The following is a 61534-nucleotide window of genomic DNA, read 5'->3' as shown; positions in this document are numbered from 1 at the left end:
ACCCAGATACAGTTACACATATAAATATAGTGCAGCCTGGTGAGAAGTGAGAATCAGGAGCAAACATTTAACGAGATCAACACGTTTTTATTAACCCCCAAGAGTTCTTCCACATGAACCAAAAATTCAACAAACATCTCTTTATTATGTTCAGTGATAGAAGAGAAGAGCTCGATGCAGACAACACAGTATATGACACGTGTGTCGTTGCCAGCCCGGCATCATTTAAATACTGTATTTCGTGAAGTTGATGATGGAAAGAAAAAACGAGTGTAAAATAAATATGTGTTAAAGTGGGACTCTATCTACCAGGAGAGAAGTGCTGAAATGAGCTGGTGTGTTTACAGGGAATAAAGTGCTGCATTTCCCTTAACAGTAGACAGAAAGAACAAAATACTCACTTTAAGCTAAGGCCTCTGGATAATGATGGTTTCATGGATACACGTATGTGCACCAGAAATTGTATTACAATATACTTTCACTGATATGTCTAAGTTTAACAGAGCAATCTGACAACTCAACAATAAATCGTATCTTTTATATGAGGCTGTATCTAAAAAGAAACATCTGGTAAACTCAAGGTATAAAAAAGAAACTAAAGAAACAAAATAAATAATCTAAATGTTTTGCTTTCAGCAAGACTTACCACAGTTTGTTTCGATGTCCCTCTTAAAGAATACAGCCACGTAAAACAATGACAGTATGATTTAAACTGAATAATACGATTTTAGCCTTGTAATAAAAAAAGCCCTATAATTAATCTTAATAATGTCTTTTCTAATCGCTCATCAGCAATAAGGCTCGACTCTCCTCCCTGTTACTCATCAATGCCTATTAGTCCACACTTAACCTTACAGCATCTGTCTAGATAGCACAATGTTTTTGGGACTTAGAATCAGGAAAGAAAACAGAACTCATACAACAATGGAATCACTCAGTAATAATAATAATGCTGGTTCATCTGACGCTGGCATTCTCTGGTCTTGCTGGTTTCACAAGTAGAAAATTGTGGGCGACACTGGCTTTCTTTCCCCTCGTACAGGGAATATGAAAGAAGTCTTATGTGAAGTGGAGCTGCACCGACGTGCTGCTGAGAGGAGGGAATAGAAGGAGAAGTCGGAGGATTTTGGGGGGAATGCAGAGAGCCGAAGCCTCTTTCCTTTCACAGTCTTTTCCTCTCTCTTCTTCTTCTCTTTCCCTCTCCACGTTTAATCTCTCTCCTCAGCAACACTGTTCCAATGGACTCGTTTCCATGGCAACCACAGCCTAAGTTCATCTTGGTGGAATTTGGGGAGAATGGAAGTGGCGGTTTTGTTTGCTCCTGTGTGATTGATGGATAAATGTGATGTTTAGGATTTCAGTTGTCCTTTGAAATGTGTATTTGTGAATGTATCACTGGATTGCCAATGTTCTCCATTTCTCGGCCGACTCCTCTAGACGTAGGCCTCTGGGAGGTCGGAGCCGTTAATTTTGATGAAAATCTTGGCGTTCTCCTCCGTCTGCTTATGCTGTTTGTTGAGCGTCCATCTGAAGTAGATCAGGTAGATTGGCAGCAAGAAGCCCAGCATGCTGAGGACAAGGAGTCCAACGTTGACCTGGAGGAAAACACCAGAGTTAAAACGTGCCCGAGGGTTTTCGTTCAGGTGTATGGTCTGTTTGAGTGCGTGCATATTCTTACCCAGAGCGGGTCTCCCTGCAGGGGTCCCATCATAAACAGAAACAGTGGTTGCTGCAGCAGAGCGAACACGGCACTGACCAGGGACTGCATGCCTGTTAGACTGCCGAACTGAGAGGACGGGTACCTGGGGAGAGAGGACAGGTACATTTAGTGTCTCAGTTTGAGGGTATAGAGTCACACTGCAGACGGCCATGATGATGGTAACACATGTGTGTGTGTTATTGTGTGTGTGTGAGACTTACACAGCGGCATAGAGGCCACCAACAGCCGAATGAATGAACCCTCTCACGACAGTGTGAAGGACAAATGACAAGATCTGAGATAGACGACAAGAGACATAAAAATACATAGATTATTATTGATAATAATACTAATGCATGCCATTGGCTTTATAGGGGTCTAAACCCCTAAAGGAACGGCTCAACATTTTTTCAAAAACGTGCCATGTGACTTTCTCACAAAGAGTAAAATAAAAACCTGAATATAATTCTGCAAACAGATAAACCTGGCATATCTTTTTAGGGCCCCAGCACCGAATGGTGAGAGGCCCTATTGAATTTGTAAGGATTTTTTAATATTCTATCTCCACTGTGAGCTAAGTTAACTTCTCCTGGCTGTAGCCTCATATGAACCTTTCAGAAATTAGTTGTCTTGGTCTTCCTCCTACGCACGCTCGACCAATCACAAGTCACTCTCAGCTGTCGATCAAGACATTTCTTTTTTGAGTAATTACCACTTTGATGTGATAAAAGTCTACCTAAAATGATAGAAACCTTAATCATTAACATTAGGCTTTTTAGTCCATGTCCCATCCACTTACATGGTGGCAGTTTAGGACCTGTACTTCTCTTGGCCACCAGAGGGCGATTGAAACGTTTTGGACTCACTTTTTGAGAGCTCTAATGTCGTCCATTGAGATGATCTTAATGCTGATTTCAAAGAAATGGATCTAGTTTCGCAGCTGGATGCTTTATTTACACACAGTGAGGGTGTTAACCATGTTGACATCTACATTACTGTGTGTCTCTAGTACCAGCAGCCTGTTAAAGAGGTTAATCAGTAACGTCTTTACAAAGAGTCAGTGATAACACTGTTAGCAAGGTGGCTGTATTCCTGAGGTACTCCAATGGCCTGTGTGTGGCAGAGTTGGACCACTCACCTGCAGGGGGAGGTTGGGCACCAGGCATGTGATCCCAAATCCTACCAACAGGACGTTTGTGAGAACGAACGCTCGTAGGGCATTGGTCACCTTCTGGGTCTTCTTGTCTCTACGCTTTTTCTTTCGCTCGACCCTAGTAACAGAAGAGAGGTCAGACAATCAGACATTGCTACCACAACTTTGTTTCACAATACAGGATAGTTTCTAGTTTCTATTCCCCTTCACCACGCTGACAAAACTGTAAATATTAATGTCTGGGTCTATACATGGAAAGGGGTTAAGGCAGACAGGGGGGTTGGGTGTTTATCCTCCATCGTGGGGGATTAGTGGACGTTGACTCACTTGCTGCAGGGTTCCTTTTCCTCGTCTCCATCGCTGCAGTCCTTCAGTTTCCAGTCCATGATCTGGCCAATCACGGGCGTGGTCATGAGGCAAAGCAGTTGCAGCACGCCAAAGATGGAGGAGTAAAGACTCACTGAGGGAGAGAGGGAAAGAGGACAAAAATGATGAGTATTGAAAATAAATGAAGAATGAATGGAAAGGAGGTTAAGATTAGAAGGAGGGATTGTTCTACCCTGGTTAATCAAAATCATGTCATTGTTAATTATTAGTCTTATTATAGCTGCTGGAGCCATAATACTGAGTGAAAGAATGGGATACAGAGAAACCAAAAGTCAATACGATGCCATTACTAGGTGGATTTATGGTCTGGGGGGCCTAATGATAAATGAGCCATGTAAAACTGCTCATATGATGTGTAATCTCGGCAGGTGCCGAAGGGCAAGGTTAGTTAATGAGTACAACAAATGGTACCTGGTGACTTCAGGTTGAAGCTGAATGACAGCTGAAGGATTGTGTTATGGACATGAGTCAAGGTCGAATGATGAAGCAACAACACTAAAGCTGTGGCAGTAAGTGGCGGTAGATGAGTATTAGATTGTGATGACAGGCCTGTACATGACTAGAAGTTCAATTACCTCTGACAAGGAGGTTATGTTTTCACCCCTGTTCTTTTTTTTGGTTTGTTTGTATGAAAGCAAAATTACGCAAAATCTGAAGGGATATCGTTAAACTTAATGGAAGGATGTGGTATTGGTTCAGGAGTGGTGTGGATCCAAATAACATCTTTAACATTGTGTGTTAGGGCCTTTATTGGCTGTTTTACATTTTCACTGTTTTCCTCAGGGATATAGGAATATCAAGGATGTTCATGGTGCATTCAGGGAACTAAAATATATGAGTGTGTGAAACTTGGAGCAGCTTGATTGGATTTAAGGGGATTGTTGGGCCTTGGTTGAGGTTATTGTGCTCTACTAAGTGACATTCTAGTTCTAGTTGATGTCAGCTGAAAGTTAAAAGTCTAAACTGCTGATACAACAACAGTCTTACCAAGTTCCATCCTTTCCACTGAAAAGTCAATGAAAACAAGTAAGTCCAGCTGCTTTGAAATCATGCATCAAAGATACATAGCAGTCCGTGTCATAGACAAAGCAACCAACAGACCTGTGTTCAGGTCTCCGTCGCTGAGTGCCTCCAGGACACTGTTCATGGCCCCCATGTAGAACAAGAGACGAAGCTGCGTGACGGACATGGTCAACGCGCTGAGCATGAAGATCGGGCTGATGATGCTTTTCAAGAACGACTGGGCTGCAGAGGAGATAAACAAGTCAATGATGAGCCCCAGGTCAACTCTCACCACAATCCTCACAACTCAAATTCTGCTCTCTTACTCTCTTGTTGTGGCTTGCAGTCCATCTCCAGGTCCATGGTGGACAGGCAGAGCTTGTGGCCGTCCTTGGTGGCGAGCTCCTTCTGCTTCAGGCTGTTTCCCACGCTGAGGCGGCGGCCCACCGTGGTCACCTGGCGGTAGAACTGCTTCCCTGTTATTTTGTGGTCAAAGCCCAGCCAGCTGAACTTAATCTTCACACTGTTGGAGTAGATGTGGTAAGAGGGGAGGGGGTCATGGAGGAATAGAAACGAGGAAGTAAATATCATGAACAGACAATTGTGATGAGTTTTAAAGTGAGTCAGTCCTGTGGGTAAGTTTCCTCCTGAATAGGCAGCTTTAGTTGATGAGTGTGCAGATAGACTTTAACCCAGAGCTGCATCACACTGGACTTGTCCTCCCACATATAACATAATTGCATTGTGGGAAAGACCAATGAGAATGAGAATGAGAATATCGACTCAGAGTAAGACTATAGACTTTACATGTATTGCGTTTATCTGTGGTACTTACGTGTAGTCCATGTCCTCTGGTCCTGGGAATGGTTCCAGTGGCCAGTTGAAGTAACAGTTCAGAAAGACCACTAAAGAACAGGCAGCCCACACCACCAGAATAGTGATGAAAGATATGCCCATGTCATAGATCACCTGCGCAAATGACAACATACATGTTGAAAAAAACACAGAGAAGAAAACATATGTATAAGAAATCAAGAAGAGTGTCAGTATTTCAAATCTGCTTTTGGAGTCAAATTTCCATCAATGCACACAGTAGCACCGCCATCATGTTTAAAAACCAGCTAGATACTTAATGTTTCTCTGGGAAAACTCTGGTTTAACATCATTTTCTTAGCCCTTGACATACAGTTTGATAAAAAAACATGACTTTTTTTACATTATGTTGCAAAAAAGAATGAATGACACTCATAGGCGCATTCCAAAAAGACTGCAGGCATGTGGATGTGCGCTTCAGTGCTTGTTACCTTGACACCAGGGAATGTGACGGCTGAGGAGGCATAAGAGCCGATCATCAGAGCGATGAAGGTGGAGCGGAGGTCCCCGAACATGGTGGGCAGCTGGAGAAGACACAGACAGACTTGAATTTAGACTTTGGTTTATAACGTAATCAAGACCTGCCCTGATTCGGCCTTTATGAGTCAGGAGGAGGTTTCTGTGCACACTTGCAATTTAACGAGTGAAATGTCCCATTGTTAATTTGAGTATAAAGGTTAAACCATCGAGTGTCTAGATCCCGGTGATCTCAGCTGCTCTTTGGTTGCTCTGAGCCTGAGGCCATGGGGGTTCCCGCTGACACTGGGGTCAGCGTGGACACTGGGAACCAATTAATAGAAAAGAACATCAGAGACAATAAAAGCACAACAAAGTGACGGGGAACCCGAGGAAAAGTGATATGAAACAGCGTCGCATAACACACACACAGCTGTCCAGCACCGGATGCAAGCGCAGCTCTGACTAATTCTGTACAGCTGAAACAATTCGGCTAGCAAGGGCGATTGAGGTGGGGTGTCGATCGAGGAACAAGGGTATGCTCTGAGGATAGAGGATGACGGGGGTTCATTTTTCTCCTACTGGCTTTTGAGGAAAAGGGAGCAGGTGGATGATAACAGGCAGGAGACAGTGAGTGGCAACAAAAACACCCGGATACAAAGGCATTCACGAGCTGTTATGTGTTCGTGAGACTGAGCAACAACAAGCACGTTGAATTACATAACAGAGGGGGGGTGGGATGGGGTTGCTGAGGAAAAGGCATGTGTCTGAGGGAGTACTGTACTGTTGCACAGAACAGTAGAGTACTCGTCTGCACTTTTATCTGGGATACATGAAAAAGAACTGCTCCAGGAGGGTTTTTAACTTTACAGATACAGTAGGGGTGAACCTGGGGTGGAGACATGATCTTCAGTGGGGAGCCAGCGTCGGCCGCTGAGCGCTGAGAATGAACCATTGCTTGCAGGTCTGAGGTGGAGTCAAGGAGCAACATGGAGTCTAATTATTAACCCAACACTGACGCTTTAAAGTGTAGCAGGGTGTGAAAGTGATGATGTGGAAGGGGACAACATGTTTTTTTATACCCTGACCCTGGAGGCCTCCTGTGGGCTTCGGCCCTAAATCCACGGTTTTATATCACTGACATTGAAGCTAGAGGCAACTACTAATGAGAGATTTAGGTGGACACAATAAACGCCACATAGGAGAAGAACTATGCGGCCTGTGGTGGTATAGAAAGCGAATGTTTTATTGGGTGATTAACCGGCGCAGAGCCCCTCTCTTGTGAACAGCATCACCATGGTACGAGCCAGGACTCCTGTGTGTAGGCGGAACCGGTGACACCGGGAGGGAACAGGAAGATGAAGAATGACATGGAAGGAATGCAAAAGAATGGTGAAGGACTGAGCTGTGTGAACTCTGCGGATTCTCAGTTGTTTCTCTGTCCCTGTGTATTTCATCACAGGTTTTGTGGAATGTATATGAGAAAGAAGTTGGATGATAGCCTACGACACAGCCTGGGAATCCCCATTCACCAATCCCCATTTTGTTGTTACCTGGTTGTGATCAAGGAGATCATGTTAACACCCCTATTCGTTTTTAGGCAAGACTACACAAAAACTACAACGACAGATAATGAAGCTTAGTGGAAGGATGCGGTACGGGTTAGGGAGGAACTCGTTCAATTTTGGTTCAGATCCGGATAGGTGGCTGGATCTAGTCACTTTTGTTAACACTGTGAGATTTAAAAAAAAATCTAGGTGGAGGTATGAGCTCTACTGAGTGTCCTTCCAGTTACCTTTGCAAGGGGGGTAACTTTTTCACCCCTGGCCACTGGTTTGTTTGTTGCTTGATTACATTTTTTGTTTGTCAGCTGGATAACAGAAAAGGTTCTAATATAATAAATTATTTTCACAAATTTTGGAAGGTTCACTGGCAAAGAAAGAACACATTTAGTTTGAGCACAGATCCAGAATTTGTTTAAGGGCATATTTAAGGAACTGATATCTGTAAGTAGTTGCAATTTATAACATGATTGAATTTAAGGGGAGAGTTGGGTCTTTGCTGGTTATGTGCTCTAAAGGAGGTTACATTATTAGTGATGTAGGCAACAATTTTCTTAAAGGTCCAACTTGAGCCTGAAAATGTTAAGAGTGTGCAATACCAATCTCTTCCCTAACTTCCCTGTTGAAACTAATAATTGACTGATGTGGATTCCTTGTTAAAGCCCTATGAGACAAATTGTGATTTGTGAATATGGGCTATACAAATTAAATTTGAATGATTGATTGATTCATGATTTATATTTATATTTTTCTTTGAACTTGCCACACACTGTGAAACTGAAAATTAGCCCCGGCTCTCCTCTGCTGCCTCGCGTCTCAGTTTTTGAAGATAATGCTGGATGGCAAGTTGTGCTTGGGTACATCTGTTTCCAAATATAATAAATATGAGAAGTGAGTATTTGTGCGTGTGCACATGCTCTCCACCATGTTCTTGCTGAGGCACAAAAATAAATGCAGTGGACGCTGATAATGAACCATTGTGCTACTTTCTCTCTTTCCAATCAGTCTTTGCTTCCTGCTTTGCAAAGCTGAGCTCGGTTGTCCGCAGGAACACAGAGTGCAGTGTAAGGAGCCAAAAAAACAAACAGACGACACAGAACAGGAGACAGGCTGGAATGCCAGACAAGAGGGGAGGGAGAGGGTGAGCAGACGGGGGAGCCAGTAAACTATTATACAAACTATTAACACTAAGCTGAACAGAGACCTGTGAAGATAGAGAATATACATCTGGACAAACACCATGCGGCCGGTGCATAGGTGCCACAACAGGAGGAATTCAAAGCACACGCTAGAACGTGCACGCACTTACTGTGAGAGAGGTGAAGGTCATGCACATGCCCCCGAAGCCATTGAAGGTCAGGGCAATGAAGATAAGGACTGAGAGTTCTGCAAATGACACAAAACAGGTTATGAGTCTGTCCAGAGCCAAACTACTGTATATTGCCATAGCTCCACATGCACTCCTCAGGTGTACTTACCATTTGGATTGTATGCTCCATAAGCAATGAGAAGACAGGACAGTCCAAAGCATGTGCTGGAAAGAGACAACAGTGTCAAACTCGTCTTATGACAAATAGAATTACAATAAATAGAAGGGAAGTGAATAGGGTTTCGTTCCCAGAATGGAAAACCATTCCATCATGGTTAGTCTGGGTCATTTCTTGCTTTTCTTACCTGCCCAGCAGTCGTAGCTTGCGAGGCCCATATTTGTCCATGACGATCCCCAGAGGCAGCGTGATGGCTGAGAGCAGGAAGGAGCCCACGGTGAACGCCAGGTTCAGCATCTCGTCCTGCTCCTTACAGATCAGCCAGCCGTTCATCTTCAGGAGCCCGTCCATCGGCACGAGGGGCCTCATCTCCACGCCGTCTCCCAGTCCAACCACAAGCTCATCGTAGTACTCGTACTCGTCGGGCGTCGGCATTGGGACGGGCAGGGACAGATTATAGCTGGAGCTGTTACCTGCAGACCATGATGGAAATAGGAAGAGAATTAGGTGTAAAGACAGAATTTGGAGAGGCATTAAAGAGGAAAATATACTGACAGGTAAGATGGTTCCATTTAGCCCATTCTCTTTATTTGATCATGCTGATTAAAAAAACACACCATTGATAAATTATAATATAAGTTTGTAAGGTTAAGTTCAGCTCCTATATACTGTGTAGTGAGCACAGATGCTACTTTATTAGTTTGTTAGAATGCCAGGGATAAAAAGGGACAAACTAGCACTGGCAATAAACCTCTCATTATCTTGCAACACCATGCAATGACATAATGTGAAAAACGCACAAAGGTTCCGGGGGGGTCCAAGTGAAGAGGAAGAAGAGGCGAGCAGGAAACGTATCGTTCGTGACGTTTGATTCGATGCTTTCTGAATTACCCTCCCTGCCACCTCTCTGTTGTCTTTGTAGTCATAGGAGGCAAGTATGTGTGTGGCATCCCTGTGCTAAACACCGTGACACGCTTCGTAACAAAGTGACAGAGTCTTCCTGCAGGAAACCAGATTACACACTTGGTGGCAAGCGAGGCCGCGGGGGGGGGGGGGGGTATTTGCTGTTGTTTGGTTGTTGTTTTTGTTGTTGTTGTTGTCGTAGCAGGAAGATTTGCAAATGCCATCTTGTGCACAGCAGCGAAAAGTGGGGATTTAAGTAATAGGTAAATAGACCCAGCAGACAGATGCACACTTTTTTGGCATATTCTCTTCCACCACTGTTATAACTTATTTATACTTTCGTGAACTTTTGTAAAAATTCATCCTATTTTTATGTTTTTATATTTAAAGGTGGCACCAGGCAGAGGCATACGAATATAACACAACGAATGGCTATTGATAACTATTATAAAGCCTTAAAAGATTAACATAATCATAAACCTCTCAGCCGAGCCTTTCCATGCGTAGGCACTTTCTTTACAGTAACACCTGACTGATAAGCAGCAGCGAGGGGCAAAGGTGATTTGAATGAGTGATGAGACATACAGTTGGTTGAATGGTGAAGGTGAACTGAGAAAACTGTGTATGAAGGACGTTTGGTTTGTCTGCATTCAATTAAATACCATGAGATATCTTGTGTTCTTAAGGGTTAAATGCACGAAACATCAGCTTTGGATAAATTCTTGGGACTATTTGCAAAAGTAAGCTCACAAAATATGTTGTGCACCACACAGAGAAGCTACATCGATAGTTAATGATCCTTCATACCCCATGTTTTAAGAATTGGAGAAAAAAAATTGAGGATCCAAGGGAAGAGAAACATCTTCAAATGATCTTTTACTTCCGTCTCAACTCATAAATTACTTTTGTAGGTATGAGTTGTAAACATTTTAGCACTTCTAAGTTGAATATTTACCACAAGGATAATTTTATTTGTTGTTTTTCTCTTTGAATTCAGGTTTATCTATACAGGTCTTTTAATTTATAAATTAAGTGTCTTTGTCGTGTGTCTTTCTGAAATGTCCTATCACACCCTGCTTTGTGCCCAAAGACAAAATGTCCATGCAAGTGGAAAAAACATATTTTAACAAAATGTTGTTACTGTATTAGATCTAGTGAAGTAGAACCAACTGCAACTAATGACTTGCGCACACGAGCTTTACCCGCTCCCCTCATATCTTAAATTCCTGCACCACCTCATTATGTTATCTTGCGTTCCGTTTCGTTTCTGACTGTCGGCCTCCACCACAGATCGGACTTTTCTACTGTTCATCACTTTACTATCAGTCCTCTGACCCTTTATCTGTGGACTTTAAGCTTCCATATTAATAAAACCCTGCTGTGGATCCTGCAGTATCACAGGTCACATGCCTGGAAAGAGCTGAGCTGGTGCTGTCCTCTCCCTTCTTATATCACGACAACAAGATAAGACGGCTGTGGCTTTGCCCCGAGGAAGTCACCTACAGCCGCGGCATGCTCGACTGTTGCTGGTGGGTGGTGCACGTCCAGGGTTAAATGTGTAGATTATTTGGAGGTTCTTGGCAGAATTTGCTGCCAAATGATCCGATAGATCAAATCAAGTGTCAGACAAAGTTATTTGGGGACAAGATTAGAGGATACTGTGCATTTGAGTCAACAGGAGCAGAGTGCCGGGCATTTGGAGCTGGAAATACATCCTCCTGCACAAATCACCAGTTAGGTAAAGCAGTGGTGAGAGATAAGAAAACCTGATTCCAACCAGGAGCCTGGTGTATTCGGCCTCAGCAGGGCTCACAACAGTCAGGGGCGCGACACCGTGTCACCTCAGGTCCAAACAATAAGTCTGTTCTGCCTCCTCTCTGTCGTTCCCTGGTGTGTTTATCAGTTGTCACTTTAGCTGGACCTGCCTTTCACTCCGAGGAGACACCGGAGCCCTTTTATTCTTTTACCTTTGGACCACTCGGGCTACCTGAAACCCTGGCTCTCTCCTTAATTTAACTTATCAGGTTTAATCTCCCGGGATCCTGCAAAGACAGCTCATGACCCCGTCACAGAAAACAGATATTCCTCTGAAAGAATGGAAGAGGCAAGCCGGGAGCAGTGTAGAGTTGCGTGTCTTAAATAAAAAGCTTTCTCCTGTCCCTTCATCCTAAATCATGACGCTAACCGACTGACCCATCTCCACAAATCCTTAAATTAACAGCAATAGTTGATGACAGCCAAGTGGTTTGCACTATAAACTTATTAAGACAGATGTCCCAAAAACGGAGAAATCTAGGCCAAGGTGAGGAAATGTTAAATGGAACATGTGGGAGACAAAACAGACAGTGTGTCCTTTTTAAAGTACAGCAGTCATGACTCACCCTCATCGTTGCAAAGGTACGAATAGAAGCCCTCGGACTTGAGCATGATAAGGAGCGACCCCCATCCCAGCAGCACGGCAGAGAAGAGCAGATTCTCAATGATAGCAGTCACTGCCATCCACCAGCGCCTGGCGAACGCCGAGGCCAGGGTCGGAGCCATGGTGGCGTGGAAGAAGTTACCGGCAGAGGAGACTCACTGGAGGTAGAGAGAGAGAGAGAGGGAGGAGAAGAGCAGGCTGGAAGCTCAGAGAGAGAGAGAGAGGCTCCCTGACTGACACTCGGGATGAAGGATCTCTGATCACTTATCTGTGGAGAGGAAGGGGGAGGTTTTATAGGCAGCCTATTACACAGAAGTCCCGGACAGACAGGAAGGTTGAGATTTTTTATAAGATCACAAGATAAAACCACTAAACCACTTCTCACCCAAATGAATATCCCTTGTTTTCAAGTTTAAAAAAAGTATCTTCACATTAACATGCTCTGTTTTTCTTGATTAATTGAGTTTGCCCTGATATTTAAACAAAGAGGAGAGGTAATGACATTCACACTAAAGACCTAAACTGACTCATAAATGGCCAATGATTAACTCCCCTGTTATAGTGCAAAGAACATTACATCACTCTTCTCTTACGTCACAACACAGGCAATATAATGACGGAAGCATCCGTGCTGGTGTCACAGAGTTTCTGCTTTTTGCTGGAGAACTGGTCCAAGCTGGACCCAGGAGAGAAAAGTGGGGCTCCCTCACTGCTCCCTCAGGCCCCAGGCCCCCTTGTCTCCCCCATGCACCCCAGCCCACAATGCCCTTTCTCTGCCACACAACCCCCAAATGTCCTCCCGGGTTCATCCAACCGCAACTCCCCTCTGCAATTACTGTCGTGCACCCAGGAACACAGAAGGGAGCTGCCCGACAAACAATAAACAAACCAGTCCGTACAGTCAACTCTCTCTCTCTCTCTCTCTCTCTCTCTCTCTCTCTCTCTCTCTCTCTCTCTCTCTCTCTCTCTCTCTCTCTCTCTCTCTCTCTCTCTCTCTCTCTCTTTTTCTCTCTCACACACACACACACAATCCTATACGTGCACCCACACACAATCTGTTATACCACTGCCATAGAACTGGCTGTAGAGATGACAGTATGTCTCATGTAACATTGTGTGTTGCTTTATCAATTAAAAACAAATGTTTCCTCACTACTGCAGCACAAGATAAATTACAGGTGAACTTTATAACCGCACAGAGGCAGGGAAGCGTCTTTACCTCTCCAGTTTGTAAGCAGCAGCAGCAGCGTCCAGCTCCACTCTTCCAGATGTACCCGGGTCACTCGGCTTTACATGACCAGTCCTCTGAAGAAAAGCCAGGTTTATATACTCCCCCTGGCTGCCGTCACATGACGCCCCCTATTGGCCATGACTGATGCCTGCACCTAAGCCAAAGAGCATTGAACATCTTATTGGGTCCTTGCATAATGGATTTTCAGTTTAAAGGCCTGTTTTGAAGGTGATCATTTTCTAAATGAACTTTACTTAGCATACACCCCCCCCCCCCAAAAAAAAAAACGGTCTGTTTTTATAAAGAATGATTTGTATAACAGCCACTGTGTAACGTGAAGTCAGGGGGCACTTTAACCGACTGAATGGAAAGGATTAATCAGGCCAAACAAAGTCTGACTGAAAACATAATGGACTTCTGCAGATAAGGATGCGTCAACAGTTGTCAGATCAATAACAGGAATTGATAAAGAGCAGTCTGGAGCTGTGACTCATCTGCTTCAGCTGTTTTTCGAAAAGTATTTACTGTTGTTTACCATGTGTTGGTAGGAGCTGCTGAGGTTGAACAAGCACTTCCAGGGAAGCAGTCGGCTCAAATGAGTTCATTTAAACCAGTTGCTATGTTTCTTTCTGGTGACTTTGTTATCAGTTGTTTCTCAACATTAATGCTGAGCTCACATGAGCACATTTGAACATTTGTACATTTGCACTTAACTTATTCCTACTGTATTATCCCACCTATTTGTATATATTTATCTTGCTCTTAGTGTATTCATCATTCTTATATCATACCTTACCTCTTAATAGTGTTCATATTCCATTTATATTTCCATTTATATTCCATGTATATTTCTAACTGTACTTCATATTTATTTACATATTCCATCTCTGCACTTTAACTGGCATTTTTTTGCACTTCTGGTTAGATGCTAAACCGCATTTCGTTGTATTTGTACTTGTACTGTGCAATGACAATAAAGTTGAATCTAATCTAATCTAATTGAATTGAGGCCAAATTTACATGATCAACAATCCTGCCTCTTTTAGTTTAGTTGATTCAACCAGAGTTTTAAATTATGCATTTTTCATTTAATTTGTGAACACTGATGCTAGACAGGAATTTTTGAGATAAAAAATGCAACGAAAGCAGTTTTTAACATCTACTTCATTCATTTTTCCACATTTAAACCATTTCGGATTTGAGTGCTTATCAAACTTTATATATAAGTTAATTAAATCTTGTAGTGCAATATGTCTGTAGTTCTGATGACTTTTGGTTGTTTATTTATTATTGGCTCTGGTCTTGAGTCGTAGCAATTCTGATTCTGTTGAAATGCTTTCCTGTACAATGACAAAAATGGATTTATTTTTATTCTATTTTTTATGAAGCTAAAAAGAGAGTGTGATTTCACACAACCTGGCAACCAAACACTTTTTTATTCTTAACAGCATATACTTTATATATAATACCATAATAAATAGTTGATACCTGATATTTGACCATTAACAAAACCATTGATTACAGTTAATAGGCTATTTATAAAGTCGGATTCATCACATAGTTGAGTTTTCTGTTAATTTGGTCTGGAAGTTTCTGTGTATCCTTTTTTGAAAGTGAAGTTTACATTGTCAGCAAACTTTTAGTGAAAAGCTGTTTTCCAAGTTTGAGACTGCTGATTGGCCACTTACAGAGCAGGATGCTGAAACTGTGATCAACATGCTAATCGATGGCTGAGTGAACAATCAACCTATCCAAACAAACACTGATATGGTAATTCGTGCTGTTACTGTGAACAATGCCCCTGATTAAAGGTAAAAACGACCTCGCCAAGTTTGAAATTCAGATTTCCTTTAAATCTGGCCTCCTACTCTTCTCATGCTGATGGGGCATTTGATTTATTGACCTATCAGTCCCAGACGAACCAGTCAGACTGAGTATCAGACGTTAATTGATCAGCTGATCGTAGAGGTTCGCTGATGCTGCAGTGGATGTATCTGCCCCGATTTAACAGTTATTTACAAACTCATTACAAATCACACACACATCGTATACAGCTAATCTGTTGCAGTGTTTTATTTCCTAAACCTTATCAAAAACACTGACTGATCTGATCAGCTACCACAAGAAATCACACACTTCCAGGACAGGGTGCAATGGTGTGATATGTAACACAAGTACCAAAAAATTAATTATGTAAACAAAAAACAAAAACGACCTCAACACTTCCACAAAGTATTATGCTCCATGTTGATCTGAGTTTAACAGGTTTGCTGCCATAATATCTACAAAAAAATGTTGAGCTGTGTTGCATATTTAAGAAAACATGTTTCTTGCCAACCTGCAATTTTCTATTTGTTTTAACGCCACCTTGTGGTGTCAGAGGAAAAGCACAGAAGGGCTTTCAGAGAGCATACCCCTCCACCGACAGTCCCCGAATGAAACCACTAGACTAGTCACTTTACAAACAACCACAACTTTACATGTTGCACAAATCCTCCTGCTTTTAGTATATTTTTTTTGCTTATAGTATTTTTTTAATCTTTTGCTTAAAGTACACATTTTTATTTATATTTTGTTTATAATTGCACACACACACCATAGCAAATTCCCTGTATGTGCAATAAAACCCGATTCTGATTAACTTCACTGGATTCTGATCTTTATTTGGTTCTGCCCCAAATTACACACACACATAAGTATATTTCTCTCAACAAGATGCATGAATTATACTCTGTGAACGGAAATGTTGAAGGAAGTGAATTGATCTAGATCCAGTTCCTTCCTGACCCTGATGTCACATCCGTCGACAAAGTATCGCGGAAATCCGTCAATAGTAGTTTATGTAATCCTGCTAAATAACAGACAAACGACCACTAATACACATATAAAACCATATTGTTTATTGCTCATTCAAAACTGTATTAAAATATTTGGTATCGCAGGGGTTTGCTCAAACACAGTGCAACATGTCAGTAAACAGAAAAAAACGTAGAAAAAACCCACAGAATAGTATTAAGTTACAAAAATTCTTTCAGTCCTAACAAATGAAACGATCCTGAGCTTTGAATACGATTGGACAGTCGCAGATAAATCTTAACTGGTCTGATCAGTGTTTGATATTTACATAGAGTTCATATTCTCCAGCAAACACACCAACAGTCATTTCTGTCCCTGGAATTGTGCTTTATGGTGGTTACACACAGTCCAGTGTCCTCTCATCAGTGCAGTTCACCTACGGCCAGGAAACAGAGTATGAGCAGGAGCAGCAGCGTCTGAATGGAGCCTTTCGATTCTGGTGCTGGGGAACAGAAACATGTTGAGAGGGAAGTCAGAGACAGAAGGCAAGGTGTCCGTGGGTCACTTGTTTTTAAAAGCAGCGGAAAAAAATAAGAATTTCTTCAAGAAAATCACCCTTAATATTATTGTATAAAAATACGGTCTTAAATTCCCTTAGATAATATGAAGTTTCAGATTAGGTGGTGCAGTGACAATAATTATAAATAATATGTAGAGTTTGGGTGCTTACCATGTGAGTGGTTTTCTGGAAAAGAAAAAGACATACATTGAGATAATTGAGAAATCCTCTTTAACTGCTGTTCATTTTAATAAACACACACACACACACACACGCACGCACACACACACATGCACCACCTAATCTGAAGTTTCAGATTAGGTGGTGCAGTGACAATAATTATTAATAATATGTAGAGTTTGGGTGCTTACCATGTGAGGAGTTTTCTGGAAAAGAAAAATACATAAATTGAGATAATTGAGAAATTGAAAAAAAAGAAGAAACTGCTGTTCATTTTAATGAAAACACACACACACATACACACACACAAACACACACACACACACACACACACACACAAACACACACAGTGCATAAGGTACAACATAAGGGACCAAAAAAGAGGATATAAACACACTGTGGTTGCCCCCACCCATACTGCTAGGAACCTAAACAGACCGTCAACTCGTACGCACGCACACACACACACACACACACACACACACATACGCACCTTCGATGGTGATGGTGGTCTCCATGCCCGCCCGGATGTGATCAGTCACATGACAGTGGAGCAACCAAGTCCCTGGGATCCCGGCCACCATCTCCACAGTCTGGAAAGTCCCGGGGAAGAGGTCAAAGACGTCTGCACGGTGGACACGGTCCGTCTGACAAACACACACACACACACACACACACACACACACACACAGTGCATAAGGTACAACATAAGGGAACAAAAAAGAGGATATAAACACACTGTGGTTGCCCCCACCCATACTCAACTCTTCATTTACAACTCTCCATTTACAACCAACATTGCTACAACAACCCGTTTGTGTAGATACATGCTGCACAACATCAGGAGTATACGCCCCCTTCTTGTTCAGAAGGCGACCAAGGTTCTGGTCTGCCTTCTAGTGCCATCCGACCTCTGCAACCCATCCAGAATGGAGCAGCTTGACTGGTCTTCAACCTACCTAATTACACTCACACGACTCCGCTCCTCCGCTCCCTTCACTGGTTACCAGCGGCCGCCCACATCCCCTTCAAGACACTGTACATTCGTATAGTGCTGTGAACGGATCAGGCCCAGTCCAGTCTACATCCAGGGCATGGTTAAACCTTACACCCCCGCCTGTCCACTCCGCTCTGCATCGGCCAATCGGCTTGCTGCTCCCTCAATGCGAGTTAGTCACTCAACTAAATCACGACTGTGATGTAAAAGTCATTATCATCATTGTTGCAGCCCCACTACAAGATACAACCAGTGGTATTTGTGTATAAATAACATTGTCTCACACGCTTTTATTAAAAGAAAATATTAACAATCTTTTTCCATTGGTGTTGTAAGTTACCTTGTAGGTGAAAGTCTCAGCGTGGAAGTGAACGGTGTGCATGTCCACTTCATTGCCCATTCCCAGTAGATACCAGTCGACCTTCTGGCCCTGCCTCATCACCAGTCCATGGAGGTTACCGTACAGTTTACCATTGATCCCTTCAATATACACATTCACTTATAGAGATTAACACACACTCACATCATCACACAGAGAATCAAACTCTAAACATTTTCAGAAAGGAAAACCAGTATCAAAGATAGTCCTTTTACATGTTGACACCAATCCAAACTGGAGTGTGGATACACGAACCAAGCCCATCGGGATTCGGACAAAAGATTTGAAATCAGATCACGTTGGCTTGGGCTATCCATTTAATTTATGACACTACACATGTCTGTAATCCAGGAAAACATCAGATTTGGTTTGGATTCGGACACAGAACAGAGGTTTGGGTCGAGCTAGGTTAGTTTTGTCTCAAATAGGGGCAGCACTCATGATTTCTCATGGAAATACATAAATCTAAATGTTTATAATAGATTAGATGGTTTCACTCTTTACCCCCCCCCCCTCCTCCTTTTCTTATCTCTCACCGTGCATCATGTTACTTTCTTCAAATTCATCGTCGTACGTGAAGGTATCCGGGTCGACGCCGAGGTACGTCCTGATGTTCTCGTCCAAGTACCAGGACTGGTTTTCATCATGCACCATAAAGAGCAGAGCAAACTCCTTCTCCACGTCACCCCTCTGTCTGTCGGGTCCCTCGCCACGCCGCAGAGTCCCGGGCCTGCATATCACCAGAGGCCCCAACAGACCACTGTACAGATCCTGAACATAAACAAAGGAAGCTGCTCCGTCACAAACATGTAGTAAATCTTTTACCCAAAGAAGAGACACTTCCTTTCAACAGCAACCCGGCGAATCCTGATGCGACTGTGATTGTCTAAGGAGTGTATGTACCTTAATGAAATCAACCTTGGAGTAGTAGGCGTAGGAGATGCAGTTAGGATCCGAGACCCCCGGACCGGAGCTCACGGGAACATCCCAGGTCAACTCGAGTATGTGACCTGAAGACAAGAGAACACAGGTCAAAGAAAAGTCAATCCGACTTTTGTAAGAGAACTTTACACTTAACTTATTTTATTCAAATTTGACTCTCACCAGGTTTGACAGGAATGTGCGCGCCACTGGCTCTGACTCCATGTGCAGCAATCGAGTATTCACGAGTGGCCTTGTTCTTGAATGAGATCACGATCTGCTCTCCTACTTCCGCTTTGATTAATGGTCCTACAGGGGACGAGAGAACACGGGTTGTCTTCAGCCTTTTCTGTCTTTTCCAACCAAACAACACAGAGTGCAGCTGAATTTACCCATAATTTCCAGGTGCTGTTGACTGGGCAGCCGTTTCTTCTGAACCCTGAAAGTGTCGTCTGTGTATTCTCTGTACACCACCTTCTTATAGCGTGATCCGATGCTCTTCGGCCCTTTCTCCACAAAAACGCTGCCTGGACTGGGAGACATGTGCCAATTTGCTCCCATTAACAAACAGTAATAAGTCATGCTACTAATCACATGCTCCGGCTCTGACACTGAAATGCATCATCCTACAATTATCATGCTCGTACACACACACACACACACACACACACACACACACACACACACACACACACACACACACACACACACACACACACACACACACACACACACACACACACACACACACACACACACACACACACACACACACACACATACACACACACACACACACACACACACACACACACACACACACACACACACACACCTGTCCTGTGATGTGGCCAGGTGCTTCTCCAGCTCCCAGGTTCTCTCGGGTGAGTAATCCCACTCGATTTCTTCAGCACTGATGAAATACTCCACAATCTTAGTGGGCTGTGTGTGGGTGTGGGTGTGCTTCACTTGACGGCTTGGGCAATAGTCGACTCTGTACTGCTGCCTCATGCCAGCTGAGTAGTGGTCAGTCACTCTGCAGCTCACTTCATACACACCTAGGAATGGAAGAGGTGAAGGTAAGGTAAGGTAAGATAAGGTAAGAAAAAAAATATGCTTTCAATGACACGATACGACATGACCAGATAATGCCTCTTTTCGGAATTAAAGGAGGAGCTGATACAATTTTGAACATTTTAACCTAGTTCATTTTTTGTGGAAAAACAAAGACAAATGTTAATTAAAGGCAGGATTTTTTTTTTTTAAAGACTACTCTAACAGTCAGCATAGTTGACTAGTTTACATATTACAGCATGCACAATTATGTGTATGCTGTTTCTGATTTCTGATTTGTTTTTGAGGTTTTTCGAGAGCAGACGTCATTCAAATGGGAGAAAGAACATTCCACTAACCCAAGCAGCCAACAAACATCCCATAAATCCCATAAATCCAACGGAAAGCTTTGAACTGTTTGCATAGTGGTTATTGATGATTCCCGTTGTTAAGTGTTGGGTTTGGTGTGGCGGTGAGAGGACACATGGCATATGAAGGAGGAAATGAGCTTTGACTGAATGTGAAGAGTAACACGACTGACCAGGGGTGTTGGGCTGCATGGAGACACTGGCAGTGGTGTGAGGGAACACGCTGACAGTGTCACGGGTTGTGCTCTGCTTGGTGAAGGTGTTCCCTTCAAAATAAACACCATGGATGTCCACCTCTGTTCCCAGGCCGAAGGTGTACCACCAAACTCTGTCCCCGGCGCACATCTCGAGCCCCGCAAGGTTCCCGTACATGCGTCCGTTCACAGCTTTAAGTGATCGAGAAGATTTAATCAGGACAACACACATCAAAAGTAGGAACTGTACTGAAATTATTGTACAAATGGTATGAGAGCGGCTATAACAACTATTTAAATGAGATACAACTACTACCGTGCATCATATTGCTCTCGTTGAAGTCCTCATCATCTTTATTTGACCCTTTGCTGACAAATTTTTTAATATTCTCCTCCAAGTACCAGCTCATGTTTTCATCCATGACAGAGAAGAGCAGGAAGAACTCCTTGTCCACATCTTTCTATGAAGCAACACACAAACAGAGCTGACAATAAGGACACTGCCGCAGCTGCAGGTAACAGCATGAAAGCAAAAAACGCATTAAGAGGTTTTAGACTCTTAAACGCATCTTTGAACATGAAGTGTAAGACAACGGTCAAATCATAAAACAACAATTAAGAATAGCACAAAGGGCCTTTGTCGTGCCGGTTACACTGTCTATGTTTTTAAAAGGAAAGAAATGCTGCCAAAAACGTGTTTGGTGATTTGTTGTCGCCTTTTGTGTTTTACCTTCGTGTTTGAAGGAGGCACTTCAGGGCCACCATACAAATCGCCTGACAACGATGATTGAAGTTTTATTTAATCTCATTCTATTTGAGTTGCGCTGTAACAATTTGTCCATTAATCAATCCTTGTCAATCCATGATTCAATAAAACAATTAAAAGCAAACAGTTGTGGGTTGAAGATTATTTAAATAAGGGATTTCATTCTCTGCATTGGATATTTTGTTAAAAGGAAAATAAATACGCACCCGGGTTCCATTCTCCGTCAGCGCTCCTCTCTTACACACGAGCAGAGGTCCCACGAGCCCAGAGTTGGTGTCCTCTGCGGGATCAGTGCCGGAGTAGTAGAGGTAGGGGATACAGAGGGAGTCAGATGGAGACGGACCCTCGAGGACCTGCCAGGTGTAGACGAAGCGCTCGCCTGGGCCAACGTGGGAGCCGGGCTTGTCAACACCTGCAGTATAACAAAGTCCTGCGATTATCCGACCTGGTATCACTTCAGTCATTTGTTAATCCCCACAGGTATGAATCAAAGATGCTGCTGACCTTACCAGTGACCTTGGTTCTTTAAGAGAGCATTAAGTTTGTATTGTGGTCAGTGACGAAACTTTGATTTCAGAGGTGGGGGGGACACAAATATTTTTTATAAAACTCTTCAGTTCACTGTGTTTTCTAGTAGTTCTTCTAGTTTTCTGTTGCTACTTTTAAGTTTACTGTTCCCTTTTTTGGTTTGTCTGGTTGTAAAGCATGTAGCAAAACATTATCACCCAATTCTGTGTTTCACCTTGTTAGTCAACTTCACTCCATCTCAGTAGCACCAATTTTACACTTATTTTTGGAATATATGGTAAACAGACCTCATTTACATAGCACTACCCAGTGGTGGGCAGGTCAAACTGGCAGGAATATCACAGGTGGGGAGAAATTGAATAAAATGTCCATAATTCAGTGTAAGTAGTCAAGTGATCAAATTTATTTAAAATTAATGTAACACAGAACCACTGTCATTTTAGGCAGTTATAGTAGTTTCTCGTCTTGTTAAGCCTTACAGGATGATCGTGGCAATTAAGGTGTGAAAGGGTGTATATTTATAATAATAATAACAACAACTAGAACATTTCTAAAGAAATTGTCAGGGCCTGGTGGAGCCCACCAATCAGAGCAGAGCAGTCACCCGCAGCGGCTCCTGTGACATTTGACACCGCTGAGAGACAAACCACTGAAACCGAAGCATTTTTGGCCAAACTGTAGTTAGTTCCTATCATTGAACCGGCTTCACTGTGAGCATCCTGAGCTCTTCCTGAATGTCTGCATATATATTTTATGTGGCTAAAGTTAGGAAATGGGTTTTTTAGAGCGATTGATAGAAACTGGTACCTCTGCTTTCCTCCAGAAATTTTCGCGCCTTTTTTTAACAATACATTTTATTTATCAGCACTTTCAATAAAACTCAAATACACTTTACAAGATTACTGAGAGCTTTGTAATTGATGAGGAGGATCTTGAAGTGGACGTGCTGCTCTATTGGGAGCCAGTGAAGGTGTCGCAGGATGGTGTAACGCATTTCTTTGAGTAACTTACACTTTGACTTTGAAAGAAGTCTCTTATGTCCACTTTTCTTTTTTTAAACATCCTGGCTGCGCCTAATTACCAAACACACACACACCGATTCAAACGTTAATGTAAATGAAACCTCTGATATTACAATCCTTCCAGCTGACGTGGCCCAGGCAAAACAAACGCCCAACTTACAGCGGAAGATTAACACGGCCTCCTCCCCAACTGGCAGACCGGTGTGCGTCCTGGTGCTGTTTATAACCTGATGGAGTGACAGCGGGGACGGCCAATCACACAAGGAATGCAGAGCCAATGGAGGAGCTTGTGGGTAGTTCTAAACGAAAGCAAACTGGCTTCAGCTCGAGCGGCCGTTTCCGCTTGGTCCTAGTGCCTGAAGAGTCTCTGTTTACCATAGCGTAACATGGTTTCCGGACGGTGAAAACTGCAGGGGACCAGAACGGCCTTTTGAAAAAGCGCAGGGGACATGTCCCCTGTGTCCCCCCCCCAAATTACGTCCGTGATTGTGGTCATACAGCAAACAAAAAAACGATATAACCAATAAAACTTGCACAGAGAAAAAAGGTGCGATGGATCTGAATGTATTCGGCTTGCCTAAAACCAATGAGAGCTATATCACTGCTACAATTAACTATAAAAACAAAGTCAAATTAAGGCGCCAGTTGGTGTCGAAATCAAAGTTTGTGTCTACAAATAGAGCCTGGCAACAGTTTTCATCAGTCAATTAGTGGTATTCTGAAATTCAAACATATTTCAATGCAATACAGCTTGTGAATTACAATTTTTTTTAGTCTTTTGGAGTTTTTGGTTCATACAAGTATTAGTCGAGCCCTTATTAGAGGCAGAGAAAGGGAAATATAATCCAGTCTTAAAGTAGTATTCAGTTCCTAATATCTGAACTTTTCAATTATCGGCTGCAGCATCATATTTATTGATCCACTCCCCTGGTTTTCACTCAATTTGAGTCCTGATGTCTAAAAGTTATATCAGAGTTTCTTGGTTGAGAAATAAGAATCTGTGGCTCCCTCCTCACCGTCCTCATAGCTGGTTCCCTGGGAGAGTTTGTCATAGTGCACGCCGTGAGGCTGGATGCTGTAATTTCTATCAGCCTTGTTCATGAACGTCACTCTGATAGTGTCTCCTTCCTCTGCCCTCAGGACCGGACCTGGACAAATTGAACAAACAGATTAGTGGAACCGGACGAGACAGTTGATAGAGAGAGAGAGAGGACAAAGGCATAAGACGAGCAGAGATCTGTTTTTACCAAATCTGGAACGTCTTACCAAGGATTCCTAAATGTCCAGGATCAGGTGATTTTGCAACGGTGAAGGTATTGTCTGTGTACTCCTTGTAGATCACCTTCACGTATTGACCCCCGATCCTCCCACCGTCTCTGCCAAAAAACATCTCTGATGCACTAAGAGAGAAGCAGGGGAGTGGGGGAGACAGAGAAGAGGTAGAGATCAATGTTTGGTCTGGATGAATCAGCAGCGTGACAGTGGAACTGAACAGAATAAACATGTCTCCAGTCAGAGAGGGTTTCACGGTGTTAGGTTAGAGAACAGTAACATAAACAACAGTGTGATAGGATACTCCCCTGACTTTAGAATGACTTTTTGATGGTCTCTATTTAGACTTGGCTTGGATTCGCATTTTGATTCTTTGGGCTTCTAACTTATCATTTCCTGTTTTGCTTTGTAGTTCTTACCTTACATGCCCCTTACTTCTTTTAACTTCCTGTCTTTGTCCTGTTTGTTTATCACCGTCACAATGCTGGGAAACTTGGTGAATTCTCTGTGATGAAGTCTGCAGAAATGCTGATGTAAGGAATGTGTGCATAAAGCCCTCTCCCAAACTATCGCACTTGTTCTTTCTACATGCAAAACCATCCATCTGTGAAATCTCAGACTTCTGCTCTAATGATATATGCAGCTGATGGCTGTAAAGCACATAGGTCATTCCACATTAGGTGCTTTGAAACATGTTATAGTTTAATTACAGCTGTAAAGTGATTTGCATCATAGAAGTGGTTTAGGACTAGATGTTAGGCGGACTGACTGTGATGAACGGACCAGTTGAGGCAATAAAACAAGCACGGATGTGGCCCCCGTTAATCTAAATAGTGTGGAGAAAACTGGCATGGATCACTGTGTGCATTCGGTTGGATAATGATTCACCCCTTACTCAGCAGGGACCATGTGTGTTATCATTAATTACAGTAGGTTGAACTCTCCAGTCCAGTGTGTTGCTCACGTCTGCCTACCTGTCAGCCTCGGTGAGGGACACGTTGTTGATCAGGTCCTTTTCAGAGGGAGCATAGCTCCACAGGAGCTTTTCTGCTGCCAGGTAGAAATTCCTCACAGTGCCGCCCGGCGCTGCAGTGATGGCCTCACTGCCACATGAACTCACTTCATAAAAGGCTTGCATCCCGGCTGCAACAGGTGAAGAGACGTGCACAAAAATATTACATAGACCAACTCTGGAGATTCAGATTTATGATACATCAATCATAAATACTCCAAGGTTCAGTTTACACTGTCAACGCCCTTATCTTATAGCTGTCGTCATATTAAAGAGAGGTCAAGATCTGAAATATGCTCAAACTACCAGAGGTGTGGTTTGGAGGGTAAATAACACTTTCTTTGAACAGCACAGGAATAAGACTAAACATTATATAAAGCCTGGAATGATACAAAGGAATTCTATGACAGTTATTCATAGTATGTTCATAGCAAATAAAACTCATTCATGTCGTTGATTGATAGACTTTGTTCCTGGCGTCTTTTGAAATACTAGCTTTAAGACTCGTTAAATCACAAATTGACATAATGGCCTTGACTATACCTCACAAAAACGCATTCTCCCCATGTCAGCAACTCAGTAAGTCTCTGTGCAAAGAGGTGAAAGGTCAGGAGCCCTACCCTGCAGGTGGTCATTAACCTGGCAGGTCAGCAGCCACTTCCCTCTCGCTCTCGGGACCATTTCAGCGGTAGCAAACGTGGCGGGGAACAGGCTGATGACGTCTGTGCGGTGGCCACGGTCGAGCAATGTGTTCCCATGGAAAAAGGCTGTGTGAATGTCAACTTCGTTGCCCATGCCGAACAAATGCCAGGCTACTGCACGGTCCTGGCACAATTTGATCCCGGGCAAGTTACCAAACATGTAGCCGTTAATGGCTGTAACACAGAGAAACCAACAGAGCGAGGTCAGAGGAAAGGACAAAGAGACCTCCTTTTATAGCATATGTTGAAGAAATGAGTGAAAATGAGGTTTGCCATCATATTAGAAAGACACACCGTGCATCAGGTTTGACTCATGGAAGTCTTCGTCCTCTATGAATCCATCTGGATCTGAGAGGCTGTTAACGTTTTCCTCCAGGTACCAGCTCAGGTTCTCGTCCACTATGTTGAACATCAGGAAGACGTCCTGGTCCACATCATTGCGGGCTGAGTCAGTGACGGATTCGGGCTTTGTCTCCTTCAAGGTTCCTGCGCTCATACGAAAACATGAAACATAGGTCTTGTGCAGACTTGGTGTTCAAGTGCTCAGCTTTAAGTACATGTGTTTACACCTGGCTCTAAAAAGTGTCCTAAACATGATTCCTGTGATCACTTGTGAACAGATCTCACTTCCCTTCTCTATATGAGAATAATCACTAACGGCACGGGCGAACGAGCAAGAGAGAGAGAGGAGTCAGGAGGGGCTGAATCAATCTTCATATTGTGGCGTAGGCTACAAACAAATCCACATATGGTCCCTGTAGTGGGTCCAGATGCATTTGTGTTCGCACAGTGAGGAGAATGTGGCCACATGTGTCGCAGAGAACCTCTTGATGTGGTTTTAATGATCGGATCTCAGTACGGATTTGAATGTGTTTAGAGCTTTACCTAAAATAACACCGAAGATTTGGGATGGGATAACTCAGGATGGATGTTAATATAAGCTCAGAACTGGGTCATAGATGTAGCAAAATAGCATCATAGCATTTATATCAATATAGCCAAACACTGATAGAGGCACATTTTCATTTTCCTCGCCTCTGGTTTCCCAACATCTTTGTTTTAGACAGGTTCAAAAAGGCCCTTGGTCGCTGTAACTATGTCTCAGGAAAACCGAAATCCTTCTTCTGAGGTAAAAAATTATGTTAAATAGCTTGTGATCACATATCTTCATACCTTTTTTGCAGGTGAGCAGAGCCCCGATAAGTCCAGAGGCAATGTCCTTAGGAGCGTCTACGTGAGAGTGGTAGACCCAGGTCAGGCAGTTAGCATCATCATCCGTGGGGGCAAATTCTGGCCTGACCTCCCAGCGGTAGGTGTAGCTGCCCTGTGGGGGAACGGAGTCATCCTCCTTCAACCTGCTTGACGTCCCATCTGGATAGAGCGCCCCTGGTGGGAAAATACAAGATGTTTATGTTGAGATTTTTCTGTTTAGAGAGCAGCTCTGCCTGCCGCTCTGATTTAATTGTTATGTCCATAGAGCCACATCTAAATGGTAAGGGTTAGGGTTTAAAACGTGATATGGAAGAATTTAGAAAACAATATGCCTGAAACAAATATTATATACTTCAGTTGTTTAGGTTTACAAATCATGTTCATATCTACTTCTTCTCTATCTCTGCTAAGCTTACAGCCTCCACGTGTGTGTGATCCATATACACATAAACACCTCAGTCTTAGTCATGGGGACACCGACCTCTGTCCACATACGCACTCGTGATGAGTAATAATTAAGGACACTTATCTGATTTCAAAGTTTTATGTGTGTCGTCCCCACTGCCCCCTTGAGTCAATAGGCCCACAACTCTCTCCCTTCTTGTGCAAGGTGCTGTTTATTAAAACTATTTGACTCAGCAGCTGATAGTTACAGTTTATCTGAGCTTGTGTGCCATATAGACAGACTGATGCACCACAGGCTCCAGCCCCCATTCTGTTGAAAGAGGAAAACACCAAATTTTACTTTCACTTCTGTTTTCTTGAAGGACTTTTGAAATTCTGGAACCAGGATGGATATTCTTACATAGGTGGGGGATGGGGGCTTTGTTACATAACAAGGAGCTGGAAAGGTCAGAACACTTGAGAGACGTTTTGACAAGAGGCCACATCTTCCATGTAGGTCACTGAGTTATAGCAGTTGCCATGTCACTTACTGCATTCTCACACAGGGCTCTTAAAGTATGTCTCACATTGGACTTATCCATTTTCTTTTCTGCCTCTCAGGGTCTTGTCTTATTAGAGACAGGATTGTCACTGGAGCAGAGGAAAACATGCTAACATGCCATATTTACGTACCAGCATTAAACAAAGGCACAGATTTTGTGGAGCAGAGTCTGTTTGGTCAAATTGTCCCAATGTCTAAAGGGTTGCCATAACTCTGAAGACCATAAAGGTAAATCTCTTGACAATGGCTCACATATTGCATTATTTTATTGAAACCAAGGGCTCTGCCAAGGCCCAACAGTTGCCTTATGAAACCATATTTCAATTCACTAGATCTGTATCTTTACAGCATTTGGATCTACACCAAATGTCCCACACTCATAGATAGCAGTCCCCTAAATATGCATCCTTTATTATAACAAGATCCATGAATTATTCTTTGGTGAATTGGTGAAATTGTCAACAAACGCCCTATTTTACAATGTTAAAAAATCCTGGCTCTGCCCCCTGATACTCGGTCTGCACCGAAATGTGATGGCTTCTTTCCTGACCCACTACACCCTTCACGTTTCATGGTAATCCATCAGGGAGTATTTCTGGTCCTCCTAACTAACAGACAAATAAACACAGACAAAAACATAACCTCCTTGGCTGATGTAAAATTGACCATATATGAAATGTAAAGCATAACTTATTAATTTAGTGTCTTTCTGTTTGTAAATACAATATGTACATTTCTATGATCACATGTACTGTATTATATTGTGTAACACTCTACCCTCTGATTTCTTATCATAGAAGACTCCATGGGGATGCATGGAATAGCCCCTGGATGCAAAGTTCTTCAGGTGGATCGTGATAACGTCATCGACCTCCGCGCGCAGGATTGGCCCCAGGAAGCCCAACCACTCAGGCCGGGGAGCCTGTGTGCTGTATGTGGCGTCCGTGTACTGCCGGAACATGGCCTTCTTATAAACGCTGCCCATTCGGTGGGGTCCTTTTTCCAGGAACACAGCCGCATGCCTGAGATCGAGACAGAAAAACATGGGTGATACAGACCAAACACAGCAGGGGATTCACACACAGAGGAGGGTGTTCAGGAAGTGGATGAGAAAGAGATGACAACTAATCCTGTTTGTGTTTGCACATCTTAAAGTATTATAGAATATTCTCAAAACAGGTTGCAAAATGACACACACTTCTATCTCACTGTCTATGTATGTCATGATATATGTTATTGCAACAAGCACAGATTTTTATAAGGAATGTTAAAGCACAGGGAGAAAAACAACATCCATTAGGGCTAGATTATATATGCATACAGCGTCAGAGCAAGGCAAATGCTCACTTTGTGTCAAGATAAAAACTGCATCCCTGTGACCAACTATTCAACTGTAATTATTTAATAAAAAAACAAACAATTACCTGTATAAAAAGTAGTGAAGAATAAATATAGCAAAATGTTTGATACCACTGTGGAGCACTGAGCTTTCTGAGCTCTATTAAATTCTATTTTATCTTTTGAATTCTTTACTGTCTTTGTCCATAACTAATGGAAATTCAAACCACACATGAGCAGGTCACAAAGCTCTTCACACTATAATCCTGAAGAACAAATTGTATCTCTCCAACCACTGGACTTGTCACTATTGTGATTACATGTTTGTTGTAGTTAAGGACATGTTACAAGAGCTGCGGCAGACACACTTTTGCTACTGCATATCCAGCACACAGTCAAGACAACAAGGGTGGAAGCCATAATGTTAAGCCGATCCATGCATGGGTCGTTGTTTGCTGACAATCTAAAAGGGGGTTTTACTAAGCCCCTGGTCTGAGAAATTGTGTGCTCATGATCAACCACCCTTCCTCACAGGAGTGAGTCAGGAAAACTCCAGCATTACCTAAGGATGTAAAGCTTATGTTGCTTCAAAGTGTTCTTTCTAAGAAGAGGAGGCAAACTGGAATAATCAAAGCAGGATTCGCATAATCATGATTCAGAGTGAAAGAGGGCTGTAGTCCACGTGTTTGTCAGGTCCGTGAAAAGATGCCTTGTCATCTCCTCTTTACAAATTACATTTTCCATCTGAATCCAATAATGTACATTAAATTGCAGGAAAATCAAAGCAGTGCGTTATGCTGTGTGTTTTCCATAGTGTTCCGAGAGTCTTTTAATCTAGTGATAATTATGAAAACAACAAAAAAACATCCCTTAATCTACCATCTGAAATCCAAATGACAACACGGGCTATATGTGATTTACAGCCCGGAGGAACACAGCTGCCGGCCACGTTAATAGTATTATTTCCGGGCTCAGCGTTCCATCTAAAACTTAAAGGCAAAGTACATTAAACGTTCCTAATCACCAGGTTGGAGGCATTCAGAAAATCCTCACAAAGTCCAGACTTTGCACCCTTTTACATCTTTCTGCTGATGCAGCTACTTTGTAAAACATAACAGTATTGAGGTGCCTGATGAATACTTTTCTCTGATTTATATGGGAAGCAGATGTTTTGCGTGGCCCTGGTTTATCTAGCTGCTGATCGCAGGACGGAGAGCAGACATTTGCTGTTAGTCACCATCCTCTGTAAATGTCAGACGGTCAGTTACGCACCCAACAATCCCCTGTGAAGTCTAGACAACACGACTGAGTGCAGAACTTTTCCATTTAAAACTTATTGTAATCTTTCTGTTAATAGTGGGGATCTTTCAGCACTTACATCACTTCAGTTGTGTCAGTAATATCAACACCACACATGTCAATTTAATGTGTATGATTAAATGAGTAGACGATAACAAAAATTAAATTACTTGACACAAAAAAAGCAAGATTATAGAGAAACTTTAAGTTGCTAACACTGATGCTATGAGACTACTACACAAGAGATTGAGATGATGTAGTGTTAGTGAAATGTTTTTCGCTGCAGGATTATTTACTTTCCAATCTGTCCCAAGAAATGTCATGTGTACATGTATTTGCAGCTCAGTGACTCTGAAAATGAAATAATCTCTGTTTTATGAAATATATAGTAGTACTGCAAACTACCAAGCCCAGCTGTGGATACGTTGGTATCGGTGTTAGTGAATATTGAGCAAGTCAATAATAATGAATCACATTTTCTTCTGTATTAACCATAAGATTAAGACTATTACATGTTTAAATACAGAAATGTTCTGCTAAACCGATGTTGGAGGATTACAAATTTAGTATTAATATTGAGTGTAGTATAGCATAGTAGTATAATGCAGTTGAATATCCAGCAGTACAGTAGGCTATAATATGGTATTGTATCATATAGTATATAGTAGCCTATGGTACAGTATATACTATTATATGATGCATAGCATGACAAAATATATAAATCTAAATCAATCAATCAATCAAACATATGACTATTTAAATCTTTTTAGTGCCTTTGATTGTATTTTATTCTGGACCCTGAATCTGAACAATAGAATCAACGTCATATCAGTGTATCACAACTCACTCGTCATTTCCGACCGGTTCCCCGTTGAGCAGATTTTTGCCACTTGGAGCATAGTCCCACGCTTCCTCAATGATCCCCACATAGTAAACTCTGTCCCGGCTGTTCGTCCCTCCCGCCCCGGTGGACAGGAGCGACAACATCAACAACAAACAACCCGCAAACAGCCTCAAAGTCTGGGCCATGGTGCAGAGGGTCGCTCCTCTTACTGGTCCCGCGGCAGAGCTGTGCAGACGGTCGGGGAAGTGGAGAGCACCAGTGTCTCCTCCATGTACGCACACAGTCACTCTCACTGCTGCTGCTGCTGCTGCTTCAGTTCTTATGAAAGTGCGCAAAGGGGGGAAACAGTTGGCCTATTCAGCAGGAGTGAGCACCTCCTCCTCCTCCTCTTTCTCTTCCTCCTCCTGTGGTATCCGCCATCAGACGTGCACGGATGAAGATAATAACCACTCAATGTTCTCCAGTTAATTACCAATGATTGAAATCTCCTACTGGGAAATTAAGCTAATTAATCTACTTATACTGAAATGCAGACTCAAGCAGCGTGGATTGTCTCAATTGGCTGTCAATTTTCCAGAGGTGAGGAATAAGCATGTTTCGCAGCTGGTGCGAGTGCACTTAAGAGAACTGTGCGGGATTATAATGACACACTGCAATTAAAAAAACAACTATTATGGCCTGTAATTAGGATGTGATTTTCTCGTTCTGATTATTAAATCTTCCAACCTCATCACTTTCTGATAAATCAAAGAAGAAGTGTCTTTGAGTGATAAAGTCAGTTATAAACCATTTATATGAACAACTTGGGTTGCCAGGTAGAGAGAGATATATCTGGCTGATTGTAAATGTTGTTATACCATTAATAAATACATATGTATTTGGAGTATTCACACTTTCTAGTAAAGTAGAATGGATTTTGGTCGAGATGCAGTGTCCTGTTGAAGGAAGAGGACGATTTCGTTTAATCTGGCAACAAAACAAGTAGCCATTACTGCTTGATTTATTTAACACCGAATAGAATCATTTGAGATGGCTTAAAAACGAAACCAAAACTTAATAAATTCCCTGCCAATGGGATTTTTGCAAATTATCAAAATAAATCCCCTTGTGCCAAATTCATTAACATTAACATAGCAAGTAGCTGAGCTCTTTAAATTAAGTCGAGATATCTATTTTCGTGGTTGTAGAAATACTGCACAACCAGTGAAATAAACTTAATCTCAAACCAGCGCCTCAAACCTTTCATCTAAACAGTGCCGAAGCTGACACCTGCTGACCAACTCGGAACAGTGCAGCAGTAGAGATCAGGCCGGGTGAACCGGTAGCTCCACCTCTCATATCTGTGCCTCCTGTTTATAAAAATCTCAGTGGTGATATGATGCAAAAACCAACACTGTGTACAGTTTATATTGGAAATAGAGTCACAATGCTGCGAGGCTTAAAAAAAGTGCATGTTTATTACTCTGGTATGTGCTTGTATAGGTCAACAGGGTCAATCTCTCCACTCGGGGGATGGTTATGTTGTCTTTTGTCTTGTGGCTCCATTGTGACCCCTGAAATCCAAACCTGTAGAAACAGGGCTGTTTCAAGGGACTTTGAGTGCCCCAGGTTAAAGGGACCTGGGGGTGGTTGTTGTTGGTGACTATTATGATCAGCAGTTCTCATGGGCCCCCTGTCAGTTCGGAGTAATCCCCTACTCTGCCGACCCTGTTGGGACACCTCAGTGTGAAAGAATACACTGTTACACAAGATCACGTGAGCTCTCGTGTCAATTTCAGTCAGGCATCTGCTCAGTGATCCACTGTGGAATAGAAACCTCTGGACGATTTCTACACTATTCACGATATTCTGCTTGGTTGAATCGAAGGACTGCCATGCTATCCTCAGGTATGTGTTTTTGTGCTATTGATTTACTTTACAGAGAAAACATGCTAAATTTGGTGCGTAATTTTCTCAACAATCATATAAAAGAAACACACTCAGGCTGGTGTGTACATTCACACAATCCACACGTCTCCCTGCAGTGTTAACATCTTGCGTCACATTAAGCCTAAATTCAGATTGAGAGGTTTACGAATAAAGAAGTTCTAAGAACAAAGCTTTTACATAGTGTTACACAGCAACAAATCTCTACTATACTAATCTTTATAAATCTGGTTTCAATGAATAACTGGGTTTTTACCAAAGCACCACTCTGTCTCTTCAGCCTAAATCTTGAGAAGTGATTTTGGCAGAGCAAACGTATTTGGACGACTGAATCCAATTTCCAAGAATAAATTTTAACTTCAAACTTAATATCACAAAACAATTATAAACAATTGTAAGGGACAATTTAATCCCAGGTTATAAATGCATTCTACACGTTTTTATGAACAAAACTTCTATCTGTACGACTGTTTTAAACCAGAAGATGGCGTCCTTGAGTATCTACTCAACTTCATTATTCCAAATGCAATTGTTTTTTACTCAAAAACTGTTTTTTTTGGTACATTTTTTTACACCTTTTGCTAATTTTATGCTTCTATCCTAAGTCTTTTTTTGTGCTAACGTGTTCTTATTGATCCAGCTTATTATTAATGTATTGCTATATTTAATGTATGAAAGGTGCTGTATAAATATAGTGTATTGATATTATTATTTTTATTATTATTATTATTATAAAACATTGCAGACGAAATACTTTTCACTGGAGTTTGAGTTCTGAACACAGGATCAGGATTTACTGCAGTAACCACTTTACGTCCAGCGCCGTGCGCGTTCACAGCTGTTTTGCGTGTCATCGCTGGCCTGGCAGTGAACGCGCACGCTGGGTGTACTGGGTGTTGTGGTCAGTGTTCAGAGGTTCAGACCTGCAGTCATGGGCGCTCTGAGCAAAATACCACACAACTGCTACGAGATCGGTCACACATGGACCCCGTCGTGTGCGCAGGCTGCCGTGGACATAACCCGGGGGGCTCTGGAGGTCTCCTTCAAAATATACGCTCCTCTCTACCTGGTAGGTTTCACCCGCTGTTCTGAGACTTGTACACTCTGGGGCTAAAGTTAGCCAGCTAGCCAAGTAATGCTAACAACCTCTGCTAAACGTCATAAAGATTAGCTGCGGTGTCAACTAGCTTCTGTTGGGGACTCACCGCACCTCGTTTCCGGGAGGTTTCAGGCTGTTCTGTATCACATTGCATCCAGAACACAAGGGGCCTCCTCAAGAGGACTTTCTGCTGACTTCCAGAGAGGAAGACTGGGTACAGACTTCGGGAGAGTCCACCTTGGTGCTGACTTCCAGAGAGGAGTCCACCTGGGTGCTGACCTCGAAAGAGTCCACCAGTGTGCTGACCTCGAATGTGTCCAGCTGGGTGCTGACCTCCAGAGAGTGTCCACCTGGGAGCTGATCTCCAGAGAGGAGTCTGTCTGGGTGCATACACAACACATTTTTTAAACTGGACAGTCCACATTTACACATACAATGATGCAGTGTACAGATATGGACAGGGAAGTGTTGGTCAGAATCAAAAGCTTGATCAGTTTCTTAATCTTTCTTCTTTGTTGGTAATAATGATAAAAATAGTAATAAAAACTTAATTTCTACATCATTTGCATGCTTAACAAGTTTTTAGGAATTTTTAACCATCCTCACACAAGACTGTATATGCCACTATAAATAATCTATATTACATTAAACTGCACAGGAGAATAGTGCCTGTCTAGCTCAACAGATACTCCCTTCTCTCTCTAAGCAGTACCCAAGGTCAGGTTGGACCGACCAGCAATGCATTGTAGTGTCTATGTCTAGGGACTTTCATATCTGACTCAGATGTGCCAGACAGAGAAGCACAGACTTCAACTCTCACCAACTTCATCTCTTTTTCGTATTTTATCAGTGGCCAGACGAAAGGACACTATGTGATTTAGGAATGCAACCTTAAGCTTAACTATCCAATGGGATTGGAACCCCTACTTATAACATGGAGAGTGACAGCAATTCAAGCCATTCATGGATGTGCTGTTAGAATGGGGGACTCATGTAGAGGGAGATATACTGGAACCTTGATGCATCAAGTCTACATTCAAATCTGATGCTCAAATCTGAGCATCAGCTGAGTTGTCCTTTCACCAGCTTTCAGAACACTTCCATAACAACAACGAGAACAAAACAAAAAAACCCAGTTACAATGAATAAAACAAATAAATCCCCAAAGCCATATAAAGAGAGAGGCTTTTCAGGACAGCATTTAAAAGGAGCTGTGTCAGGCAGCATCAGCTGACTCCAAATTATGAACCGTAGTAAATGTGTCAAAATTCTTTCGTCCACTCATAATTGTTTGTTCTTGCTTGGTACGAAAGTGTTTTAATCTGTCCTGGAACAAGGCCTCCTTCACAGATTCCCCTTCTCTGTGAGCTTTCAGTTTCTTGACTGTTATCTCACTCACTGCTGCCTGTGTATCGACTCTCTCGGACTGTTGTCATGTGAAAGCTGAAAGCTCTGATCGTTCCATCCATTTGTCAGTATAACTCAGTGGCTTATCTTTTATATCACTAAAATGAAAATAAAGTTAAACAACTGATTGTCCATATCTCTTGAAAAGCCATGATGCGGTGAAGAGGTCCAGAGATGAGCTGCCGTAAAACCCTTTATCAATTTACATCTGTTGACTGTAGCCATTGAAACCATAAAAACTAAAATAAATATGATGATAAACTAATAAAGAAGTGGATCAAATCCAGCACAGTCAGCACCTTCAAACGTGAAGCTATTTCCCAAGTTGATATGAAAAGGCCTTCAATAGGAAACAGCCAGAACTGGAAATCCAGGAATTCCCCCTGGAGCAAAAAGCTAATTCTTCCACAGAGGTGTGATGCTGTAGAAACTCTATACAAACACTACAGTGTGCTCTGAAGAGTTCAGGGTTACATCTCGAAGCAGTTGACTGTTATGCAGATCATGTATATAGCACAAAGTTTAACGTTAGTTAACATGTGAAATTCAGCTAAAGTTTGCTTAAAATTATGAAAGATAACAGTGTTAGCAGCTACTTCTCATAGAACAATCCGTCAGTGATGGGAGCCTGTAAAAACATGCATTGTAATAATGTATTGGAAACCATCAAATGAGCTTTTCGCTGTCTTTTGCTTTGCAGCTATCAAACCATCATCAGTTCAAGTGGGGAATGTAAAACATTTAAACAACTGTCCTGAAGTTTTCTAAACCTGTGATGTGGAAACAAAATATGAAAAACAGTAATTCTCTATGTTCCACAGATTGCAGCGATTCTTAGGAGAAGGAAGAAGGACTACTATTTAAAAAGGCTTCTACCTGAGATCCTGTGGTCTACCTCTTTCCTCACTGCCAATGGAGGTCTCTACATTGTTTTCTTCTGCATCATCAGGTTAGTGCATCCAACTGTAGGTCCCACAGCTCAGTTAAGATGAACAGATTTTACATTACACGCATTTGGTAGACGCTTTTATCCAAAGTGTTGGTCATCAAAAATAAGGAGCCAATTTAAAACCATATAAATCCTCTTTCTTTATCCACTATGTTTAGTAGATGGCAGTCTTCTACACTGCTTTTGTTGGCACATTGTAGGCCTCAGTTGTATTGTTGTGTAACATGCTCACGAAACAAAGATGTCATGTCTAGTGACAGAGTCGAACTTCCGCTTCATGCTTTTTGAGAATATTATTGTTCACAGTTGGTTGGTGTTGCGTTGTAAGCAGATCTGAGTGGAAGGGAGAGAAGGAAGTGCCGCGTGTTGTGTAAGTGTGTGTCTGATTGTGGTTGGGACTGGAGACTGCCGAATCTTTACCAGTGAGAAGAGACACTCTGTAGGTCGGTGAGATCTCCGTATGGCCAGAAGAAGATATTTGTGACCTGAAACACTCGATAATAAACAGACCTGCAAAGACAGACAGGCTTGTACAAAGTAGCAGGATGCACAATTCTATTTCAGTCTTCAATGTTGCATGATATTGGACCAATTTGGTGTCCTATATACACTTAAGTCTGGACATGGACAAAGAAAACTATTGGCTGGAATGTGCATCACAGAACCCACATTTGTGTGCAAAAAAAGCCCTTACAGATTAAAAAAAATGACTAGTCCTATAAAAGATATAGAAATAATTTAACTTGACTGATAACTGAGAAGAAAAAAAAATAACATTTCATTTTCCAACATTAGGAAGCTGTTGGGAGGGTTCAACTCCTGGACTGTCGGGTTTGGCTCGGCACTGCCTGCCTCCTACATCGCTATCCTCTTGGAGCGCAAGAGCAGGTGAGACTCCAGTCTGTTTAGTTTCACTTTATTTGCTTTTATGACTCTTTGAAAGTCTTCTCATAAAACCCATTTACCAGGTCCAGCAATGCACAGAAATGACACCTTTTATTTTGATTCAGTGTTTTATTACCAAACTATGTCTCAACCTTTCTCCCCGTCACCAGGAGAGGACTGCTGACAATATACATGACAAATCTCGTAAGTGCTGCTGTTTTCATTTAAACATTAGCTGTTTAACATCAATTGATACATATGCTTCCGCCACACAGTGCATTTGTAATATTCGTTGTGTAATCTGGTTTTCAGGCCACTGAGACGTTGTTCCGCATGGCCGTAACACGAGGCATCGTCAGACCCATCAGACATGGCGAGGTGAGATGAAAGTGAAGGCAGATAAATAATGGTGGTTGGGGCCTTAGTAATATAACAGAGTGTAGGAGGACACCATCTCCACTCAGTAGCTCCCAGATCTGCTTGAGCTTCCTTTTATCAGGCAGCCAAGCTTCATCAGGACTGTTAGCTTACACAATGTTTCCCTTTCCTTGTTTTCTGGTATGCCTCTCTCACAGACACAACAAGATAAAAAAAGAAACAGTCAAACCTACACATGACACATACACACATTCCAATGGGAGTGTTTATGCGTAACTGGATAAGACCGAGATGTGTGTTTCTGTCTTGAGAGTAAACAGGGAAAGAGCCATGTAAAAAATTGTAGTGTTTTGTGTAGCACAAGGAAGAAGTGGAACAAACAGCGTTTATCTGTAAAATATGCAGCAAAAACATTGCCGCAAAAGGTAGCAGTACCACCCAACAATTTGAAAACCCACCCAGTACTAAACAAAGTACTGGAAACACCTGAAACTCTACATGTCAAAATCTTGCTTTGGTTCTTACACTCACAGCAGTGTGATGATTCTAATAGTCTCCAGAGAAAAAATTACAGAACTTAAAATGTTCTTTCTTACAGTATTTATTCCAACCCAATAATTGCAAACATTGGCATTTAAAAGCAGTTAAATGAATAAACAATCCTCTGACGTAAGCCCACGTACTGTAGCCAGTGGTCTGATGTAGGCCCACATACTGTAGCCTAGTACAAGGTCGAGCTGAACAAAGACTCCAAACAATAACGGCTCAGGGAAACAAAAAGTGCTTTCAACAAGAAACCCTGAGAAGGACATTTCAGAACAAACACAGACAAACCACTTTTCAGAACGATAGCAGTCACATCACTGGAGTGTGTGTCTGTTTGTCTGTTGGGGGGGGGGATATAGTGATATAGTGATATAACTTCACTGTAGTCATTTCCTATTGTTTGACAGCTTCAACGACAAAGCTCTAGTGTCAATTATTGTACACTTGTACAAATGTTTGTTGAGAGTGGATATTTTCATGGTGTCACATGACCAGATGTTTCACCTGTTGATCTGATTTCCTCTTTCTGTCTCTGTTTCCCATTAGGTGCTGTTGTTCTGCATAACTTCCTCCCTCTACATGTACTTCTTCAGGTCCGAGCAGCACAGTGCACAGATCATTACACTGAAATATGCAACATTGCTTCCTTTACGAATATCAAAACCAAATGTTTGGTGTTTAATGCGTTAAATCTTGTGTTTTGTTCTACAGGAGTAAAGATGGTCTCAAAGGCTTCGCATTCTCTGCACTGAAGTAAGTTCGAGTTAAGTCCCTGCTCCCACAGATGCCTTGATTAAGACTGTTTTGAGGGTGAAGCTCAGAGGCCTTTTGTGTCACAGGTTCATCATCGGGAAAGAAGAGATTCCAACTCACCCTGTCTCTGCAGAACTTGTTGGCACCCGACCCCTCGAGAGGACAGCCGCCATAGAGACGGAGCATTCACAACCATCAGCAGGAAGTCCCAGCTCCAGGAGGAAAACACTGATGGCCTACACCAGGGAGCTGCTAGAATCAATGTGAGAGAACACAGACACAGATGGGTTTGTGCAGAGTGGTGGTCAATACTGACTCGTTCTTTTTTCACCCTTTTTCTTTTTATAACTCAGATGCAAACATGGTCCAAGACACAGATGTTGTAAACATAACCAAGACAACTGCATTTCATACTGTCTAAAGGTAACCGACTTTTAACCAAGATACTACCTTTGGTGGGAGTTTTCTTTCACATTAATGATAGTAAAAATGATTAAAATGACCAAATACTAATCCTAAATGTGTTTTCTCTCATTGTCCAGGGCTTCGTCAGGATGTTCAGTGTTGGCTACCTGATTCAGTGCTGTCTTAAAGTGCCCTCAGCGTTCAGGCAGATGTTCTCCAAACCGTCATGTCTGCCCTCTCTTTTCTACAACAAGGAGAACTTCCAGCTCGGGGCATTTCTGGGATCTTTCGTCAGTATCTACAAGGTACATTTCATACACGCTGCTTTGTTTTTCCACGATGTATCGCTTTTAAATTCTGATATCCTTATAAAGAAATACAGAGGTATAATGGGAAATTATATGTCATGTGTGTAATTTTTGTCTTTTTTATGAATTTCTCTTATTCAGGGAACCAGCTGCTTACTGCGCTGGCTGCGTAACATTGACGATGAACTCCATGCACTAATAGCAGGTAACTGCCACATAAAGCCCCCGTAGAGGGATCCCTCTGTAGATTCTGTTTGACCTTCGTCTCTTTTCATTTCTCTTTCAAGGCTTCCTGGCTGGTTTATCAATGTTCTTCTACAAAAGCACATCAATATCCATGTATCTCTTCTCTAAGCTGGTGGAGGTAAAATAATATCTATTCGCAGCCGAATCACAACTAATCTCAGTGAAAAGAAATACAACAAAAGAAATACATTTCCCATCTCAAGGATAGAGGAGCAGGATTTCATGAATATCATACAAAATACGATTCACCCCCTTAAATAAAAGATAATATAACATTTACATATCATATATCAATGGAGAAAACCAGTAAATACTGTAAAAATGTGACAGAAATGGAAGTAGGTCAGAGGTTAGCTGACTAACAAAACAACTTCCACAGATGTGACATGTTGCCATCCATCTCATCTTATCTGGATTGCCTTGTTTATCATTAACAGCCCTTGTACTAATCTCTGTCTTTAGACCATGTACTTCAAGGGCATTGAGGCCGGCCGGTTTCCATACTTTCCTCATGCAGACACAGTCTTATACGCCATCTCCACTGCTATCTGTTTCCAAGCTGTAAGTAATCCGTGCACAAACATACAGATCGACTCAAAAATACAACTTTTGCTGCGAAAATATATAATGTTGAACTAATTATTGTCCCACAGGCTGTTATGGAAGTGCAGAACCTCAGGCCTTCGTACTGGAAGTTCCTGCTGCGTTTAACAAAGGGCAGGTAGGAATTCAGGCTGTTGTCAAACAATGCATTATAATGTATCATTCAGATCTGACTCAGATATCTAACTTTTTTTTCACTACATTTAGTTTGAGAGTTAATTATTTTGGTGTTTTACAATCAGTGATAATTAGAAAGTTAAGTTATTCTGGATATGTTATGTTCAGACCTTTTCAGTCCATGTTCAGTTGATCTGTTTGTGAGACTTTAGATCATTTTCTTTCTTTTCTTCAAGGTTTGCTCTCATGAACCGACACGTGTTAGATGTGTTCGGGACTCATGCCTCCAGGGACATGAAAGGCTTTGTGCCCAAACTGGACCCTCGATTCACCACGATGCTTCCACCTGGAGTCGACTTCCAACTGGGATGACTTGGTTCCAGGCTCAGGGAAGGAGCTGTAGGTTTACCTCAACAGGAAACGGGACAGTTTGCTTGTTCTTTCTGAGCGACTTGAGGATTTTTTCTTAAGACTGCTCAGAAGTAGTGATGTTCTTTTATGAGATGGGATTTACTTTGAAGGTGCAAAAGTCCATGACCTGTCCAAATCAGGACGTCGTGGGTAAAAGGTGTTGTCTTTATCAAGATCCTTTACTGATTTGGGTTGTACGTTCGCAGGTAATTGGTGAAAGAACTGAGATGGACAAGTTTGGAAGATTGAGATTGAAATCAAAATTGACAAGTATATTAACAGTATCTTAAGTCCCTATGAATCCCTTCACTGTACAATACAAATTATAATGTAATAATGATATTAATGTTCAAGAAGTCAATTTGTATTCGGCAGGTTCTTCTGAACCTGTTGAGGGTTTGTGCAGGGGCGTTGCAACAGGGTGGACACGGCAGGCAATTTACTTGGGCCCCTAACCTGAGAGGCGGGGCTCTGAGAACAGTTGACTACATATGTCCACAACAATTATAATTGTGTGGGTCCCCAGATGTAGTAGTAAGATATTGATCAGTTCACCCAGACCACAAAAAAAAAGCTAAATTTGATTTAGTGGAATAGAAAACTACACTTAGCATGCATTGAATTTTATTGTTATCCTTAAATCTTTATGTTTCTTCGTTTTTTTTAAGTTACCTGAAGGTTGGCAGCGTCAGATCTCTGGTAACTCTGGTTATGGTAACTTGGCAGTCAGAGGGGGAAACTCACTAATCCTTTAGCAACAAACACAGTGATGCATGATTTTAATTTGGATTTCAGAGGACCTGTATGAATGTGAACTTTTTCAAGACAATGGATGCAACTGATGATATATAATTATCTAGCCTTATCATATACTTTTAAAAGACAAGGAGAGATTGTTTAGATTGTGTTCTGTGATGTGAAACATCGACGTGTGAAGTCGCTGTTAAACTTACATTTTTCACAGTTTAACTGATTTTCTTTCCAATTTCTTTTTTTTAACAGCACTTGACAGTAGACATTTCAATTGGTGAGTAGTACAGCTCATTAGGTGTGAAAATACCAGTAATTTTATATTCAAGACACAAAAATAGTAGTTAGAGCAAAAGGAAACAATAAATCGATTGTTAAACCTTATTGATTCCACCCTCGCTTGGACAAGTTTTGGGTGAATCATGTTAAGGCAGTAAATCAGACTGTTTGCACAGCACAGATCACTAACCTGATTACTTCAAAAGTTACAGCTCCAGTTTGCAGGTTGTCATTAATCACATTTATCTTAAATGTACTAAAGGTTAATGTTATATAAGAAACATTCAATCACACTGTGTGTATTTGGTGTCTGCCTCAGGACTTTGATTTTGCAAACTAACTCATTGTGACTCATTTATTTTCATTCCAAATTTGGTCTTATTTAAGATTTCCTAATTTTTGTGACATGGACATGAATCTACATGTCATTTTTTCTCTATCACTCCCACAGCCTTCGTGTTAGAATGAAACGTTCGCAATATGAAACAGTTTTGCATATGGTTGAATTCAAGTATTTGAGTCCTATCCACTGATGTTTCACAGTAAAGTGCAAATATATTCGAGAGCAAAGTATTAGAAACCTGATACTTTATAGAGGATAAATTGGCCAAATCACAGTGTAATGCAAAAATCCATATTTAAATCAGACTATATAATTTTGCAAATGTTGCAAAAAAAAAAAAAAAAGTTTGATATTCTCCACCCAAATTTGATAAATAAATTTCTTTAATCAACCTGAACCATCATTTTCATTTTATTTTCTGGAGGTGATTGGGTTAAATATTACTTCAATATTTAATATCCACTAATAGAAATCATTAACAGAGATTGAATTAAATATTTTTGTATCACATGAAAAATAAATACATAGTGTTGGCTGTTTGAATTTCAATTGATGCTTTCTGGAAATTCCAAGATAAATTCTGTTACTCAAAATCTACGTTGATTGAAATTTTGTTTACTGAAGAAGTTGGTGCTGCATCAAACGTTTAGTGTCTTTATTAATGTGGACAATTGGGAATTCTGTGGCTCGTGTCATATTTCAATGCTCAACACAAATTGGAGATTCATGACATAAATTGACAGCTTCATTCCAGATGGGATTTCATATAACTAATGTGTAAAGTAGATTGTTGTAGGAAACTCATAGTTGTTTACTTCAGTGTTTTGACTTCAGTTGTTCAACCCAGCTTTAGACACATCTGACCTCCACACCAGAAGCCATGATTGTAAACAAATATACAATGCAACCTTCTTGTTGAGACTAAGGCAGAGAAAGAGTGAGATAATAACAATCTATCATATTTAATTGAAATACAACCCTCTTCATATGTATTTGATTTATGTAAGAAGGTGTATATTAAAATATTTTTCGATTCCAAGTGCATGACTTTTATTCAGATTTGATTCTGAGATTTTTTTTTCTCTGATTTAGAACAGTGGCAGGGACATGACAGAGGCTGTTCCAATAATGTAATATTCACATTGCCAGTATAATCAGAGTGCTGATGATTTTGTATTAGGGTTTACGGTAGAAGTCAAAGTGAACTAAAGCAAATTTCAAACATCCACAGGAGGACAACACATATTGTCATACCAATGCCATTTTATAGCACACTCATGGGTCCCATAATATAAATCTTCATGATTTTAGAAACCTAAAACTCACCCCAAAAAAACATGAAAGAATTTCCCCTGGCCATAAATGTTGTCTATTGTAAAGTTTCTATAAATGTTAAGATTGCAATTAGTCTAGCTACACACAAACACACAGAGGATGACTGGAAATGGAAATTATATTCAAGGTATACAGAGTTTAAGGTTCAGTGTGTAGAATGAAGTGACATCTAGTGGTAAAGTTGCATGTTGCAGCTGATCGCCACTCACCTCACCTTCCAAACGTGGTAGCCTTCAGTTGTCATAAAAACTCAAAAGGTGTTAAGTTTGTCCAGTCTAAGCTACTGTAAAAAAAAAACACGACAGCCTCCTTAAAAAGGACCTGCTCTGATGTAAATATAAAGTATTTAATATAAAGGGCCCATTCTAGGGTAAAGAAAACGACTATTTGTACAATTCAATTGAAACACACTAGTGGAATCATCACTAGGATTATTTTATATTTAATCTGGTTCAATAGATCCCGTTCAGCTTAATCTTATACATTGAACCTTCAATGGTCTGATTTCCATGGAAACTGTTGTGCAGGAGGCAGCAAAGGTGAAATTGTCATTATCTTCGACTTCTGAACTTTCCATCAGGTCAGTATTTCCTGTTGTGCACATGTTCTGTTACAGGTAAAAATATCTGGGAAGTTTCAAATGATTCATATAGGGACCAAGAATCCTGTTCATGACTCAGAGGACTGCAGTACCTGGTGTGTTCGTAGAGGGCAGTGATGAGCGTGCAAGGTTTTGATTTGACATACGTCATCAACACAAGCCTCGGATCTCGACACACATTCGAAGCCTCGACATGGAAGGACACATCACTAGTTAGGCGCTTTCCCATTCAAAATAAGAGTATGTGATTGACCTCGCTTAAATGAACGTCAAAACAATTCGACAATAGTTATTTTAGTGGTTAGGTGTTGTTTTAAAAATGCTCTATAAAATCCTGCATAATCTTCTCTTGGATGACTCAATCTACGACTGCTATTAGAATACCCCAAAATAGCTGCTAAATTATTATGTTTCAACTCTCTGTTTACACTGTGTTGGTTTTTATGACCGTTTCGATTTGTGTATCATTTCATTTGAATATGGGACTTATTTTGGACATGCAAGAGAAGATTGGTTTCTAAGTGTATCCACATTGCCTGGCCGGGACGCTTTACTTTGAAAGACTGAGGCAGGAAGTGGTCGGTTCCCTGTCAAACCGGTAATTTTCACTGCGAATCACTTCCTGTGGTCATTGAAAGTCCTGTCAACACCGAAAACAAGCGAGTTACTGTAGAAAGCAGAAGAGAAGCGCGGATCCATGGGGGGTAAAAACAAACAGAGGACCAAAGGAAATGTTCGGGTGAGTAAATGCACCACTGTAAAGTAGGAGTTAGCAGCAGATTAGCGTAAACGCGTCCGAACAAGCTGATAAACTTAAGGCTAGTTAGCGAACCAACATGTGGCGGTTCTGCCTCAGCTGTTTTGTAACGATCGCAATGAGTATTATTTGTTTGTGATGACCACACGTTTCTCTTCCGGTCCTCCAGCCGTCGAGTAGCGGCCGGGCTGCTGAAGCACTGACCCGGGAAGGTGGCGTCATCCCGGGGTTCGTGGGCTTTGACACGACGGTGACCTCGGAGCTGAGTTACGTCCCCGCGGTCCACGGAGCAGAGGAGATCGACAACCTGGTGGATCCCGATTTCCGCCTGGTGCTCAGGAAACTCTCCAAGAGGGATGTCGTCACCAGACTGAAGGTAAAGAATGACTCTAACATATAGGTTCTCTAGAGGAGCTCTGCCTTCTTCCATGTACACAAAGATTCAAATAATGTCAGAATCAAACACGTTTAGTTTAAACATCTAATGCCTCCACTGTTACACAACTTGACACGACACATTACATAAAGTACGGTATGAAAGAAACCTGCAAAGGAATGTCTACGTGCTGAAATAACCCCTGTCTGATATCTGTTTGGTTCAGGCCAGTGTTTTGATAATGCAGGAACAGTGTATTAATAACATGTGTCCTTCTCAGGAGTGTGTATTAGTAACGTGTGTTCTTCTTAGGAGTGTGTTTTAATAACATGCATCCTCTCAGGCATGTGTAGTAGTAACGTGTGTTCTTTTCAGGTGTGTGTGTATATTAATAACATGTATCTTCTCAGACGTATGTATTTGTAACGCGTGTTCTTCTCAGGTGCGTGTGTTAGTAACGTGTGTTCTTCTCAGGCGCGTGCATTAGTAACGTGTGTTCTTCTCAGGCGTGTGTATTAGTAACGCGTGTTCTTCTCAGGCGTGTGTATTAGTAACGCGTGTTCTTCTAAGGCGTGTGTATTAGTAACATGTGTTCTTCTCAGGCGCGTGTATTAGTAACGCGTGTTCTTCTAAGGCGTGTGTATTTGTAATGTGTGTTCTTCTCAGGCGTGTGTATTTGTAACGTGTGTTCTTCTCAGGCGTGTGTATTAGTAACGTGTGTTCTTCTCAGGCGTGTGTATTAGTAACGTGTGTTCTTCTCAGGCGTGTGTATTAGTAACATGTGTTCTTCTCAGTTGTGTGTATTAGTAAAGCGTGTTCTTCTCGGGCATGTGTATTAGTAACTTGTGTTCTTCTCGGGCGTGTGTATTAATTACGTGTTTTCTTCTCAGGCGTTTATCAGTAACGTGTGTTCCTCTCAGGCGAGTGTATAAGTAACATGTTGTCTTCAATGGCGTGTGTATTGATATCGTCTTTTCCTCTCAGGCTTGTTTATTGATATTGTGTGTTCTTCTCTGGCGTGTGTGTTCATAACATGTCTTCTGAGGTGTGTGTATTTATAAAATGTGTTTTCCTCAGGCTGTGCAGGACTTTGGGTCCATGTGTCAGGAGCGGGATGCTGAAGAGGTTAAAGGCGTCCTGCCTTACTGGCCGAGGATTTACTGCAAGATATCAGTGGTGAGCTCATCTCACATTCTCATCATATTTGTGAATATTTTATTTTGTATCAGTGTGACATTGGTTTTATCCTTTTGGAAACAGTCAGGGCATCTTGAATACTTCACCATCAAAGATTTTGAACTATCCTGAGGAAAGTGTCCCTGTTCTACAGAACATGTATCAAATTCACAATGAGAGATATCTATGAAAAAGAGGTCTGACTAAAACTACCCCCAAACTCAGGACGTTGTTAAACTGGGACTATATATTCTGTGTGTGTGGTGGGTATGGGTATTCAGGTTTGTTGTGTGCACATTAAGACAATAAGTCTTCATCATTATTTCTGTCAGGATCATGACCGCCGGATCAGGGAGGCCACACAACAGGCCTTTGAGCAGCTGGTGCTGAAAGTGCGGCGCAGCTTGGCGCCCTTCCTGAAGAGCTTGATGGGCCACTGGATTCTGTCCCAGTGTGACACTTACACACCTGCAGCCTCTACCGCCTGCCAGGCCTTCCAGGCTGCGTTCACACCTACAAAACAGCCCGAGGCTCTCGGCTTCTGTAAGGATGAAATCCTTAATGTGAGTAAGAGCAGTGACTTTAGTGCAGACAAAGGGATGTGAATGTTAATCCAATGAGCAAATATCAACTGAATTAAAATTGTTATTTTGATACTGCAGGTACTTCAAGATATTTTGTTGAAGGAAACAGCAGACACGCTGAGTGATCCACAGTAAGTTATCAGTTTAAGTCATTATAGCTTCAGCGTCCATTTCAGTCAATGTATATGGGCGGTTATTATGAATGCTATTAGCATCTTTGCTCAGGCTCTGATCTCCATCGTCTCTAGAAGCGTGACAGCGGAGGAGAGAGAAGCCAAATATGTGCGCATGCAGACCTGTTCCCTGCTGGGAGTGAAGAGACTGCTCTCCCTGCTCGCTCAGAGCGACAGGGAGGCCCTGGAGCAAAGACTTGTTCATCTGGTGAATTCTGCGAAGTTCTGGAAATACAGCAAACACAAGACACCACAGGTACTGGCACTGACTCCACCGTTAACTAAGTAAATCATGTACTTGTTCACCTGAAAAGTGCACCTAATGAGTATTTATTCATACATAACATTCAATGTTTATTCTATGGTTTGAATTAAATACATTAATCATCACATCATCATGATTTGATTTATAATGTGAATAAAAGATTGTAGTTTGAAAGTGGTAATATGTAATGACCCTATAATTCCAAATGTGGTGATCTGAATTATGTTTAGTGGAATTCATTTAAAGGTAATTATCTGGAGTTTATATTCTGCTCAACAAACCTGTACACATGAGTGGACTATAATCTAAAATGATAAATCTGCTACATGGGATCTGTTCGTGCCACCTTATATGTAATACAAGAAGCTGTTTTGAGGAGGATGTTTCTCTAACCACCACATTACGTTGCTCAACAGGTTCGAGGGGCGTTTTTCGAGATGGTGTGCTCTCTGTGCGAGTTCACTCCAGCGCTGATCCAGGCTGAAGCAGCACGACTCTGCCCTGCCGTCCTCCTCAGTATTGATGACACTGATCCTATCGTGCTACCTCCTGTGTGGGAAGCCGTTCTTCACGTCCTGTCTAAAGTCCCTGTAAGCTTGTATTTAAAGGATGATCTCACACATACATTGAATCACATGTCATGATGTTGTCTACTAAATAAAGCAAAAAGGAGCTGTAAGCAACACAAGTAGAGTATAGATATTAAAGTATGTGTTTTAGAATTTTTCATCGAGCCAATTCATTGAAATAACTGAGGTATCTTATCTTCTGATGTTTCTACTTCTATCCCAGGATTGCTGGACACATGTGAACGCCAAGAAAGGCTTCCTACCTAAACTATGGACTCTCCTAAAAGAGGGGGGTAAAGGCATGGCTAAAGATCTCCACCCTAATCTAATGCCCCTCCTCAGCAAACTGCCCCAACAGGTCACAGATCCAGCCCTGGACTTCTACACCACCTTCTTCACGTCCCTCACACAAGGGTAATTTGTTTTCACATGTCCATGTACACTTGGGCTGAGAGATAATTCATTTTTTGTAAATTTTTAAAGGGAACTGCATTATGAAAATCCATTTTCTTGATTCTTATTTGAGCAAGAAAATAATCAATTCATCAGAAGTTTAAATGCCAAAAAGGAATGTTTAGATCATTATTCATTAGTATTTGTCTAACACAAATATAAATTTCATGTTGCAGAATCCTTGAGCCCGCCCATAACATGATTTTGCATTTGAAATATCTACTGTATGACTCCTATTCCCTGTGTTAATATTGTTGTTTTGATTTCAACCATGTCGTCTGTCTTAGCCTCTCAAGTGAGCGTGCAGCAGCAAGTCCATCAGAAAGTGCCGTTATAGTCAACTCTGTGGTTGAGTGCTTGAGGTACTGCATACTGCAAAACACAGAAAAAATGGAGGATCAGAGAAAGATACGGACCATGCTCATTTCACAGCAGGTGGGATCACAGAGTAGCACACACTTTTCTCACCCTGTCAAATCAACCTCCTGTCAAGTCTCAATGTTTTCTACATCGTTTTGTTGTTTTTCTTTTTGTAGCTGCTGCCTCTCCTCGAAAAGTCCCTCGGAAATCCCTCCCTTCAGAATGGTCCTCTCTTCCTTTTGGTCACTGAAATGCTGGTTTCCTTGGAGAAGAGGGCAGGTTTACTTGGTGTTGGTGAAGCCAATGACAGCGTCTTTGAAGAGCTTCTGGCTGACTTCTGGGAGGAGCTTGGTCTTCTCTTTGTCAGTTATGTTGACAATGATGAAGCGGATCCTCAGGCTTTGGAAGGGATAGCCACTTTGCTGCAGGCAAGTTTTGGTTTAAGACCTAATCACTTCTGAAATTTCCATGTTGACACGAAGGACACAGCAAATCAATACGGCTGTCCGATTCATTCATGTCTTAAAAAAGTGGCCAAAGTGAAACAGAAAACAAAATCGTCTTTTTTCACCATCTCTTATGTCTCCAGGTGATGCGCTACCCCGGGAGAGTAAACAGAAACCACATCCAGAAGAAGAAATCTGTCAAGATCTGTTTACCTAAGCCAGAGGACAACGAGAAAACTGAGGTTGAGGGGGATAATGTTGAGAAGCCTGTGCAGACGGTGTCAGAGCTTGTGAATGAGGAGACGTTTGGATCCCTACAGACCCAGCGCTTTGAGGACGTGGTGTGCCAGCTGGCACAACTGTGCCTGGTGAATGTGAATGAGAAACACTCAGAGAGGCATCTTGTTTTTCTCTCCCTTCTCCTGCGGTCCTTCCACACACAGAGGGTCTTCAGTGTAAGTTATTTTTGACTATTGTGTATTTCAGTGTCCGTTGTTTTTAATCACTGTGCAACGAATGTAAGCACTTCAGTCCACTAATCTACATTATTAATTATTGGGTATATATAACCTTTTAATGTGTATATATGAAGCTATATTCAGTCTAAAAAATGTTTAAAACGCTTGTATGTTAATTTTAGATAAAAAAAATGAAGGAAGCTCTGAGCTCCTTGATGCAGCTGACTTGTCTTTTAATCTCGGCCTCTTTTAGTCATTGGGCGAGTTGGACGACAGCGTAACAAAGGGCGCTGAGCAGAGAGATGAGCTCAATGTGAAAAATCCAGCAGTGCAGTTCCTGCTGCAGCGGGTGGTGGTGTGGCTGACTGAGAAGGGCCGCACCGACACCGAGCACCTGGTGGAGATGGTTTTCAGCTCACTCTACTGCTGCAGCCGACAGGAGACCACCCGTCTGCTCAACCACATCACCATGGTAACATTGAATGACGTTGATCTCACCCATAGTCTGCTCTTGTTTCATTTCTGACATTTATGCTCTTGCTCTGCTTCCTAGATGAATTTGCAGTGGAGAATTATCCTGCAAATTATACAGAGGGTATGTATCACTCAGTGCATGATAGACATACATCAAAGTGTGTTACCTAATCATGCATCAAATGTGCACTGTTATACATGTCTGTGCATCTCTGCTGTCTGTTCTGTTAGGCCTGTGCAGATCCTCAGGCTCTTGACAGCTGTCGTGATTGGCTGAAAGGTTCAGTTCTGGGCGAGCAGCTCCTGGGTTTGGCCGGGGAGCTGTGTCAGGTCGGACGCTGCCCCCCCAGTTCCACAAGCAGCCAAAGTTGGACGCTCATAAGCCTCGTGCTCTCTCAACATCACAACAACGGTGAGCAGAAATACATACACCAGCAAAGATGATCTATTTTCTAAATGCTGGTGGTTTTCATTCCACTCACCAAGACACTTACAATACTTTTGACCTGTTTTCCTCGCAGAGCCTCTGATAGGGGAGGTATACATGGAGAAGATATTAGAGAAGCTGCACGCCACTCTTTCTGAGACCAAGAGTCTGTCAGATGCAGGCAACATGGAGCCCCTCGTCTCCTTCATCGGTGACGTTGCCTCCACGTTCTTCTCCTCTGTAAAAGACTGTCTTCTACTGCTCTCTGCTGAGGAACTGTTGCTCAGTATCTTCCAACTCACCGCCCAGGATCAAACACACACTCAGCTATCTAGTATGTAGTCACACACTGCTCAGAACATTCAGAATGTACTTGTGAGGTCAGCTGGGTAACTAATGTGTGGGTTTTGTTTTGAAAGACTCTCTTCTAGATAAACTGAGGAAGGTTTGTGTTGCTGGGATCCAGTCATTGGTCCAAAACTCTGATAGTGAGGGCAAGGAAGGTGGTTTCCTGCACAGTGCGGCTGTTTGGGTGAAAAACCAACTTCTCACCGTCTCTCTGGACATAAACAGGTAACAAATTGTCAAATTTCAACCCGATGACTGTGTCTTATTCTGTGCAACCATATTATAAGGAATTGCTGTGCTTTTAACTCTGCTTGGTGGTTAGTTTGCAGGTTCTCGTTCAGGCTGTAGAGAGCCTAGTGGAGACAATCATCTCTGGCTGCAATCAAGACTCCTCACTTCTCAACCAGTTCTTTACTCTACTGATGCCAAGCCAGACCGAATGGACAAGAATCAGACAGGCTTTACCTCCCCAGGTGAGTCCTTCATCAAGGAAAACCACAAATTCAGGCAACATACCTTCGTTATGTTAATCACGCACTCGTTATATCACAAAACCTGACAATCCTACATTGTGCCTCTCTTTTTTTCTGTCCTGTGCAGTGGATCAAAACACCTTTACTGTCCAGCCGCCACAGAGGAGTTTGTGAGAAGCCCTCCAGGGACATGTGGAAGTTTCAGTTGCCAAACAGGTTGCCAGCCCACCTTTGTGCCTGCGCCCTATTGGGGAGGGTTGCCAGGAATGTAGCAGCTGTAACTGTCGACCAAAAGGAGGCACAATGTCGTTCACACCTTAAAGACACAGGTATGCACAAAGGACAGTAACTATTGTTTCTGTAACTTTGTGGTTTTAGTGTGAATGTCAAATCTATGATCCTGTTTAATATATTTTGATATGCATGTTTTTCTTTGACAGTTTCAGAACTGCTGCATGCACTGCAGTGGTGTAAGGAGGTAGAGTACAGCCCCACTATAGTATCTGCCTATCACAAGCTGCTGACTGACTGGGGGCTGTCAGACGGACTCAGCAACCAGGTTCCAACGACACGCCTGCTGGAGACTTTCTACTCCAGGTGATTTTTGATGAATAAGAGTAGAGGGGAAGAATACTTGGCAGAATCTACAAAAACTACATTAACACATGTTCTGATTTTTTACCAAAGAATTAGGTCACCTGGATAATTTGAGCCACTTAAAAACGATATGGATGTTTATTTAATGGGCTGATAACAAAGATCTTAAAAGAAATATATAAATATCACCAGCACTTATTTGTTTTTAATGTAGGGTTTCTCCCCAATGTGATCATTTTCAAAGACCGCCACTCAATATGCTGCATTGTATTATATATTACTCTGTAGGTCAGTGGAGGATGGAGGATTGTGGACTCTGACTCTAGAAAACTACATCCACACCAACAACTTGGCGACCACTTGCAGTGCAACCATTAGGGACCTTTACAAATCCGTGGAAAGGTCAGTAACTTTATATGTTGAAGTCATTTTTATTTTCACATTAAAAGCTATTCTGTTGTCACACTTGCCACTGTGCTACATTCTAACAGAAGGTTTGTGTTTGATCAGTTTATTCCCAGTGTCTCAAAGCAAACTGAACACAATCCAGGTCCTCTGCCCCACTATGACCGATACGGACAAAGATATTCTCGTAACCCTGGCTACTGCTTCGATTATCAACTGGGAAGAGGATGACAGTGAGTAAACACACTTAAGTACACACGCTAAATATATACATGGGGATTTTTTGACTTGAACCATACCAATGATAAATCGGAACCTGTGTTATCACAGATGTTTATGGAAGTCTGGTGGTGCTGCAGTGCTGTCTAAAAGCCAACACAGAAATGGAGGAGGAGGTTTTACATGCAATCCTGGCCACGATGATGGAGTGGAGGAACAGCAGGGAGGACTGGTTCCTCTTTGGCAGGTAAGGTGATCACACAAACCATGGAAACATTTACACATTGTTTTTTAATTGTTCTACTGCTATACCTACATCTATCACATCTTTGTCTTTCAGTGACCTGTCCAAAGCATCTGCAGAACAGTTGAACCTCACTGTGGAAATGATGCGTTACCTGTCCTGGCTCGTGGCTCATTGTCCAACGGTTCTTGGCAGCACCCAGTGGGATTTCCTGCTCTGCTCCATGCTAGCCTGGTTGGAGGTGAGATATAAATCATACATACTGTGCAGTTTTATGACTTTAAGGTTTAGAGGCAAAGGTCAGCCAAAGATGATTTCCTCCAAGAGCTGAAGAAGATTGAGCCTTGAAGCAGGATGGGTGCCTGTCATCATGTGGTGACAACTCATCGACCAACACGACTCAAAATGGACATACACGTCATTACAATGTAGTTGTGTTTGTTTTCGTTGTACATCTTCAACAACTATTCATCTGCAGTCATTCATTATCTGTGACTTTCCTATCTCAGACTGCCAGCGAGAATGTGAGGAGTCTGTGGAACCCATGGGTGCAGCTGTTTGTGTGTGAGGTCGCTGCGCTGATAGTGAACCTGAACCAGTTCTTTGCATCGTCCTCGCCTGACGCTCTGGAGAAGCTGCCGTCAGAGCTGGCGGGTGAATGGAGAGACTTCTTTGTAGAAGGAATCTACAACCTCCTCTTGCCTCTGCCTATCAACATTACAGGTACGTGTGGGTTTTATTTTATGAGGTTTGAGGAAGCATTCTCTGGAAAAGGGAATAATCTTTTTGTTCTGTTTCCTGTTTAAATAAAGATGCCTTCAAGGAACCGGATGATCCTGTGTTCCCGTATGCGGTGCTGCAGTCAGTCGGTATGGCTCTGACCTATGTGCCTGTGCAGCAGCTAAATCAGAACTCCCTTCCACCGCAGTTCATAGCCGACCAGAAGACGAACCTGCCAGAGCCCCTGCAGACGCTCCTCAACACACTGTGTCCTCTGCTGCTGTTTAAGGCCAGACCTCTGCAGATCACCGTCTACCACCTTTTGGACAAGTAAGGAAACAGTGCACAAACACAAGCTTCCTTAAATTACTAGAAAATTATCTCCAATTCCTGCTACAAAAATGTAATCTTGAGATATTTAGGGCACCCAAAGATTAGTAATGAAAGACAAATCCACATATTTCCTCTTGCCCATACAGAGTCATGCCTCAGCTGCCTGAGTGTGATGGAGAAGGAGACAATAACAAGTCTGATGATGACAGAGATGAGCCATGTCTGTAAGTCAAAGAGGGAAACACATTTCTGAGTAAATATATATATTGTTTCAATATATTTTTTTCCTTACAGTTAAGTTTTGTTCTTCAGTTCTCCCCCAGCTGCCCTGATGGCGCTCCTGTTCACCTGCGAGGAGCTGTGTGACAGTATCCTGGCGGGGGTTCAAGTAGGAGAGTTTGCAGTGGTGCAGCCTCTCAGTGTTGAACACTCGTGCATTCTGGGATACCTGTTGGCCTGGAAGCTGCTCCTCACTTTTTTCAAATCCTCACCTTCTCACGTGAGTCATGATGAGGTCTTGATTCAGAGCAACTTCAGTCTTTGTTTCTATTATATTTTGCACATTGTGGTGCATTTATTTTAACTAGAATGTCACTCAGTCAAGCTCATACCTTCCCCAAGCCCCAACAGTCCCCTAAAAATTAAATTTTTACTTTTTATTAAGTGTATAGAAACAAACAGATATACAAGTTTAATGGGGAGAGTGTGCTTTGATGTCTGATGTTTCGATATCAAAATATTGTCATCGTATTGACTGCTCTGCTCCTCTCGTGTATCTGCAGCTGCGTGCCCATTACGCCCAGTATCTGAAGAGAAGCAGCTCCCTAAACAAGCTCCTCCTCCACCTCTTCAAACTGATGCCTGAGAACCCTCTGCACCCCGGCCAGGGAGCAGACACCAAGGAGACCAAAACCTTCTTCACAGAGAGCCTGTCTCTGGCTGTTCAGAGTGAGTACACGTCTCCCACTCCTACACACTCTCTGTACCTGACTGTGGAATGTAAACAAGCCCAGTGTTTTTCTCTCTGGTGTTTTTGTGCAGACAGTGACAGCATTCAGTGGGAGCTCCCTCACCTGGCTTGCAGCGTGTACTACAGCACGGTGCAGGACCTGCCTGCCATGGTGCGGCTGTGTTGGAACAGCCAGGAGAAGAGAGTGAGCGCTGCTGTGGAGAAATTCACCATCAGATATGTCACTCCCGTTCTCTCCGCTGAGGAGATCTCGTCTGTCCACTCCAGCACTCAGATGTTTGACAGCATGACTGTAAGTGAGAAAATACATTTCTGTGACAGCTTGTACTAGCGTTAGACTCCAAATGTCAGATTTAATAAAAGCAGACAAAATGTTTGTGATAGTTATGGAAGATAAAGACTTGAGGAGTCTGCTTAATTTGCCTTCCTCTATAAGCCTGTTTCTTTAAGAAACCAAATAATCTAAAATATATTTGATATAAAATATAGTAAAGGAGCTGTCAGTTTCAAATTATTACTGCATAATAAATTGGGGTATTTCTGACAGAACAACATTTTTTGATGTTTGATTTATTTCTCTCACTCTTCTTAGTCATAAATACCAGGATCAATTTACTAATTTCTGAAGGCCTTTTGTTTTTGGTTTATTTTTCATCTTATCTGCAGTGAATGTGTTAAATATTTAATTAAATCTACTCAAACTTGCCGATATTGTCCTCGTCGGATGTATAAAGATGAAACATGTTATGGGAGGGGCCACCTAATCGATAAACCCCAACAGACCTGATCTCAAAGAAATTACACAAAGGTTGACGGCTTAATAATCATGTTAACTGAACAAATCCTCTGGTGCAATACCTGCACCAAATTTGCAGCATAATGAATCAGAAACAATAGATGCTCTTAATTTGAAACCATCCAGAGCAAACCTGGCATTGACTTATAAAGCAGGTGATTATTTGACTGAAGGACTCCCAGTGGCTCAGACAAACAGTGGATTTATTTATTCATCCTATCGCCCCAGGTTAAAGCCCGCTCCGCAGCGCGGGAGGTGATTGCTACCTATTCTGTGGATGACATCTTCATAGAGTTGGTGATTCAGCTGCCACAGAACTACCCTCTGGGCTGTATCACTGTGGAGAGTGGGAGGCGTGTTGGTGTTGCCGTACAGCAGTGGAGGAACTGGATGCTGCAGCTGAGCACGTACCTCACACATCAGGTAGACACAGAAACACACACTGGATAGATGTTTGTGCAGCAAGTAGGGACTGTTCCTCAACTTTTGGCCCAGAAGTTGTGAGAAAACTTAGTTTTTAGGGATCAGAAAATATACAAGAGGATAAAACATTTCCATAAAATCTAATTGTGTTTTTGGTATCTTAAGAACGGCAGTATAATGGAGGGCCTGGCTCTGTGGAAGAACAACGTGGACAAACGTTTTGAGGGAATAGAGGATTGCATGATCTGCTTCTCTGTTATCCACGGCACCAACTACTCGCTGCCCAAGAAAGCTTGTCGAACCTGCAAAAAGAAATTCCACTCAGCGTGTTTGGTAAGTTGTCTTTTAATTATCTGTCCAGATCGTCACTGCCTTCTCTGGAGGTTTTAAATAAAATATTCGATTATGGGAACAGAGATGACGAATACCATTAAATGCATAAGGTCATATAGTTCTAAGTCAACATTGCTTTTTGACTTTGTTTGGTAATTGTTTTTTTTCTCATCTTTTTACAGTACAAATGGTTCACCTCCAGCAACAAGTCCACCTGCCCACTCTGCAGAGAAACCTTCTTCTAACTCACACGTCTGCTGCCATTTCTCCATTCACCAGATCTGGGAGGATTGATACATGCAGAGGATTTCTAAGAAACTCTACATTAAGGTCGACTTTATAACATAGGTAGAATTTCTCTCATGGAGGATTTCTTCAGCTGAAATGATCAGTGTTTGGTACCGAAAGTGTTCACAGTAAAATCCAGGATTACTGAAATTTTGCTGACTTTAATGTCCATATTCAGTAGTTTAGGTGAAATGTCAACAGTTTTTATTTTCCACTACATCAATATATTGTATATATGCAGCAGCAGTAGTTCTCTTGCTGATGTTTTTATGTTGATATTTTTTTCAATAATTTTCCTGGTCTTAATTTTTATCTTTAGTAGAAGAGGCTGAATCACAGAGCTAGGGAAACCAAAACTGGTTAAAAATGGATGTTCTTAGGTAAAACAATGTTCCTAATATTTAGGAGTATAAAGAGGTGCTGTCTGATTAGTGACATCCTTCGTGATTTGGTCCGATCATGCATGAAAAGCAGGAAGGAGAACTCCTTTCGGTTGATTTTCAGAGTGGATTTTCTCCCAAATATCAAACTGATGAAACATGTCATCTCCTGTGCCTGCATACAGCTGTAAATGATGCTGGAGAGTAAATAAAAAACAACTTGATGGTTATGGATGCAGTTTGTCTTTTTTTCAACAGGCTTCAAGTAAAGAATACGCATGTGAAATGTTTGCCACGTCCCACACACACACACACTAGTAGATATGTAAATTGAAAAATAATTTGTCATTGGATCGTGTCCCTGAACCTTCAAGCATGCCTCACAAACAAATACAAATATGTCCGAGTGCTGATCTCAATGTGATAGACCACAGTGAGTAATGGCCAAGCTTTTATAGATAATGTGCATCCCCATATATAGCCGATAATGGCTTAGTGTAGCAAACAAAGAAATACTGCTCGGGCAGTTTTTCAAGAACCAGACTGAGCGCAGAGTGAAGGACAGTGCGTCATTTCCCAGTAAGTTTAGTTATACAGAACAATGAATATTACATGATATATAAATCTAACACAATGTCTGCTCCTGCATATTTTTACCTGCATACACTGACCCACAAAGATAAACCTGAAGAAAGTTGACACAGTGGGTAGAGATTTGATTCACCTCGGACCAGCTCCCCTCAGCAAATATACAAGTGGATATATAACATGGTGCTATCAACCGGGGCTCAGGGGGTAGAGCGGGCTGTTCTCTCACCAGAAGGTTAGAAGATTGATTCCAGTCTTTCCCATTCCATGTGCCAAAGTGTCCTTGGGCAAGATACTGAACCCCAAATTTACAGCTGTTCTCAAAGAAAAAAGTGCTGCCCTAATATGCACCTAGGAAATGAATGTGTGTGAATGTAAAACTACTGTATGACTATAGACCACTAACCATTTTAATCTTAGATTACTTTATTCAAAGTAAATGAAGCCCAAGTGCTTCAGCGAACTGTTAACCTGAGCCCCCAATTACAGATTACAGTTGCATGGTATTTCCATATAACTATTACTGTAAGTTAACCTGAGCTAGTTTCCAAGAAAAGACTGTAATTAACCTCAGCCTCTGACTGCTGCCACGTTCCCCCGCACTCATTTATCTTTGATCCACCACCTCCTCATGTTGAATAATTTATCTGTTTGAATGGGGGGTTGCTCTCATCACTGTTGTTCCTATGGAATTAATTATGACAGATTAAGCATGATCAATGAGTTAACACCTATCATTTGGTCTGCCGTGCGTGTGTGTGTGTGTGTGTGTGTGTGTGTGTGTTTGCAAGAGTGTGTGCATTTGTAATTCATTAATGCAGTCAAAATTTATCAATACATACAGCCAGCATCCATCATCATCTGCCCTTGACCTTTTTAATAGCCATTGATCTGTTTGCCAGGCATAAATATGATGAAATCCCCGTCTGGCATGGGCTTTCTCAAACACACACACACACACACACACTCACACACACACACACTCACATTTTACTGCTCATTATCTGCTTGATTAAGCAGTGGTGCAAATGTTATGAACCACAGAACCGTCTTGTGTGCGGCCCGTTCTCTTTGAACAATGGAGCTCAGTCCTCACCAGAGGATGGCAGCATTACCTCAAAACATTCCTCGGACCAAGTAAACCCACTATTGGAGGAGTTGTGTGTGTACATATTAACCTGAATAAAAATGTTTCTGTTTCTGGATCTCAAGAGAGATTAAATAACCAACCAAAATCTAATCTAATGTCATTACATTCTCTGTCTGGTCGCTTAAATGGTTTTTCATTTCATCCAAATAATTAATATGTTATTTTAAACAGGAATTAATGAGGGATCCAACCAGGATTATTAATGTGCCATCTTTAATTACTTAAATTAGTTGAATAAATGTACCACAATGGAAAGCATCATATGCGACAGGTGGAGACCCAGGTTCAATGCTACCAACATACTTGACTATAAAGGATGTAGTTTTCAAGGGAAGGTGCCAGTCAAGGTAGAAATTGCTCATAACCCAAAAATGTAGACAATGAGTGTCCTTTACAAAAACTTAAATCAACACTTTGATAATATAATGACTGAATTTCTTTAACAAGTGAATATGCAGTAGATCAGAAGTGTGATATGGATTTATGAGTGTTGCAGAACAGGTGTTGATCAGCTGAGATTCACGTTCCTCCTTCCTTTACAGTGAAAGACGCCCTCCATGCTTTAACCATCCTCTGAGCCATTTGCATGAAACCGCTGCAGCAGTACAAGCTAATTAACGTCTGACTTGTGTATGTACAACCAATAAAAAAATGAATTAATGAATTAAATCCTGCCTACAACCAGTCTCCTTGCCGGCCCCGCTGGCCTCCGAACCTGATTGGTGGAGGCGGGGTTGCCTCATAATTAGCCCAGCTCTCGTTTAGCTCTCCCTGACCCATTTGCGAGCCTATTAGCATTCCGAGCCAGTCAGCTGGTCCTATCCCAGTTGCACCACTCCTCCACACTGCAGGCAACCGCTCAGCCCCGCAAATGGCTTGGAGTGAGTCCGTGTGCGTTCGCGCATGCATGTGTGAGAGTGTGTTTTGTGTCTGTACATGTGTATGTATTGCTCTGATGATGATAGTTTTATTAAAATGAAAGCCCACACAGTCATTTTATTTGTGTCTGCCTTGCCGTACTCCCCCGGCTCCTCCTTCCCTCGCTCAGGGCCTCAGTCCCATCTTCCCCATCACGCAGCCACACTGTATGAAATCACACAAAGCACACAATCAATATCTGAATTTAAATGGAATCCTGGGGATTTATCGGCTTCATTTATCCTAAACCAAAGCAGGGAACTCAATTCTACGTGGGTTATTTCCGCAACTGCCCTCAACTCGAAAAGCAAAGTGATCAATTTTATTAGCACTTGAGGTTTTCAGATTATGAATAAACAATGACTATTGATCTCAATCTATTGGCTCTTAGACGTGCATTTGTGTTCGTCATTATGGCTTGAAAGGGCCGCCTGGTCTGACACAGTTTAAATCTACTGTTATTACTCTGTCATCACATACAGGCTCTTTATGGTTTTCTATTACCGCTGCCGTGTCATAACAGCAATGGGGGACACCAAAGACCGAGTGGCTGAGTGTCCTGGTTTTACAAGACTCTGGCTCAGATTCAAAACCATACTGAGTAGATGTTCTTATATTTCAATAAGTCTAAAGGAGAAATCAATGAACAATAGAACATGTAATATACATTTTTCACAGTCTTGTTTAAAGTTTGGTTTCAGTAGTCAGTGATGGGTCAAATTGTGTGTTTATTCTATTGTATGACTATTACACATTTTTATTTTGGAAGAGGTCAATTTTTTTCTGAATAAGTGAGAAGAGGCAAAGCATCATAGAGAAACAGCCAAACATTTTCTCAAAGTGCTGTTTCAGTGTAATTCACTAAACTCTTTCACATGATGAAACTTTTCAGCCCAAGGGGAAATGCATGGTGAAGGACTATTTAAGTATT

At 41.9% G+C, this 61534-nt stretch overlaps 4 protein-coding genes across 8 annotated transcripts; 2 read left to right on the top strand and 2 right to left on the bottom strand.

Moving 5' to 3' along the window:
• Positions 1 to 66: 66 nt before the first annotated feature.
• Positions 67 to 13277, bottom strand: slc43a2b (solute carrier family 43 member 2b). 3 transcript variants are annotated; one of them, XM_053441279.1, is made up of 15 exons: positions 13161 to 13277; positions 11904 to 12209; positions 8807 to 9092; positions 8611 to 8666; positions 8442 to 8518; positions 5546 to 5638; positions 5077 to 5210; positions 4568 to 4764; positions 4341 to 4484; positions 4227 to 4244; positions 3180 to 3312; positions 2838 to 2970; positions 1921 to 1994; positions 1679 to 1802; positions 67 to 1595 (listed from the first exon to the last, which is right to left on the bottom strand). In XM_053441279.1, the coding sequence occupies exons 2-15, from the start codon at positions 12061 to 12063 to the stop codon at positions 1434 to 1436; spliced, it is 1791 nt and encodes a 596-aa protein (XP_053297254.1). In that variant the 5' UTR covers positions 12064 to 12209; positions 13161 to 13277; the 3' UTR covers positions 67 to 1433. The 3 variants fall into 3 exon arrangements, with proteins under 3 accessions (XP_053297254.1, XP_053297256.1, XP_053297257.1); XM_053441281.1 differs by having other exon boundaries at positions 11904 to 12099; positions 13161 to 13241; XM_053441282.1 differs by lacking the exon at positions 4227 to 4244.
• A 2772-nt stretch (positions 13278 to 16049) lies between these two features.
• hephl1b (hephaestin-like 1b) lies at positions 16050 to 31906 on the bottom strand. 2 transcript variants are annotated; one of them, XM_053440782.1, is made up of 21 exons: positions 31563 to 31906; positions 28856 to 29100; positions 27094 to 27306; positions 26215 to 26406; positions 25840 to 26094; positions 25182 to 25350; positions 24202 to 24335; positions 23952 to 24083; positions 21592 to 21797; positions 20936 to 21080; positions 20599 to 20811; positions 19840 to 20062; positions 19397 to 19536; positions 19188 to 19313; positions 18987 to 19093; positions 18620 to 18854; positions 18045 to 18184; positions 17201 to 17354; positions 16899 to 16913; positions 16699 to 16713; positions 16050 to 16470 (listed from the first exon to the last, which is right to left on the bottom strand). In XM_053440782.1, the coding sequence occupies exons 1-21, from the start codon at positions 31742 to 31744 to the stop codon at positions 16391 to 16393; spliced, it is 3321 nt and encodes a 1106-aa protein (XP_053296757.1). In that variant the 5' UTR covers positions 31745 to 31906; the 3' UTR covers positions 16050 to 16390. The 2 variants fall into 2 exon arrangements, with proteins under 2 accessions (XP_053296757.1, XP_053296756.1); XM_053440781.1 differs by lacking the exon at positions 16899 to 16913 and having other exon boundaries at positions 16699 to 16765.
• A 41-nt stretch (positions 31907 to 31947) lies between these two features.
• tmem135 (transmembrane protein 135) lies at positions 31948 to 44003 on the top strand. 2 transcript variants are annotated; one of them, XM_053440784.1, is made up of 15 exons: positions 31948 to 32138; positions 36813 to 36940; positions 37736 to 37828; positions 37996 to 38029; positions 38138 to 38203; positions 39296 to 39342; positions 39461 to 39502; positions 39589 to 39765; positions 39856 to 39925; positions 40045 to 40212; positions 40357 to 40420; positions 40503 to 40579; positions 40924 to 41022; positions 41115 to 41182; positions 41418 to 44003. In XM_053440784.1, the coding sequence occupies exons 1-15, from the start codon at positions 32034 to 32036 to the stop codon at positions 41551 to 41553; spliced, it is 1374 nt and encodes a 457-aa protein (XP_053296759.1). In that variant the 5' UTR covers positions 31948 to 32033; the 3' UTR covers positions 41554 to 44003. The 2 variants fall into 2 exon arrangements, with proteins under 2 accessions (XP_053296759.1, XP_053296758.1); XM_053440783.1 differs by lacking the exon at positions 31948 to 32138 and adding an exon at positions 34344 to 34554.
• A 1494-nt stretch (positions 44004 to 45497) lies between these two features.
• Positions 45498 to 58177, top strand: ltn1 (listerin E3 ubiquitin protein ligase 1). The gene is made up of 32 exons (XM_053442077.1): positions 45498 to 45639; positions 45827 to 46033; positions 47111 to 47209; positions 47542 to 47772; positions 47872 to 47924; positions 48042 to 48222; positions 48648 to 48821; positions 49024 to 49214; positions 49541 to 49688; positions 49790 to 50041; positions 50203 to 50514; positions 50771 to 50989; positions 51071 to 51112; positions 51223 to 51403; positions 51513 to 51752; positions 51838 to 51991; positions 52089 to 52239; positions 52367 to 52568; positions 52680 to 52836; positions 53125 to 53238; positions 53347 to 53474; positions 53572 to 53707; positions 53801 to 53945; positions 54214 to 54427; positions 54517 to 54754; positions 54904 to 54981; positions 55070 to 55256; positions 55540 to 55705; positions 55799 to 56019; positions 56752 to 56946; positions 57112 to 57279; positions 57462 to 58177. Exons 1-32 carry the CDS (start codon positions 45598 to 45600, stop codon positions 57522 to 57524), a joined length of 5289 nt encoding a protein of 1762 aa, XP_053298052.1. The 5' UTR covers positions 45498 to 45597; the 3' UTR covers positions 57525 to 58177.
• Positions 58178 to 61534: the final 3357 nt, after the last annotated feature.

The sequence above is a fragment of the Pleuronectes platessa genome, chromosome 15 (assembly GCF_947347685.1).
Source record: "Pleuronectes platessa chromosome 15, fPlePla1.1, whole genome shotgun sequence".
Lineage (NCBI taxonomy): Eukaryota > Metazoa > Chordata > Actinopteri > Pleuronectiformes > Pleuronectidae > Pleuronectes > Pleuronectes platessa.
Note: the sequence above shows the minus strand (reverse complement) of the source record. Positions and strands in the feature narration are given on the sequence as shown.

What these genes read in the sequence shown, in the direction of transcription:
- ltn1 (XM_053442077.1), top strand. Translation starts at nt 45,598, where the DNA reads ATGGGGGGTAAAAACAAACAGAGGACCAAAGGAAATGTTCGG. An exon ending in ATGTCGTCACCAGACTGAAG is followed by an intron (nt 46,034 to 47,110) that starts GTAAAGAATGAC and finishes TGTTTTCCTCAG; the next exon opens with GCTGTGCAGGACTTTGGGTC. An exon ending in GCAAACACAAGACACCACAG is followed by an intron (nt 48,223 to 48,647) that starts GTACTGGCACTG and finishes GTTGCTCAACAG; the next exon opens with GTTCGAGGGGCGTTTTTCGA.
- hephl1b (XM_053440781.1), bottom strand. Translation starts at nt 31,744, where the DNA reads ATGGCCCAGACTTTGAGGCTGTTTGCGGGTTGTTTGTTGTTGATGTTG. An exon ending in CTATGATAAGAAATCAGAGG is followed by an intron (nt 27,307 to 28,855) that starts GTAGAGTGTTAC and finishes TTTTCCCACCAG; the next exon opens with GGGCGCTCTATCCAGATGGG. An exon ending in TGAGTCAAACCTGATGCACG is followed by an intron (nt 26,095 to 26,214) that starts GTGTGTCTTTCT and finishes TCTGTGTTACAG; the next exon opens with CCATTAACGGCTACATGTTT.
- slc43a2b (XM_053441279.1), bottom strand. Translation starts at nt 12,063, where the DNA reads ATGGCTCCGACCCTGGCCTCGGCGTTCGCCAGGCGCTGGTGGATGGCA. An exon ending in GTACCTTTGCAACGATGAGG is followed by an intron (nt 9,093 to 11,903) that starts GTGAGTCATGAC and finishes CATGGTCTGCAG; the next exon opens with GTAACAGCTCCAGCTATAAT. An exon ending in TGCCCAACCTCCCCCTGCAG is followed by an intron (nt 1,995 to 2,837) that starts GTGAGTGGTCCA and finishes CGTCTATCTCAG; the next exon opens with ATCTTGTCATTTGTCCTTCA.
- tmem135 (XM_053440783.1), top strand. Translation starts at nt 34,417, where the DNA reads ATGGGCGCTCTGAGCAAAATACCACACAACTGCTACGAGATCGGTCAC. An exon ending in CTCTTGGAGCGCAAGAGCAG is followed by an intron (nt 37,829 to 37,995) that starts GTGAGACTCCAG and finishes CCCCGTCACCAG; the next exon opens with GAGAGGACTGCTGACAATAT. An exon ending in CTCTACATGTACTTCTTCAG is followed by an intron (nt 39,343 to 39,460) that starts GTCCGAGCAGCA and finishes TTTGTTCTACAG; the next exon opens with GAGTAAAGATGGTCTCAAAG.